Below are 72,089 nucleotides of genomic sequence, written 5' to 3'. Positions count from 1 at the left end.
GACCTGTAGAGTCGCACGCCGCTGGTGGACCTGTAGAGACGCACGCCGCTGGTGGACCTGTAGAGACGCACGCCGCTGGTGGACCTGTAGAGACGCACGCCGCTGGTGGACCTGTAGAGACGCACGCCGCAGATGGACCTGTAGAGACGCACGCCGCTGGTGGACCAGTAGAGACGCACGCCGCTGGTGGACCTGTAGAGACGCACGCCGCTGGTGGATCTGTAGAGATGCACACAGTTGGTGGACCTGTAGAGACGCACACCGCTGGTGGACCTGTAGAGACGCACACAGTTGGTGGACCTGTAGAGACGCACACAGTTGGTGGACTGTAGAGACGCACACAGTTGGTGGACCTGTAGAGATTCACACCGCTGGTGGACCTGTAGAGATGCACACCGCTGGTGGACCTGTAGAGATGCACACCGCTGGTGGACCTGTAGAGATGCACACAGCTGATAGAAAGAAGACTCGATATACGGATGAAAATAAACAGTCCACTTAAACCCTATGCCGAGATGAAGTCACTGAACACTAGGGATAAAATAACAGCAGAGGGGGAAGGAACAACAAGGTGTCACAGTGTTTACACAATGTTGTGAATAGAGTATGTCACAACGTTTCAGAATCAGAACTTATTGTCGTGAGCATGTCATGAAATTCGTGGTTCTGTGGCAGCACTGCAGTGCAATATTGCATTTAATCAAATTTCAAAAATAAATAGTGCACAAAAATGGGAGAAAGTGAGGCCGTGTCTGTGGAATCGGTCTCTCCAAGTAACTTCACTGTTAGTCACACTTAAATTGAAGCAGTCTCTCCACGTAATCTCCACTGTTAGTCACAATCAAAATGAAGCACTTTGCTTCCCAAAAAGACCCTCCTGGCATAGGTCAGTACACCAAAATGGCCCAGTCATTCACAGAGCATGCTTAGCTCGGAATTCCACAAAAATGGCTGGCTTCAAAATGCTGTTCTCACTTTAGCAGTCAGAATGGTTCTCCCTTGCAAAATCACCAATGTCTTTGCAAATGTATTGAATACTGGAACAGAATGTGACAAGCCTTCCCTCAGTTCTTCCAATAAATCAAATTATCGCTGGGCTGTGATTCATGTTGTGCTTGTGTGTGTGAAATGTTAAATGTTAACTTTGACCATTCAGTCTCTCCTGTCCATACTATTCCTTACAGTGATAATCCCATTTTATTAAAATTGAAATGAAGGGCATCCCTCCAGCCTTTAAAACCAGCTCAGAGCATGATTAGTATAAAATACCCAAAAAGATTTAGCACATGTTTTCATGGCAAATGCTCCTCTAAGTTGAAAATAAACAGCTGATAGCCCAACCATGTTGTTCCTCACCCATGCTGTCAAATGTACAACTCGAATTGTATAGGGGTTCACTTTCTTTGAGCCCAGCTGCACATGCGCGGGTGAGTGGCTCAGCACTGAGGCTCAGCATTAATGTGAATGGTTGTGCTGTGAATTAAGTACTCAAAGGTACTGGAGAAACCCAGCATTTCCCACAGCAACCACAGGAGGCAAAGATAAATAACTATCATTTCAGCACTAAGCTCTTTGTCAATTAGTGCTTGCTGCCCCCCAACTCTAAACTGGGGTGGCTCAGATCACTGATTATGTCAGGTTTGGTAGGTTTATAAGGTTTGCTGCCAGGATGAGATTTTCCATGTCAACAATGTGAATCTGCCAGTGGCCATCCATTTAAATTCCCCATCCCATTACCTTGGTGACATCTCTCTCTCTCTCTCTCTCTCTCTCTCTCTCTCCCCTTTCCCTCTCATTTCTTTCACACAGTCAAAATCAATTCTCACCTTTCCTCTCATCATATCCAATTAACACCTTTTGTCTTTTGGTCTGTATTTCCACCCCCAACCCCCAATTCATGCCCCTTTTTTTTCCCCAGCCTTTAATACTGCCTGTGTTTTCCCACTCATACATAGAGGAAGGCCTTAGGCCTGAAATGTCGGTGATATTTCGTTACCTCCTATTGACCCTGTGAGATGAGCATTTCAGAATTTTGGTAAGAGAGATGTTTGGTCAGACGAAAATCCAAATTCCACCTTCAAAGTAAAAGCAGAGGCTCGAATGACGAGTGATCTGAACAGGAACCTCTCCAGGTAATGAGGAGGGAGCGCTGTGGACCCTCTTTCAGCACTCCCTCGGGGTGGAGGATCAGTTCCACTCCAGGAGTGTTGGTTGTGAGGAGGCTGATAAGGGTGATGTGGGGACAACAGAGGTGCAGGAGGTGGCTGCTAGCCTGTGCGAACATGAATATGCGAGGTGTTGTAGTCCTGCCATGATTGACGCAGGGCTTCTAAATGTGTGGAATTGAGGCTCTCAATAAAGAAAGGTGACACTTCGAGCAGACGTGGATCAGAGTTTTCCAGCAATCAGTCAGGTGTTACATTTCATCAAGGATGGTTTGAGCAATCTTGGATTGTTTTCTCTAGAAATCAAAAGCCAGGGAGCATTTTAGTGCCATTATGCTTTTACAAAATCTTAAAAGACTTGTAATTACACTTTTACAACGAGTCAGTTATGTGACAGAGATTTCAGAAGATAATAAATATCCCTAAATAAAATATTAAAAGTTTTAATTTTAAAATACTTTTCGTTGCTCATACAAATGATATTATATTTTAAGTATCACATTTCAGTATATATAGTCAGACCAAATTATGGAAATTAATTCACAGACATTAGTAGTCATAGATGTGTGATTCTTGAATGAAAGTCAGAGAGGTGGACTTCGGTAATCTGCTTTGTTTGTATGTACAGTACTTTTAAAATTAAATATGTGGCTTCACAGCAATTACCCCAAATGATTTCAGGAGACTGAACATATTTTCTGAGCTATATTGGGAGTGGGAAAGATCTGTAGTACAGGGCCAGAAGAGAAGTTCAAAACATTTTTGATGTTGACTTTGGAGTGCCTTTTCATTTATGCCAGCATTGAAAATATCAAATCCTTTAATCAATAAGGATCTCCATTAAAAAAATCTTTTTACAAAGTGACGTCACCTTCTCCAAAGTAAGCAAGGGAACACTCAGGTTGCATGTGGTTTACTTATTGATTCCATTTTGGAAATGCTTTGATGAATTTTAAAAAATGATTCAAAAAAAAAGATTCAACCTCTCAGTATCACTTCTCAGGCTTTAGCCTTTCATATAGACTTATGAAACAACTGCAAGCACCCTTACAATCTCTTCCATTCCAATCAATCTATTCATCATTCCCAAATATTCACATGCAATTTCATTAAAATGCTCTCATCAAATAGGAACATAGAACATAGGAAGTAGGAACAGGAGTAGGCCAAAAATGGCCCATCGAGCCTGCTCCACCATTCAATACGATCATGGCAGATCTAATTTATGACCTAACTCCACCTACCTGCCTTCTCCCCATAACCCCTAATTCCTCTATCATGTAAAAATTTATCTAACCAAATTTTAAATATGTTTAATGAGGCAGCCTCAACCACTTCCCTGGTTAGAGAATTCCAAACATTCACTACTCTCTGGGAAAAACTACTTTTCCTCATCTCTGTCCTAAATCTACTCCCCCGAATCTTGAGACGGTGTCCTCTTGTTTTAGTTTCCCTGGCCAGCTCAAAAAATCCTCAAAGAATCCTAACAAGTTTGTCAAACAAGATCTTCCCTTTCTAAAACCATGCTGCGTCTGCCTGATTGAACCCTTACGTTCCAAAAGTTTCACTATTTCACACTAATGTACCTTGATGAAGGGCTTAAGCCTGAAATGTTGGTTATGCATCTTTTACTTTGCTCTATTGTACTGATATGTTTTCCTCCACTGTATATAGACCCTACCGGCTACTGTACATATGAGGCTGGCCCACCCACTAATGACTCATCCCTTACGTCTCCTCCCTTCTTGTCCTGGCTATAAAGGTCAAGCGACCTCCCCCCTTCTAGCATTCCTGTACCTGGATCCAGGCCAGCCAAAGTCTTGTGTGTATTAAAGTCTATCGTTTACTCAGTCCTTGACTCTGTGGTTATTGATAGTGCCCTATCATATATAAAGTGCACTGTTTAACCTGCTGAATTTCTCCAGCATTGTGTTTTCACTTTCTCATCAAATGTATTCCATCCATTATGTAATTCACAGGCTGTTCTTTACTTCATTTGAGGCAGAAGAGATGGACAATAGAGAATTTATTTCAGAAATACAAAAGATACAAAATGAGTAGGCCAAACATCCTTTTGAGAGCCTCCATCATTCAATAAGTTAATGACTAATCTTCTGTCTGATCGTCAAATCAATGTATTTACCTGGGTTATGAAAATCTAACAATCTCATTCTTTGATATTTTTAACTACTGAAGATTTGCAAGTCCCCAAAATCTTGCTTTTGCCCAATTTATACAAGTTGGAATTCAAATGACCATTTCAAAGACCAGCAGGGTACCTCCAGATTTATCTAAGTATCTGATGCACCTTTAGGACTACTTTGTTTTTGGTCTTCAATGTTCTGGTTTTTGATGAAAACACCAGTCAATTTGAAACAAATAATTCCTATCCTCCGGGAGTCATCCCTTAAATCTAATTACAGTTGTGGAGATATCAGAGAGCTCAGGCAATCACAGTAAAAGCATGAAAGTCCAAAGCTGTCCCAGTATTGTATAACTCTATCAAATGTCTGTGTGGTAAATGTGGAAAACCACTGTAATTATCTGGTCAAGCATACCTATTGACCAGTTGTACCTCCGGTCCCTCCCCACAGGCTCCTGTAGAAAGATGACTGTTCCACAGCCCTCTGCAACTCAATGCAGGGCAACCAAACAGTAGGGAAATGCTATGTTCTCAAGTGAATTAAAACCTATTGGTTTCTCCACAATAGCCTCCTGAGTGATTGATGGTGCATCAATAAATCTGGGCAAAAATCTGAAGTTAACCCATTCCAAGCTACTACGATACAGTAAGTGTTCAAAAGTCTCTTTCAGAATGCATCTGGCAAGCTTGTTGTGATAGGATGGAAGGTTGAAGATTAGCCACAATCTTTATGAATGGTGGAAATGACATCAGGTTCACATATTCTACGCCTGCTAATATGTTTTCATGTTCATATGAGTTGAAGCAAACCCAATATACATCTTCCAGCATTTTAGTGTTTTTTCTTTAATTTCAATCTATATGTAATTATCTAAGGACAGTTTCATGCAATTTTTTTTCCAATAATATTTTTTTTCAATTGTTTCTGTAATCTATAATAAACAACATTTGAATATGAAGGCGCCAAAGTTCCTTGTTAAGTTCCTGTTAATTTTTATATGGTTTTGAGGCTTGCTCAGGTGGCAACATGAGGCCCAGGATGGATCAGTGTGGTCACTAAAATATATTAATACAGTAAAACCCCTAGTATCCAGCAACTATGGGGATTGGTAGATGCTGGATAAGTGAATTTTCCAGTTGCTTGAGATTGCATGTTGTGTGATTGGTGAACTAATGGTGAGGCGTGCCAATTTTAATCTTCTGTTTGCTTTAGCTATTTTTGTTCAAATTTTTTCGCCAGTTTCTTAAGGCTGCCAGTTGCTTGAATTCCAGATAACAGGAGGCTTATATGTGGATTATGAAGGAATACATGGCCTCCCTTGTCTGGAACTTTGAGATTGCAGAGAGCCGCGTGACCTCCCTGTCTAAAACTTATTTGGAAATTGCATTACCTGCCAATTAATATCGGATTTCAGCCACCCTTTAGTGCACACCATACCGTTGGCTTATTTAAGTGACTCAGCGTCATCAGTGAGAAGATGCCGAGCTCAGAACAGTATAAAAATCTTTTATTTTTCTCTGCCTCTTGGTCCAAGCCCTGGACATCACTCAATGCCAGGTCACTACTGGGGATATTGCTGGAGGAGTCGCGGGTAAGGTGTGACCTACACTGCAATAGATCAGGGCTTGCAGAGAGCTGCAGCCCCCATTGGTGCAGGATTGTCTTTGAAAGTCCTTGTATGTGAAGTGCGTCCACGTGGTAGGGTAAGCAGCCACCTGTATCCATGTCCCTTATCTCCGATGAGCTTGCTAGCACCATTATGGTTTTTGTTTCGTACCATATAGCAGGTAGGCACCCACTGGTATTGGAGTCCAACCTAGGTCCAATGTGAATGTCTATTATAGAGCGTCGTTCGATGTCTTCCCAGTTTGCTTCCCATGTGTTCAATAAAGTTACCTTTGATTGTAACACGGGTGTCCAGGCCCATCTCTCTGTGAACCCACCGAGCCTGATACTTCCCAAACACAAGGGGTTTTGCTGTATTTTTTTTTAAGTGACATGCTTCAAGTATTACAGAAATTATGAAAGAATACTTGAATGTTTGCATTTACTTCTAAAACAGTTGACTTTACAAACATTTTTCATTATGTTTTATATACAGTATAAAAATATACAGCGATAGTAAGGTACATTTCATGCATAAATGTTCATAAACACAAATGTGAAGACAACCTTTAATAAATTAGCAATACTCTATCGCCATCTAGCAAATAGAAGGTGTTTGTACAGTTAAGGAAAACTATCCATGTAATGCACACTTTGCTGGCACAAAGCTTGTTCTATTGTTCAGGTTCTTTCCCAACAATATATTATATGTATATTGTTCATCTGTTTTCCAGCATACATTGTGTTTCTATAATATTGGAAAATGGAATATTGTTCTCCTTCATTGTAAAAATAAAGTAATCAGACTGAATTTAATTTATATAAAATGAATTGCGATATTAAATTTTTGTGATTGTCTTATCCGAATTTGATCATTGATACTTTTCATGTAATATGTGAAGTAAAAGTCCCTACATTTACCCAGAGTAACTTTGTATTGTTATTCTTGGGAGTAGTTAATACTGTGTAGTCTGAAATTATTGGTAGATTTAGTTTTAAATGGGTACTCAGCAAAGCCACACTGGGTAGAGATTGCAGGTTCTCTTTTCCAGAAAATGTAGATTCTCTTTCCCAAGGAGCCAAATGTACCTTAATCGACAGTTAGCTTTCCTTGTCATTTTCTTAATGTAGGCCACATTACATTGAAATCAATTTCAAATTCAGCTATAGATCCAAATTTGACCATTGTGTTATTAATCCAATTGTAGAAGGGTGATGCTACCATTCTCATAATTACTCTTTACACTCATGGTTAACATATTGTAGATTAATGGAATGTGCAAACTGTCAGGCTGATGCCAATTTGTGTTTGAGTAATAAGTGCTGGCAGTTGTTTGAAAAATAATACTCTTAATTCTGTCTATGATGGGGAAACTTGAGTTGATGACACTGAAGAAACCTCTGTCTTGGTTTGAGATGCTATTGAAGACTCATCATCTCCCAGTGGATTTTTTCCACAGCATAGGGTAGTGATCATACAACTTCGGAACTAAAAACACAAGCAAAAATATTTCTAAAACACATAAAACATTTAAAAATATTTGAACAATGTATAATGACTTAAAAACTATTGAAAGAACTTATAATTTATCTTTAATTCATGCAGCTATCCTTCCCCATGTAAAAAAAAACTTCCCAAGGAGTTTTACAAACTGTGGAGAATCTGTGCAACTTTGCTCTCTTACTCTAAACTCATCAAAAAGGCCAGCTGGATTAGTATTGAAGAAATGCTGTACGTTTGAGATTTCCACACTTGTATGTAAATCACAGAAGGTGACTATAATGAAACATTTCAATTGGTGAACTAATGCTGCTTGTATCTAGTTGCTGATTGGTCCCAAAGCAAAAATCCAAAAATCTATTATCAGTTGTAGAACACAGAATCACAGAGCCATGCAATAGGGAACAGACCCTTTGGCCTAACTTGGCATTCTGGGCAATCCATTTGCCTGTGTTTGGTCCATATTCTTCGAAACCATTCCTATCCATATTTCTGTTAAATTGCCTTTTGAATTGCAAAATCATACCTGGTTCTAGTTTCCTCTGACAGCCCATTCCAGATACAAACTACTTTCTGTTTGAAAAATGTTCTGCAATCACCTACCCAGGAGAAAAAAAGGCCGAGCATTCACTTCACCCATATCCTTCATGATTTTATGTGCCTCCATAAGATCCACCCCTACGTTTGCTATGTTTATGCTCCAAGGAATAAAGACACAGCCTATCCAGCCTCTCCCTATAACTCAAACCTTGAAGTTATAGTCACATCCTAATGAATTTCTTTTGCACCCTTCCAACTTGATGACATCTTTTCCATTGTTAATCGATGGAACCATTAGTTTATCATTATGACAGTAAAATCCCTGATAGCCGGAATTTGTGCAACTGGCTGCCTCAAGCAACCGGCAAAAACAATTGTGGAAAATAAATTGGTGAAAAATGCAAACATTTAAAATTGGAGCCCCCTCCCCCTAGCGATTAGTTTGCCAATCTGAGCAATACACAATCTCAAGCAACCAGAAAACTCACTTATCTGGTATCTGCCAATTCCCATAGGAGCTGGATACCAAGGATGTTACTGTTCTATCATCCCTAAACCATGCTTTGCTTAGGATGAGTTCTGTAGTGATACACCACTGTATACTGTTACTTGGTTACTGCCACTGTCTATGTGTTTGGTTCATATATATGGCTGGCCTGCCTTCCCTCAGCGATTCCACCTCCTGGAATCCCCCTAATAAAGGCAGTAAGCCAAGTCCCTCCCTCAGTATATCCTGGGATTGGGCCAGAACAGGAACATTATCCGAATCTTATGGTTTTAAAAGCCTGTCGTCCTGCAACTCCAGTCTTTAGGTATTATTGATAGTGTATTAGGTTCCGTACCCCTAATTTTCTTGCAATGCTCAGATCCTAGACTCTTTACTATAAACATCACTCAAAGTAATTGCAAGACATTTCTTTTACTTTCATTTATCGATCATCAAAAAGCCAATTTTCTCCTGAATATTCTCTTCTTGATAATAATTTGATAAAATACAACTGAACTTATTTTTCACAAGCTTCTTGTGATCGCACTGTTTTATAGTTCTTATTACTTTGTCACATGCTGTCCTTCGAACATTTTTCAGTTGTCAAGACCTATACTAAATTTTACTTTAAATTCTACTTTCATATCGTTACTTATCTTTTCAACTTATTTGTCACACAGTTCTTATTCAAGCATAATACCAATAACTACCAACAATGAAAATCTTTCATTTTATTTATTAAATTTATAATATTATTGTTGAACTTCATTATATGCTTGTGCATTGTTGGACTGAGTGTGGCTTATACTCGATACTAAATCTAAATGACCTGTGTCCTTGTTATTTCTGGGACATATAACCATATATAACCATATAACCATTTACGGAGCGGAAACAGGCCATGTCAGCCTTTCAAGTCCGCACCGGTTCACTAGAACAACTCCACTAGCTCAAACCTCCCGCTCACCGCCAATAAACCTCCAACCCCCTCACATCCAACCTTCTCTTATGTCCTCTGTATTTTGGATGTGAAACAACGGCTGTGCAGGATCTTCAAGAATTTAAGATTACTATGAAACTAGACACTTACGTGTGTAAATAGGAAACCAGAAATCAGGCAGGCAGAGAATGATTACTAATGTGTACTGTGAGCAACCCTTCCAGACATCTGTTGATTTTATGTAGACAAGAAGGATGTTCTTAATTATAAATGAGTACATCACATTAAATGACCAACAACAAATCTTTTCCATGTAAAACGTAAGATGTAGCAATACCTTCAAAGAAATGTTATCAATTTGTTTGCAGGAAAATGCCTTAAACCCTGTGACTGTGTTCTTTAACTGAGGTTCAAACAGAATTTGTGAGGTGACTCTGTCTACCCACCACTGGTATTCTTCATTCCCGCTGGCGTAACTCAATAAAGACTGTGTTTTGGAGTTTGTTGTTGTTTGTTACTGTACCTTTTTTGTCGCCTGACAGGAGCTCGATTTAACAAGGGTAGGAAAAAAAAACACTCAAATTCCTTACATGGTGACCGATTTGAAACTGGGTCACTGTTAAATAAGAACATTCTGCCAAACATGCCAAGATCAAAATTCAATTCATTGTCATGTTGTAAAGTGCAATACTACACAAAAGTCACTTCTTGTTCGTTCCTTCCTTTGCTTATATTTCCATAGTCCAACATTTGCATATTTTTTATTTTAAGATGGACACAGCCTTAAATAAACCTATTTGCCTAAATTATTCCAAATGTTTAGTGGATCAGAACATAAAGCAAAATAGAACCATAGAGCATTAGAGCACAGAAAGAGCCTCCTTTGGCCCTTTTAGACTGTGGTAAACCATGTTTTTTTTTGCCTAGTCCCACTGACCTGTTTCTAGTTCATAGTATTCCATACCTCTCCCATCCATGTACCTGTCCAAATTCTTAAATTTATTTTAAACTAATAGTAAAACAAAATTAAATCATGAAATAAGACATTGTACTTATGAGTATATTTCCATTAAATTGTTTTGGCACTTCACTCTTACATGTAAACAATTAAGGGTTGTACCTGCTTGTTCATTAATACATAGATGATTGGATTATATACTGCAGAACTTTTGGAGAAGAATGCTGGAAGGGTCATTATTCCAGCAGAAAAATTGACTCCTGGATTCATGAAGATCCAAAATGCTACTGAGGCATAGGGTACCCAAGCAGTGAGAAAGCCAAAGACCATTAAGATTACCATGCGGGTGACTTCCTTTTCAGCCTTCTGTGTAGTGGCAGACTCCTGCTGTTGTGCTGCAGCCTTAAACAGAGCAATGTTCCACAGTTTTGCATTATTCTTCCAATAATGTTCTTTCAACACAATGATGTTATAAATGTAAGTTGAATAAATGCATGGAGAAATGTGGTGCTTACCTCCTTCACTTTGCATATCAAATTTCCATAAGAAAATAAAATAAGGATAACCGGAATAAAAAAATAAAGGACAAACAGATATATGACGTAGGATTCATTGTTGTAATGTGGATTCATGGTGTAGTAATCTGGACCACATGAACACTGATATCCTTCTGGTAAGTACCTAAAATAGAAACAATTAACAAAGGTTGTTCAGAATAGTTAGCTATGGTTAGACAACACTCTTACTGCGCCAGCCACCCAGGTTTGAATCCAGCGCTGTCTATGAGGAGTTTGTACATTCTCTCCATGTCCCTGTGGGTTCCCTCCAAGTGCTTTGGTCCCCTGTTACAGTGTCTATTTTTTTTTTAAATCAGTAAATGTGAAGACATCAACTTTGGGAAAAAAAACGTAGATCTAACTGTGATAGTACAGATTCTATCACCAAGGTGTATATGTACATATGTGCAGATGGTAGTGTAGGATGACTGTGATTGGCTGAGAGTGGAGCCACACCTACTGGCAGGTCTTAAAGGATTGCTCCTAGCCAGACCAGGTCATTCTGGACTGGTCGACCTACTTGTGATATGCTCCAGTCTTTTAGTTAATAAAAGCCTTGATTTGGATCTTTCGACATGCATTACACTAAGTATTATTTAAAAGTTGAAAAATTGCAGCATGCTGTTGCACAGAGAAACCTGGGAGTGTATGTGCATGAATTGCAAACAGTTTGCAGGTGCAGTAGGTGATCAAGAGGGCAAATGGGATGTTGGCCTTCATTACAAGAGGGATTGAATTTAAGAGCAAGGAGGTTCTGCTGCAAGGTGCAGGATACTGTTGAGGCCACATCTGGAATATCGTGTCTCCTTACTTGAGAAAAGATATACTGGCTTTGGAGACCGTGTGTTGGAGGTTCAATGGGAAATGTTGGTGTGTTGACTTATGAAGAGAGATTGAGTATCCCGGGTGATACTTACTGGAGTTTGGAATGTTACAGTGACATACAAAATTATGAAAAGAAGAGACAAGATAGAAGTAGACAGATTGTTTCTACTGGCAGATGAGATTAGAACTAGGCAAAATTGCCTCAATATTAGGGGGAGTATATTTAAGACAAAGATAAGGAGGAATTGCTTCTCCCATGTATTCAAGCCATTGTTTTTTGAAGAATAGGGAAATAGTTAGGGGGATAGATGGGTAATTAGAGCTGAGTCCATGGCCAAATCAGCTATGATCTTATTGAATGGCAGAACAAGCTTGATGGGCCAGATTGCCTACTTCTGTTCTTATGCTCTTATTTCTATACTATACCCACTTAATAGTAATTCAATTCAAAGTTCAACACAATTCAGTGCATAGCAGCCCACTTAATTGGTATATAATCCACCAACCTTAATATTAATTCCCTACACTACCAATGCATAATGGCAGTAGACATACTATGTACAAAATTTCCTACTTGCCTACGTCATTCAAATACATCTCCCAAACTTGTGGTCTCCACTGCCAAGATGGACAAAGGAACAGTTGCATGGAACCGTGATCACACGTTTTTAAAAAGTCATTGATAGCTAACTGCCTTCTTGAATTGTTGAAGGCCTCCAGAAGGGCTGCACTTTTTTCCAAGAAGGCCGTTGACTGTCAACAACTCTTAAAAACAATTATGTAGGGCCATAAATTCTGAATCGGACAATGATGTCCAGATTCTGAAAACAGAAAAGGTAAAAGAAATAATCAGAGGATATTTTGATAGAATTACATTTCTGAGGTGAGATTAATTCAGCTCTGCCACAAAAATAAAGCAACTTAATTCCATTCAATATAATTCAATGAACAATAAGAGAGGTGCCATTTTCACAAAGCTAGTGGCGAATCATTTGAATATTTGACTTTATTCCTAGCTATTCCCAATATCTGTCTGGGTGCCTGTATTCATCAGGGGCTGTTGGCTAAAAAACATCACATCCAGGCTTTCTTCAAAGAGCTGAATTCAAGGTGAAGTGTCTTTGATACAGTTGAGTAAAGCTGAAGTAAGGGAGAATTATGGAGGGAACTTCCCAGCGACTGGAGGTGCTGTACAGTAAAAAGAAAAATGATTTTGATTATTGGTGAATCATTTGAACAGGTATCGTTTACACAAGTGTGTCAACTTTCCCTCTGTACTTTCCCCAAGAGTCCAGTTGAGTGGCAGAATTTAGTGGGGAATTGATGGGACTATAAGAAATATAAATTAGTTTAGAGGAGATTAGTTTAAAAATGGGTGCTTGTTGATTGGTGCTGATGCAATGAGCTGAAACCATCTCCCTCTGTTTTTCATCCCTCTCCAATACAAATATTGTGGTGGTCACCTCTGACCGCAACTTAATGAGACCAAACTCATAAACAATGTTGCTATAAGAGGGCATGTTAGAGGCTGAATATTTGTGGCTAGTGACTCGCCTCCTGACTAAGTAAAACTTTTCACTCTTTCGACGACACAAATTGGGAATCTGGACAATAATTGTCTATAAAATCAGTAACACTCAGGAAGTTCACTACCATCCTGGATGAAATAGCCAGCTTAATGATCACACTGACTTTTGCCTGAAATGTTCACTCCATTTACCACCAAGATTGCGGTTACTATGTTTATTTGCATTGCAATAATTCCTTTGCAGAATCACTTGAATCCATAACCTTGATACCCTCCCCTCTAAGTTCTCCTCCAAGACCAACACTTGATGGAACTGTATCATGATAACTTTTTCAACATCACAGAGTCTAAATCATTGAGCTCCATCCTCTGGGAGTTCTCTCACCTACTCAAGGGCATTTAGGGGTGAAAATTAAATGTTAGTTTTGGTAACCAAGCTCACAACCTTTGAATGAATAAAGCAAAGAACATATTTCATGAGCATTAATAAAACTCATCAATAAGTTGAACGGCATATCTAGTCCATTAGGACATAGTTCCTTAATTTAATGTACATTTTAAGAGAGTCTTTTTCTCCAGTGCTCAATCATTTAAACTTCCCAGCAATTGTACACTCTCAATGCCTGAATCAGATTCTCAACTTTTAATGATACAGGGCGAGGCTCTTCTCAAACTTATTTTACATCTCTTGATTTTGATTTTCCTTTGAATACTATTTCTAACCTAGTTTACAAAGCATACACAATGATCTCTAAGACAAGACAATAAACTTCCCTTTTATCATCATTTAATGCAGACTTACTGGATGTACCATAGCCTGAGGTGGGTTTGCATAAAATGGCAAAAGCTGCAGAAGGTAGAAAATGCAGCTCAGAACATAATGCAAACTTCTCTCCTCTCCGTTCACTCCATCTACATTCCCTGCTGCTTAGCAAAGGCAGCCAACATACTGAAAGACCCATCACATTCCGGACACTCTCCCTTCTCTGTCCTCCCTTCGGGGAGAAGCCTTCAGATTGTGAAAGCAGGCACCAACCAAGTTTCTTGCCTGCAGCTGTCAGGCTCCTGAAGCCACTCTAGAACAATGCTATTATGCTGCCCTGGCTTGGTGCCAATACTCTGTAATTCCATACTCTGCAAATTGTGCTCTTTTCACATTCTATAATGTCAGTCTGTTAGCAAAAGAACCCCTTTATATAGTATGAGGTATTTTGTGACAAATTAAACTTAAACTTTCAAAACATTCAACTTTCCTTTGCAATAACCAACCAGGCAGTGCCAAGCAAACAGAAGCAACATCAATATATACTCGGACTCTGAGATGAGGACAAAGGGATCTTTATTCTTTTAGAATATGTGAAATTGTAATAATTGAATTAGACAATAAAGATTCTGCTTCCTAAAGACCTCTGGGTGTATTTTATGGATTTGGGGATTCTGATCAAGAAAATCTCATTAAAGTTTTCCTGTCACATACCACTTTTTAAAAAAGCTATAACCTATTTTTCTGATTTCCTATCATATTTCTTCTTTTTAAAAATATTTGTATTAATATTTTACAATAAAAAAAATTGAACAATGCAATTATGAAGTGTGCTACAAGATCAGAAAAAAATGTTACAATAATGATCATAAGTCCTGTCATATTCCAAATCCACTTCAAGGATACAAAATCTTGATGTGCAGCATGTCATTGAAATGACATTTTCTGCATTAGCACTTGGATTCCCTCCCTGCTGATCTTGGTGCAGTCAGTGTCAAACATGGTGAAAGGTTTCGCCAGGACATTGCAAGCATGGAAAAGTGGTTTCAGGCTAACTGGAATCTATCAATGTTGGCTGACTATCGTTGGACACTCACATGAGAGACATCAGATGATGAGTACAAACAAAAATCAGTGGCAAAATATTTTTTAGGTCAGTTGAACTGATGCAAGGTGTCAGCATCATTATGAGATTAAACATGTTAAATTCAGTATCAGTTCATTTAACATTTTTCCAAATTCTTACATGATACAGCAAATCTGAAATTATCCTTGTGTTCAGCTTGAATTTCTCCATCATAATTCCTGATTTATTTTCAGGAAGCAAACCTTTTGGGAAAAAAATTGTTATTCACTGAATGGATTTTTCTTACTTACCTGGAGCAACCAACCAGAGGTGGGCCAGCTGCAGCAAGACCCAAGATCCAAGTGCATCCAATCCCTGTAAGAGCATGGGACATCCCAAACCTGAAATTCCCCATGGGTTTGCATACAACTATGTACCTTTCTATGGCCAAGACCACCAAGGACCAAAGAGCAACTTGGCCTGTAAAAAGAAAAGGAAAACAAAATAAATACCAGAGAGTGTGGAATAATTTTTTGAATAGGTGAGTGACTTATCTCAGATTTTCACATTTCAGAATTACTATTTATTGGTAATGCAAACATATCTGTACTCAATGTACACATGTAAACAAATTTAAAAATGAAAACAAACTGTGCAATACAGAGAGGTTTAAAAAAAGTTCAAAAGTAAGAGTCCTTAGATAAGTCCCTGATTGAATTTATTGTTGAGGAATCTGATGGTGGAGGGGGAGCAGCTGTTCCTGAACCTGGCGGTACATGTCTTGTGGCATCTGTACTTTTTTTCCTAATGGTAGCAGTGAGAATGGAGCCTATGCTGGGAGGTGTGAATCCTCGATGATGGGGCTGCTCTCCAACAGTAGCGTTTTCTGTAGATGGTCTTGATGGTGGGGAAGGTTTTTCCTGTGATGTCCTGGGCTGTTTCCATTACCTTTTGCAGGGGTCTTGGTGTCCTCATACCAGATAACCAGTCAGCACAATTTCTACCACACATATGTATAAATTTTCCAATGTCATACCAAACCTCCACAAACTCCTACATCCGAGTGAAATTAACTCCATAACGCATTACCAGTTAGTTCCAATAAATTTCAGTTAGCACGTAAAAATTAGTATTCTATTAGTGATATATTTAATAATAATAACAAATTTATTCCAATTCAGGGGTCATTTGCAGTGTACTCACCACCAAGAGTTGCAAAGAAGCCCTCTATAGCACAGGAGATGGGTCCTAGGATGAAGTAACCATGCAAGGCGGTGTAAAAAGTCATCACAAACCCAAAGAGAATCATGAATAGATTGGCCACTGCCAAGTTCACTAAAATAAAATTGAGGGGATGCCTTAATTTCTTGTGTTTGACAGTGACTACCAGTGTCAAACCATTTACTGGCAGCCCGATGCCCATCAGTAGAAACATATAGGCAGCAATTATGGAGAACTTCCAGGGTTCAGCCAGGTAATATTGAGGGTACTCGAAAGGACTCCGAACTACTCCCGTCTTGTTGGAAAATGGGATGTAAAAATTTTCTCCTTCCGTTCCGTTCATCTTCAGCGAAAAAGGCTAGCAAGATAAATGTTAGAAATTCCCAGCCACTGAGAAAATCGGCAAGGGAAAGCAGCACTCTTGGCTCCTGCATTAATTCAAGAATTTATACTCTTGATAAGTAGCGCCAAGGATTGGGGGCAAGGGCAATAAAGATTTAGAGGCAGTGAGAATGTAAGTATAATTGAATGATAGTTTAAAAAAATCTGGTAAAGCTCTTTAAGACTTCGTCATCTGAGGATTTTGACTGACGTACAAAGGACCTGACTTATTGCACTCTTTTGGATGGTTTTAAGGATGGAAATTTACATTTATTCAGTAGTAAAACATTTGATTTTGTTTTTGCATTGCCACTTCTTAAGAGCCACATCAAATAAATATTTTGTCGTGTGAAAATATATTCAATATTAATACTTCAAACTTGCCAATTTGATATGGGAATTGTTTAGTTGAAGCAACTTTTGCTGATATTACTTGTACCCTGATCATTATAATTTAAAGCGGTGGCATTATTATATTGTTGTATCTAATTATTAACAAAGGCCAAATTCTCGCATTAAACCAATAATAAAATAAGCAGCGATAATTTGTGACATTTTAGTTTTAGTCACTTGCAGTAAAATCTAAAAAAAAACAACCATTTCCTGCAAATTTGAAATTCATTTAATTACCCCCAAGGAAAACAATCTAGTTGATTCAAATAATCATCCATCTGATCATCATTTCCAATCACGAAAGAGAAAAACTACAACAAAAAGAATACAAAATTTAAATAAAATGCACAAACATTGTCTTTTCAATATTTGGAAATATCAATGAAAAATGCCAAATTAATGGTAATTTTAAATGTATTATTGAAATCACGTTTGGTTTGTCAAAAGTATTTTTTTTAAAAATGCTTCCAGTTAATTGTTTTCATCCAGTATATTTCCGACATCAGTGGCTGAAGTTGATTTTTAAGTGTAATATTTATTCTAATCCTGAAACTTCTTTCTCACATTGATCTGTTTGGCCTTGCGAAAGACAATTTAAATCATGGGTGCCTCCATGCGAAATGACATATTTATCTTCAAACGACCAATCAGGGAAAGCATACCCAAAACCACACACATAATTAATTGATAATCAGATGTTTTAAATAAAGTAATTCATGATATCCTCTTACCAATTTTTGGTCTCTTTTAAGTAAAAAAAAGGACCAGGCCCCTTAATTGCACAATTCATTTTGATTGACCTTTCAAAGATTAGAAAGGGGAGTAATCATTCAATAAATTGATACTGTAGAATTATCTCAGTAATTAAGAATACACCTGTTATTTACATTGTTTCTTTCACTGGCAGGTTTGAATACTCATGAAAGTTGATGTACACAACATTTTGAACATGGAAACATATGGCATATCATCTCCAAAACCAGTTCATTCCTATTATGGGTGTTCTTAATATTCGGAGTAGCTTACTGTAAATCTCCATAGAAAAATGAATCGCTTAATATGCATGATTCACCACGCAACTATGTCCCAATAACAAAACATATTTAAATATAGACGTGCAGATAGATCGTGGCAACATGGAATTAAAGAGTAATTTGTTCTTAAACAACAAATGGTCTTTTTTTAAGTGCTTCTTGGATGAGATACAGGCAGTAAACAATCGTGTAAAGAATTATGTGAAATATAAAATTTAAAGGAACATTTAAATTATCTAGAGAGAAAAGGACATTGTGTATCTACAATGACGTTAGCAATAATGTTTGTGCTGAGATGAATGAAGTCAGTGCTCCTGTTAGTTAAAGGTAGAACCAGGTAAAATGGTGATTGAATTTATAAACCAAAACAGCAATCGAACATCAGTTGACTAATAATACTACCGAGCCAACCTTAAAATAATATTAGAGTAATAATGAAATGAAATGAACAGAATCCTCGGGGTCAGGTCAGAAGCTTCTAAAATACTCTACTAGTTCTTTGAAGAAAATGTATTATGATTCACAACAGAAAGCATTGCTTCACCTCAGTGACTAGCATTGAAACATTACTGGCTCAAATTTGGTAGCACTTCAAATGCTAACATGGGCACAGTAATTCAATCATGGCCTATGGCTAGAGTAGATGTAGCATGTAATCCTCAAGAACAGGTGGGATAAATTAATAAAAATAATTACTACAAAATTGCCAGCTTTGTGATATTAAAGCCAAAAAGTTCTCAAATTAAGACATTCAATCTCATTTGTGTTATGGGAGCACCTCCCGTGGTCAAAGGTTTAGATGCCAAGGGCACACCTGTGACTGCAGGAGATGTTCCACACATCATCCCTCACCACCATTTGGGGCCTCAATTAGTCCGTACAAGTGAAACACTTGTGAATCTGCAGGGTCATCGACTGCATCTGATGCTCCCTTTGCGACATCCTTTACGGCGGAGAGACTGGGGCAGACTGGGAGATCACTTGGTTGAACGCCTCGGCTCAGCCCACTGCAAAAATGGTGACCTCACAATGGCCACCCGTTTCAATTCCCCTTCCCATTCCCTTGCTGACATGTCTGTCCATGCTCTCGTGCACTGCCAGACTGAGACCACCTGCAAATTTGAGGATCAACACCTCATATTCCATCTGGGCACCCTCCAACTGGATGGCATTAAAATAGACTTCTCCAATTCCCATTAGACCTCCTCCTATCTTTCAATATGTCTCCTTTCCTCTAGCTCTGTCTCTGTATTCCCTTTTTCATTTGCCTCCTTTACCCCAGCTCTGCATTCAAGAGCCAAACTCTGACACCCTCAACCAATCTATTCCCACCTTTCCTCTCCCCTGGTCTCCTCTCCATACCTAATTTGTCCATTGGTCTGTACTCCACCCCGGTGCCCTTTCTTTCAATTTAGGAGCCTGTCTGGTATATTCTTGAAGAAGGTATCAGGCCTGAAACATCGGTTATATATATCTTTACCTCCTATGAGTGCTGAAAGACCTGCTGAGTTGTTCCAGCATTTCTGCATTTTTGTAACAATCACAGTGTCTGCAGACTTTTGATTTTTCACCATGGTAACGGAAAGCTCAGATCTCTCATAACAGTGAATGGAGGAAGATTTCAGGCAGACAGCAGGGGCAAGTTTTTTTCACACAGGGAGTTGTGGGTGCATGGAATGTGTTGGCAGGGATGGTGCTGGTGGCTGGAACAATAGGGGCATTTGAGAGATGTTTGGATGAAAGGGTAATGAGGTAGGAAGAACTTTTTTTTTGAGGGTAGGTCAGCATAACATCATAGGCCTGTACTATCCCATAATATTCTATGTTCCATATTCTATATTCAATGCATATACAAGATAAATATCTCCACTGCAGAAAGAGAAAGTTAATACAATTGATATCTCCACAAAAATCACATCCAAAAAGTTGAATTTGATCCTTTCTGCATTAACAATGTTATCGCAAAGAATTTAGAATATGTTTAATCTCAATTCCACTATCATGTTCCTGCTTTCTCCTTATATCCTTCAATGTCTGTGTAGCTTGAAATTTATCTATCTTCTGCTTAAGTATATTCAGCAACTCAGACCTCAGCAGCCTTTGGTGGTGGTTAATTTAAGAGACTTTTATTTCTCTGAGCTCAGAAACATCTCCTCAACTAATTTAACTTTGCAAGTTGTATTCCTTGCAGCAGTTTGATACGTAGAAATAATCATTTTCATTGTAAAACAGTCTGTGGTGAACTGCTGTATTCCTGACCACCTGGCTCTGCCCTGTTTCTTGACTGTACCTTGACCTTTCCCCAGAAAGCCCGGGTCACAGCATGGGTGAAGTCTCTGTCAGTTGTGAATAAAAGCCTGTAGATCAATGACTCAGCCTCAGCCTCTTGAGTTAGTTACTGGGCATCTGTGATTAAACTATGCAATTTAGCTGCTGCGTAACTATGAGTAAAGATGTGTTGAATCATTTAATCATTAGGCACTTTCAGGTAGCCAATTGCCCCGCATGTAAAGCCACATGTTTAGGTAATATGCGGCTGTTTTGAGGACACCTGAATGTGCAGGAGGCACTCTTGAGGCGAGCTATGTAACCCTTCTCTGAGAGAGATGATCAGCTCAGCTCAGTGGCTCCCCCAGCCACCTGAATGCAGCTGACACTGGACAGGAGCCGAATGTGCTCAGAGCTGCATCCTGTGCAGCTGTGTCCTTCAGGTGGCCAGTGTTGTGCTTTAAAAGCTGCCAACTGAACGGGAATTTAAAGGGCCACTTCTGCTTCTTCAGGCACATTCATAGCATAGAAAGCACCTGAAAAAGCCTATTGAAGTTTTGATAATGACCCAAATACTGAAAATGTACTTCTACACCTTATCTCAGTTCAATACGAATTCCGATGACCTAGAAACTGTTGGCCTTCCTTTCCTGCATGATGGTACTACACGCATCAAGATTTGTCATGGTCTCCATATTTTCTACTGTCTCAAGTTCAAAAGCACACTCTTCTATGGCATCAGTTCATACTCTTCTATGGCATTTGTCCATACTACAATCCTCTACACTCTGGATTTACATACATCTTACAGTTTTCAGATTGTGTGGTATCTTATTTTCATTTACTAGTAATTTTCTTCTATATATTTTTAAAATTGTTTTCTTATCAAAAAATATAAATTTTTTAAAAATTCCGACAGGACATGCTTGCATTCTGAAATTCCATATAAATTTTTAAAAATTCCGTCAGTACGTGCCTGCATTCTGAAATTCTTATTCTATTTTCAGCAGTTATTACCCATCCTTAACTGCCCTTGAGAATATGATGGTGAATAAATATCCTGTCTGTCAAGTAAATGTAATCCCACCACGCTGTTGGATATGAAATTCAAGGAATTTGACCCACAACAATCTAGAAACTACAACGTATTTCCAAATCATATTCAGTTCAATTCAAAAAGTGTTTCAATTCAGGATGATCTTTGATATTGAGGGGATATAGCAAGATGTGGTGTTTCCATATGCCTACTGCTCTTGCCCTTCTTTGTGGTAGAGGCTGTCAGAATAGCCTCAGTTAGTAACTTCCATGCATTTGAACGCAGTACACACTCAGCCATAATACACCTTTGAGGAAGAAATGAATATAAAGGGTAGGGAACTGAGGTAGCCACATTTAAATCTAATGCCCTTTGAATGACCATATAGTTTAATGGTGTCTTTATCTTCTAAAGAGATTCATATTATTCCCTCTAAACAGGATTTAATTTAAAGCCAAGATGAGATTTAATCAACAATAAATGGTATCAGTCACTGTCAATTATACCAAGGATAACACTGTTAATCTTGAGCAAGCAATTTCAAGATCAACAATGACAAGAATTTGCTATTTATATTATGCCATTATTTACAGTATCTATCATAAGGAAGGATGCTTCAGAATGATTTACAATAGATTTATTGGATTCCGAATATAAGTCAGGAATGGATTGGGATGGCTGACTCAATAATTAGTTGAAGAGATTTTAAGATATTTAAAATGAAGCTAAAGAATTAACACCAGCATAATTTTGGCAGAGGGTTCCAAAGTATAGGGAATAATGTCTGAAATGCTGATATTTAAGAGTATAGCAATGGTTAAAAAAAGAGCAATAATTTGTCACTATTGGTACAGATGGTGAGGAGGGGGACAGTATATGTTGAGATTAGGGGTGAATTTGAAAACAAGAATCATGAACTGGTGAGATGCTTGAGTTCAGGGAACAAAACGATGCATTGACAAGGATTTCAGGAAATGGTAATTTCAATGCATTGATTCATAAATTTACATGGCTGGGATTGGGAAAATAAGAAAAATATTGAAAGCTGCTTTGAAATATTATTCAATATTTAACCAGCATGAAAATATTTAGAATCCACTTTTGGAATATCTTTCAATAAATATGCCAAGAAATGGGCATAAATAAGTATTATAAAAATGGTTATTAAATTATTTTTATGAGAGTATATACAAGGAAGAACTTTTTTTTAACCTTAACAAGTTCTAAGATGTTTTACAGGGGAAAAAAAAAACATTTTTATACATAACGATTTTTTAAATAGAAGGCATTCAGATATCTGAGGCCTTAACATTGACCACTTTGACACTGACTCGGTGATGCCAGGATTCACTGCTGGACGCTCCAGAGGTGCTATGGGTCTAATACATAGGAAGGAGGGAGAAGATACCACCACTCACTTGGCTACCCCGCAGAGTCTAGGCAGCAGGTGTCAGGAGTGCAATAAGGAATATTAACATCTAGTCCTATATAACATATTACTTCCGAATTTCTAGCCTATTTACCTCATATTCCACCAGAGGGTCTCCCCTCTCTTTCTCTGTAGTTTGCTGCAATTCCTTTAAGCTCTGCCATTTTGCAATTTCCTGATTTTAATCACACTTCTATTGATTCCAAGCTATAGAGCTCCTTCTCTGTAAACCTCCACATCTTAAAATCTCCCTTCTCTAAAATGTTTCTTAAAATTTATCTTCCGAACCATTTTTTACATCTTCCTTTGTGGCTTGGTCATAATGTGTCTTGATAGCATTCCTTTGAAATTATTTTGGATGTGCTACAATGTAAAAGAAGCAAACATTTGATGTTTTGCTTCATTCCATCAGAAATCTTATTAAACTTCACATCACAATTCAGAACCCCAAAATACCAAGAGTGAATGCCCATGATCCTTCATCTATTCAAAACTAATTAACCTTTTCAATTTCTTCTTGCACAAAATTTTTGGGCAATATATAAGTCATCATTCTCATGAAAACATTTATGAAATAACTTTTTTTGTTCTTGTTCGGCAATTATATCATATATATATAAAATGTGAAATTGTTAGCAAATTTTTCACATTCATACTTTAACCAAATGGCAGATACCATAAGGAATTGTGTTAAATGAAGAAAATATTTGGAAGTCCAACTCCCCTCTACTTATAGTATGATGGACTGCGGAAATGAACAGCAGTATACCTGTGGGGAAAAAAAATCACATATAAAGAATAAATATGAAACATTTGGAAAGGTCTGGCAGCCGTACCTGAACCACATAGGAGCCCAGATACAGTAATAAAAAGAAACAAAAAATGGTATAACAGTAACTATCTTACATCTATAAAAATGTAATTTTCACAACTGTACTCTATATAATTAAAATATATGTAAGCTCTGATGGTGAACGGATCTGTATGTATTCAAGGGGAGGTGGGAGGGTGGGACTATTTTGTTTTTGTTTGTTGTGTTGTGAGAAAAAGTTTAATATATTGTGTATTTAAAATGTCACTATGTATAATTTTTGGAGAAAAAAACAAAAATAAAATATAAAAATGATGAAGAAAGTACTGAACATTTATTAGATCTGGAAATAAGCATCGCTGTTGGTTATATAAACGAATATACAATATGAAATAGCCCAGAATTACTTCTTTAAATGTTTAAGAGTAATTTTTAAAAATTATTCTTCAGTATCCAATAAGATATGATTTATAACCACTTTAACTGATTACTTCTCTGACAATAAACTGGTTCTTGAAGTAAATACATTTCAACAGAGGGGTCTATAGTTAAGTACTCAAAAAGACTCACTTGAATCTTTTCTAATCCCTGTGATGCCCCATCTGGATTTGTATGCATCATGAAATAAAACTGTTTAAATACTAACATGACCTTTGTTTTCAAGCCTAAATTAAGAAAGAATATGTGTGTGATTTTGCCTGCCTTGTCTTCTTTTAAGTTTTATCACACATATATTTTGTTAGATGGTTGTCTTTCTAATTTTTTGTAAGTGCCTACTTTGTCCATACATATGTGGAAGGTTCATCCAACATTTAATATACTGTGGATAGCTATTAAATAGCCTAATACTGCAGTTCCGTTTGCCTTCTGTTACTAAAATCCTCAGTGAAGTTGTCGCAATGAATTGTAATACCTTTCTCTGAGCTTCAAGATCCTATTAATGCTAATCACTAGATTGTACCATCTGCTACTCTTATTATCCCATGTGATTAATTAACCATTCAGGAAGTATGAGATCTTTTTGATCTATATGTTACTGCAGTATCCAAGGTATCATTTGCATTTGATGTGCTATAGAGTAAACGTAGAAATATTGAAAATAGGAACAAGAGAAGGCCATTCAGCCCTTTGTGTCTAGCTTCATCATTCAGACCAATCAGGGCTGATCATACATTTTCAGTTCCTGTTTTCCTCCATATCAACTAATTCTTTTAGCCACTAGGGCTACATCCAACTCAGCTTTGAATATGCCTAATAAATTGGCCTCAACAGCTTTCTCTCACAGGAACTTCCACAAATTTATGACTCTCTAAGTGAAAACATTTCTCCTCATCTCAGTCTTAAATGGCTTATCCCTTATCCTTAGTCAGTGACCCCTTGTTCGGGACCCCCACCATCAGGAACATTCTTCCTACTTCTAACCTGTCTTGTCCTGTCAGAATTTTATGTCTCAACAATGAGATCTCCCCTCATTCTTCTAAATTCCATTGACTTTTCTTCATCCTTCAGTTCTGCCATCCCAAGGTGAACATTTGCTGCAGTCCTTCAATAGCAAGAAAGCTGTTTCTCAGATAAGGACACAATAATTAAGATATGGCCTTATCAAGGTCCTTTATAAACCCTTGCTTCTACATTCGAAACCTCTCACAATTAGGGCCAACATGCCAAACTTCAATGACTGACACTCCATAACACCTAGGGCTCATTGCACCTCCCCTTATCCTAATTTCTCAATATTCAGATCATAAGCTGCCTTCCTATTATTGCCACCAAAGTAGATAACCTCACAATTATCTTCATTATACAGCACCTGCCATACATTTGCCCATTCTCTTACTCTGTCCAAATCACCCTATAGCCCCTTGGAATCTTTCTTTAGCTCACAATGCCAACGAGTTTAGTGTCATCTGCAAATTTAAAGGTATTACAGACAATTCCCTCATCTAGATGACCAATATATAATTAACTGGGATCCCAGGACTGACCCTTGATGCATTGCACTAGTAACTGCCTACCAATCTAAAAATGACCCACTTATCACCACTCTCTAGTTCCTGCCTGCCAAGTCTTTTTCCAGCCATATCACTACATTACCTCCTGGGCCGTATTCTCTAATCTTGCACACCAATCTCTTGTGCATCATTGTCCAATCTTCTGGTTACATCCTCAAAAAATTCTAGATTTGCCTAGCATCATTTCCCATGCTGAGTAGGACTAATCATGTCACTAAAAATAGTAGTTCAAGCAATGTTAGGGCAAAGTAGTTATCTACTTTGGTGTTTTCTTTTAAACAACACAATGTGGTAATTATGATATTTGTTGCTTATGACCAAGATATCCAAGGGCTTTCAACTATATAGTAATTTTCATAAGAACATGAGAAATAAAATCAGGATATGGTTATAGCCTTTTATGCTCATTCTATTAAATAAGATCATGGCTGACTTTTTAACTCAGCATTACTTTCCTGCACTAACGTTATATCCTTTGATTCCCCTCATATCGAAGAATGTTACTGTCATTAGTGTCTGAGTTCTCCCAAGTTCTTTTCTTTCAAATGATTGAAAGTACAGTAACAGCTGTAATATAGACAACTATCTTAAACCACATGCACGGCAAAGTGCATAAGCAGACATGAGACAATCTGTATAAGTAGATAATGGAGGAAAAATATCTAGAATATAGAATAGTATTGCACAGGAACAGGCTCTTTGACCTACGTGCCTGTACCGAAGATGCTGTCCAAGTCAAACTAAAACTGCTACATGATACATATCCTTTTATTCCTTGCGTATTCATGTATCTATCTAGAAACCCTTTTATGCTGCGACTGAATCTGCTTCCACCACTACATCTGACAGCCCATTCCTGACACCTACCATTCTGTGTTTAGAATAAAAAACTTGCCCCGCTCCTTTAAACTTCCCCTCCTCATCTTAAACTATATGTTAGAGCAGAGTTAGACCACTTATCTTGCCCATTCAATAATGCTTTAATGTCTTCTATTCAATCTCATCTGAAAAGAAACACCCTAACATTGCTTTAAACTATTAATAATTTTCAGACAAAGATCCTCACCTTCGAATTGTAAAATATTTCTAGCTGAAAACTACAGAGTAATATATACATTTTGGTTGCAATTTAATGGACCTGCATATTTGTTATTAGTTACACACAAGTCAAATTTTGTGCCGTTGAACCACCATGTTAGGTGAAATTAGGACAGATGAAAACTATAAACAACTACCCTAGGTAGCCTTTAAGAGACTCATTGATCTGGGATGTAATAGCAGTGATTTGAGGTCACAGGTCTTACTTGACACTAAATAATTCTAATTCTACTTCTAATGTCATTTGAGGGAAAGGGGGATGAAAATGATATTCTTAATCCAAATGATGTTGATTGTAAACATACTGATGACTTTTTTATTTCAAATAATTGCCTGTTGTTAACAGCTTCTGAACATCAATGAACACATTTGACATTCTGCATTTGCTTTGTACATGAAAAGAATAAATATTTATAATACATATAAGGGTACAATTTAATTTCTAAGTAATTGCTGTTTAACTGAAATAAAGTTGAATCTGCTAGTATTGTTATTAAATAAACTTTGACATTTTCTTTTTTTAAAAGACTCAAAAGACAAAAGTACCAAAGAAATCATTAATCATAATTATTGAAATTATTTCAATTGCAATTGAAAATTTCATGTTCTAAATTGCATTTTCAAACCCTGTTTGTCATATTTTTACTTATGTAAAGATCATGGGCAAATTCCATAAATACTTTAAGCAATGGACTTCAAGGTTGCCTGAGACAGGATTTTAAGGTAAAGTATAAATTTTATCCATGTTTAATGTTAGACATGAAAAGTAAAAAATAAGTTGGAAAATAGATAAAATAGAGCAGAGAAGAACCTAATACATGGGGGAACAGTCTTTCAGTATACACCTTTGCAATAAATGTAATTATTTTAAAATTTAGATATACAGCACGGTAACAGGCTCTTTTGGCCCATGAGCCCATTCCACCCAACAACATCCAATAGGGTGGGAGGAAACCGGAGCATCTAGAAGAAATCCACATAGACATGGGGAAACGTGCAAACTCCTTACAGACAGCACCAGATTCAAATCCAGGCCACTGTAATGGCATTGCAGTAACCACTACACTAACCATGCCACTCATATAGATGATTATACAAGGAGATCATGAATGCATTTTAACATAACAAATACATCATGTATCATGTACCTTGCATACAAAGGCTACTAAATTGACTGAAATGTGGAAAAAAAATGAGCAGCTGCTCATAGGAGGTTATCTATTTGTATTTGCTTAATTGGCATAATAAATGCCTCAGCCACTCGGTTCTTTTCAAATGCTTCCTGTATTTATTGATGAGCAACATCATTTTAGGTGTTTTTACAAATGCATTTGCATGTTCATATTTTCCTAAATGCCTTTTGTATTGCTACATTAAAACTGAATGATATAATCTCCTGTGAGACGACTATTTTCCTATCAGTTTCTGATATGTCAGTAAAACTTTGATTTTTGGCAGCAGAAATAATTAAGTTAATAAAAGTTTTCCAAGAAGGTTCTGTGATATACATTCGCAACACTTTTAAAAAGTTTATAATCCAAATTCATAAGAAATTTCAATATAATCATTTAGCTATTCCATTTCTAGTTTTAGCATTTAGAAATGGCTGCAATTAATTTAATTGATTCCTTATGTTGTCTGTGTTCCCTAACTTGTTAATTAATGTTATCCTAGTTTCCATTTATCATTATATTTTCACCTCTCACACATTCAAAATAATGTTCTACCTCATACATGCATTTAACTTTATGAGGAATACTTCCAAGTGTATCAGTCATTGTGAATTTCTTGACCAAGCACTTACATTTATATGTGGGCTCCAGAAGTCACAAGGAAGCTGAGCGGCGATCTTATGGAGATTTATAAAACCATGAGGGGCATAGATAAGGTGGATAGTCACAGCATTTTTCCCCAGTAGGAGAGTCCAAAACTAGAGGGGAATGGTAGAAGGTAAGAGAGGAAAGATTTAAAGGGAATGTGAGGGGCAGATATTCCACACGGGGTGGTGGGTATATGGAACAAGCTGCTAGAAGAAGTGGTAGAATTGGGAAAAATTGCAATGTATAAAAGATATTTTAATGTGGACACAGATAGGAAAGGTTCTGAGGAATATGGGCTAAATTATGAAAGGCATAGATAAGATTGAAGTAGGTAGGCTGTTCTCAATGATGGGGAAGACAAGAAGTAAGGGAAATAGCCTCAAGATCGAGGGTACTAGATTTAGATGAGAGATGAGGAGGAACTGCTTTTCCCAGAGGGTGGTGAATCTATGGAATTCGCTGCCCATTAAAGTAGTGGAGGCGACCTCAATGAATATATGTAAGACAAGGTTGGATAGATTTTTTACAAAGTAGGAGAATTAAGGGATATGGGGAAAAGACGGGTAGGTGGAGTAAAAAAATGATTGATCTTCAGTGAATTTCCAACATTCCTAACCATAACTCTTAATTTTCTTAAAAATCATGCATTGGTTGTGCTTATTTAAAGAAATTAAATATAAAACAGTCAAAATACAGCAAAACACGAAATCTACAAGATTGGTTTTCAAATGATATATTTTTCATTTATACTTCTGTTCAGTTAATGCTTAAGAGATTGTTGTGAGACTGTGATTTTACCATTCAAAATGATTTGGCATCTGCAGCAAATGAAAATATTGTACAATAGAAATTAATCCTACCTTGGACAGAGAAAGTTAACACTAATATTCACAATAAATATATAAACCATTAAAAATAATATTGCACAATCTGGGCAGCTGAATAATCTGACAATCAATATGTATTAACAGTAAACACATAAAGTGATTATGACAAGAAAACTATTTACTTATCACTTTACAAAGATCTGCACTTTTGAGTAATTAAAAGCTGGAAGCATCTCTGCTTCTATGAAAACTAAATATTTTAATGGAAAATATTTTGTTACAGGATGCCGTGGATTATATTGCTGTGATAAAAGGAAGGACCATGCAATAATCATCTCTCAAAGGTATAAAAGGCCAGCAAGTAAGCTGAGGATTTTAAAGAACTGGAAAAGTAACAAAAGAAATCACAGTCGTAAGTGTTGCATTTGCAAATCAGTACTGTAGGGATTTATAAATTTTAAGGTGGACTAAAGAATGCCTTCGCAAGGATTGAAATAAGTTCTAAAAATTGGTGTTTAATTTTTCTCGAATCCGCTTTGTTTTTGAGCGATTATTCCTAAAGTGATTGTCAGGTTTAGACATTTAGTCTATCAGGAAGATAACTGTATGTATGTATTTTCTTAAGCTGTGCTGCATTTATAAAAATCATTCATTTTTTTTGTATTTTGAGAGTGGAGCGTTTTTCCTGCAAATCCAAGGTTCTATGACTATTTTTAGATAACATTTGAAAAGTACTGGTAGATTGTTCATATGTACAGGGTAGGTAAGATGAATGATTTCTTTTTTTCAAAATAATAGCTTTTAACTCGTATATAAAATTTAATTTCTAAAAATAAGTTAGGAATTCATCTTATCTAAGCATTGATTCAACTTTCAAGGGAGACTTTGCTAATTTCTCTCTTTACTGCGGCCACAAGTTAACTTTAGATTGAAATTTATTGAACCATCTTTGTCAGAAAAATTAATTATTGTGTTTTTGAAACTATTTTTTCAACATTAAAATGTATTTAGTTTTTTATCATTATTTTTTATGATTTCATTAAAAGACATTCATATTGAAATGAACTAATGTATATTTACAGTTTGTTACTGTACATGGATTGAAATAAGAACAAAAAAAATTAAAGTGATTACCAGACTGTTAGTAAGTTTGGATGAATGAATGGCTATGTGGATACATAATTTACTGTTATATTATATTTTCCATACTGATTAGCTGATTAGAATTATATATCATATTTATTCTTTAAGATAAATGAATTCTTCTTTCAGATCAAAAATGATTTCCAAACGTATAATGAAAAGTCTGTTGGTAGCTTGTATCATTGCAACTTTGGCGGAAGAGACTAAAGGATTCCTGAGTTTCCTGAGTCCAAGTGATTATCAAAAGAAGCTCGTAAGAAAAACATTGCATTCATAGTTCAATTTCTTGACTCTTTTAGGAATTTGTTGTTTGTCCTATTTAAACTTTGAAACTTAGTAATATGCAACCACTGAAGAAACAAGGGTCTTGTTGTAATGTGCGGAATTGCAATCTTGATACAGTGCAATCTTGCTCCAAGGAATACATGTGTGGTTTTGCATAACTTATTTACAGATAAGCTAAATAGCACTTGATAACACTAACTTCTTTCAAAGGAAAATAACAGAATGGAGAGAAAAGTGCCCGTGAACCTCCAACGGCGATCTGAGGAAAGTGACTTACCCGAAGTGTTGCCTGCTGAAAACATGAAGGAATTAATTAAGGTATAAATGGAAGAATAATTGCACAGTTTTTATTACACAAACTTGTCACTCTTTATATACTAATTAAGTGCCACAATATTGAATGATATTTGTTGGTTAAAGAGTAAAACCACAAAGTTAAAATCCAGTTTTTGTGTTTTATAAAAGTGCTAGTGAGGTTAGAAATAAGAGGATAATGCAGCTTAACTCATGGCTAAAGACATGGTGCAGAAGGGAGGGCTTCAAGTTTCAGGATCATTTCTGGTTGGTATAGTGGTTAGCACAACACTGTTATAGTACCAGCGATCGGGACCCAGGTTCGAATTACGCACTTTCTCTAAGGGGATGGTACGTTCTTCCTGTACCTGCAAGGGTTTTCCCCAGGGCTCTGGATTCCTCCCACCATTTGAGATGTACCAGGGGTTGTAGGTAAATTGGGTGGCACGGACTTGTGGGCTGAAATGGCCCTATTACTGTGCTGTATGCCTGCAGCTGACGTAGACTTTTTACCCCCTCCATAAATCTTCGTCTGCGAAGCCAAGCCAAAGAAAAATGTCAATTTTTTTTTTGAAATTTTTTTTTATATTTTCACATATGCTTTAAAGATTATATATAAATTGTCTTGTTGAAAATAATAAAGATTAATACATAGTGATTTAACCCCTCTCCCCAAATAAAAATCAGGCACATAGAAAAGAAAAGAAAAAGAAAGAACATCTAGATATTATTTAAGTAAAATCAAGATAATTAAAACTATCAACTAAAACCAAACATATCTTAATTTTAGGAGTCAGAATATTCAGGTTAGGTGATTACAATCTAAGTCCTGCAGTTTGAAAATATGGTTCCCAAATCTTTTGAAAAACTTTGTATTTTTGCATAAGTTATATGTAATCTTTTCAAGTGGCATACAACTTCCTATTAAATCTATTAATTCCCAAATATGCATCTGACTTGCAAGTTTCTGCCGCACATTTTTTAGCTAGGGCTATTTTTAAAAAAATATAATTCCAGGGAAGGTGGGACATGTTTCACATCTGAACTGGAAGGGCACTAATGTCCTTGTGGGAAGGTATGCTAGTGTTGCTCCGGGGAGTTTAAACTAGATCTGTAGGGGGATGGGACCAGAGTGCTAAAGCAGAAAGAGGAGTGGAGGAGGGAAAAGATGATGTGAAAATTGCACCCACCGTTAGAAGTCAATGGGTTGAACGTGGTGGAAATGTTCGCAGGTGCATCTATTTCAATGCAAGGAATGTTGTAGAAAATGCAGGTGAGATTAACACATGGATTGGCATGTGGAATTATGACATTGTGGCCATTAGTAAAACATAATTGCAAGAGGTGCAGGACTGGCAGCTCAGTGTTCTGAGTTTCCGTTGCTTCAGACGTGATAGAACGGGGAAGGGCGTGAGTGGAAGAAAGGGGGAGGAGTGGCATTGCACATCAGGCAGGACAGACCAGAGGACTCATCTGCTAACGCTATATGGATGGAGCTGAGGAATGGGAAAGGTATGACCACACTCATGGGATGTATTAGACCATCCAATAGCCAAAGAGAATTAGAGGAGCAAATCTGCAGAGATAGGAGACAGCTGCAGGAAATGTAAGGTTGTGATAGTAGGAGATTTTAACTTTCCACATATTGACTGGGACTCCCATACTGTAATAGGGCTGGATGATTTGAAGTTTAATAAAATGTCTTCAGGAAAGTTTTCTAAATCAATATATTGAGGTACCAACCAGAGAGAATACAATACTGGCTCTCCTATTAAAGAAACAAGACAGGTGACAGAAGACAGAAGGGAACATTTTGGGTCTAGAGATCATAATGCCATTAGTTTTAAGTTAATTATGGAAAAGGATAAGTCTGGGCTTTGGGTTGAGATTCTAAATTGGAAAAAGGCCAATTTTGAGGAAGTGAGAAAGGATCTAGAATGCATGGATTGGGTTAACATGTTTTCGGGTAAGAATATGCTGGTATTCATGATGAGGTAGTAAACTGGATTGGAAAGTGGCAGTACGGGAAAAGCCAGAGTGGTGGATGATTGCTTCTGAGTCTGGAGGCCTGTGACAAGTGATGTTCCTCAGGGATTGGTGCTGGGACCATTGTTGTTTGTTATCTATATCAATGGTCTGGATGATAATCTGGTAAATTGGTTCAGCAAGTTTGCAGATGACACGAAGATAGGAGGAATTATGGACAGTGAAGATTTACAAAGCTCATGAGGGGATCTGGGCCAGCAGGAAAAATGGGATGAAAAATGGCAGGTGGAATTTAATGCAGACAAGTGTGAGCTGTTACATTTTGGAAGGACCAACCGAGAAAGGTCATACATGCTAAATGGTAGGGCGCTGAGATGTATAGTAAAGCAGAGGGACCTGGGAATACAGATACATAATTCCTTGAAAGTGTTGTTACACGAGGATAGAGTTGTAAAGAGAGCTTTTGGCACATCTGCCTTCATAAATCATAGTATTGTGTATAGGAATAAATCACTGATGCATGATCAATTACACAAAGACTGAAGTTTCCAAAACTGAAGGATTTTATTTGCAAAAAATAGACAGCATCTGTATGTTGGTCACTCACACTGACCTGGGCTCAAATTAGGGGCAGGTTTGTGGCAAGACAGCCTTTGTGGGGAAGAAAGAGGAGGAGTCACGAGCCGGCCAGTGAGAGCAAGGTCAACCACGAAAGGTCATGTTATTTACATATGACAAATATGTACAATAGTGGTTTTATCACAATCACAAAAAACTGAAAACACCGTGGTTGAAGTAAAAACTCAGAATGCTGCAGGAACTCAACAGGTCAAATAGTCCTTTATGTAGCAAAGTTAAAAATGTTTCGGGCTTGAGCCCTTCATCAAAATATGAGAAAATGCCAGCAGGTGTCCGAACAAAGAGTGGTGAGGTGGAGGGTAAAAGCAGGAGATGATAGGTGGAGAAAGGAGGGAGGGGCCAGCAGCAGTGAGGGGGAGGAGGGATGGCTGGGTGAGTGGAAGAACTGAAAAGACAGGAAAGGGGGAAGGATAAAAAGGCAAGCAGATTTAGTGGAAAGCAGTAAAATCAATGTTAATGGCATCTGGCTGGAGAGTGCTCAGACGGAAAATAAGGTGTTGTTCCTCCAATTTGCGGGTGGTCTGGGTGGGATAGTACATGAGGCCATGCACACTCATGTGAGCACGGGAGTGTGACTTGGAATTGAAAGGGTTGGCCACTGGGAGGTCACTGCTAAGAGCGGTTGAGACTGTGCAGATTGAGCACTTCCTCTCCATTCGCAACAACAGCAACTTCCCAGAGGCCAACCCTTTCAATTTCGAGTCACACTCCCATGCTCACGTGCCTGTCCTGGTAAAGATAGCATCCATAGGAGGTAAAGATATATTACCGATGTTTTGGACTTGAGCCCTTCTTCAAGGCCTAAGCTAAAAACAGGAAAGCTTCTGAATAAAGACTGGAGAGAGAAAGAGGGAGGATTCTAGACCAAAAGCTATGGATGTTATGAGAACGACTTGAGTTCCTCCAGCATTTCTGTCTGTTTTTACACATAGATACTTTGCCTCATGCTAAGGTGGGTGGAGGAAAATTTAAGAGAGATGGCAACCATAAGATTTTAAAGAGTGATGGGGGTCTGATATTCATTGCTGGGGTGGTGATTGAGGCTGATACAATAGGGTCATTAAAAAGATTTTTAGACAGGACATGGATATAAGAAATATAGAGGGTTATGAGCTGTAAGATGGGGAAGAGTTAGATTGATGGTGGAATAGGTTTATATTGGTCGGCACAACATTGTGGGTTGGAGGGCCCATACTGAGCTATGTTATGTTCCATTAATGCTCATTATTACTATTCATTATAAACAAGTTAATTGCTTCATATTTATGATTTGTTCATGCAGGTGTTCAAAAAATTCTATTAATTGTCAAATATTCAAAATGTAGTATTTTTTAAAATGGAAGCAGGTTTCTCCAAAGAGAAAACCAAGTAGCCAATTGTTAGCATTTTTTTTTTGGTTTTTTTTTGCTTCTGTGAATGCAGTTCAAAATGTACTTTGATAACCATGACAGCAAATTCTGCGAGGATGCTCTCAGGAATGAATGAAACAGAAATCTCCTTATGAGAGTCACCAAAGTATAGAAGTTAAAGCTACTAGTAAAGAAGCAGGCACCCTAAGAAGGCCACAGCCTAAGAAGGCCACAGCCTAAGCAGACGCCCTAAGAAGGCCACAGCCTAAGCAGACGCCCTAAGAAGGACACAGCCTAAGAAGGCTACAGCCTAAGTAGACGCCCTAAGAAGGCCACAGCCTAAGCAGACGCCCTAAGAAGGCCACAGCCTAAGCAGACGCCCTAAGAAGACCACAGCCATAATCCAAAGAGCAAAGCCTCTATATGATATCAATTGTGTTTCACTTTGATCTACCTATAGACACAACTAAATGATACAGATTTTAAAAATTATATTTTTTTAGAATCAAGAGAATTAATGGCAGTGACCTAAATGTTGAAAAAATTAGTTTTATGAAAGAATCTAACAAAAAAGTAGTCAGATTTACACAATATCTTTGAATAATTTATTCTGAAAATATGACTTTTGAATAGATAGCCCATATGCTAAGGTATCTATGTCATGCATTAAAATTCTCTCCTAAATCTGTGAGCCTTTCCATCTCCATTATATAGTCCAGTGATTCTCAACCTTTTTCTTTCCACTCACATGCCACATTAAGTAATCCCTACGCCATCAGTGTGATGAGTAAGGGATTGCTTAAAGTGGTACGTGAGTGGGAAGGGAAGGTTGAGAACCACTGCTCTAGACCCATTTGTTACTGAGATATTTTGCTTGAGAAAACTGTCATTGGTCCATTTCCTTCGGAGTTATGTAACCGTGTTCATAAGGAGTCAATTTGATACAATTAAAACGGTGGTTTTCAAACATTTTCTCTCCCCCCCCCCACCACCCCACATACCATCTTAAGCAATCCCTTACTAATCACTGAGGACCTATGGCATAGGGAGTACTTAAAATAGTATGTGATTGGAATGAAAAAGGTTGAGAACCATTGATATAGTCTCTTTAACCAAGATTTTTGTTATTTTTTTCTTGTTACCAAATCCTTTGATTGATGGTCAGTTTTACTCATTTATACATCCATGAAGCACCATGAAACATTTTGCAATGCAGAAAAATGTTTGATAAACTGAAACCATTTTGGGGGCCACTTTGTTTGATTGTGGGAATATTGCTGCCAAATGTAATAACTTCCCTCTTTATGTTTTTTGTCCAGCTTTGTGTACCTTTTGAAATCAGAATCAATATGAATCCCCCTAAATTTCACAAGGATGGAGAACTTCTTGGCAAGCTTTGAGTGACAGCTTGCCTGAAATTATAAATGGTAAGATAAATTTTATTCAGTTTCTGAAACAATACCTCCACAGATTTATAGAACACTGACATTGAAACCTTTTAACTTTTGTTGGTTCATGATTAATTAGCAATTAAATATATATTTTGGGGGGGGGGGGTCATATAAGTGTTGATATATAGTTTACATTATTTTAATCTAGATTCCTATTTCAGCAAAGTTAAGCAATTTACCATAAAGTAGGGGTGGAGAATTTAGTAAGCAAGTTTGCGGATGATACAAAGATCATACAAAGATCACTGTGGACAGTGAAGAAGATTACCATAGATTAAAAGGTGATTTAGGAAGGCTGGAGGTGTGGGCTGAGAAATGGCTGATGGAATTTAATACAGATAAGTGTGAGGTGTTACATTTTGGAAAGGCAAATCTAAATAGGTCATATGCATTAAATGGTAGGCTATTGAGATGTGCAGAGCAACAAAGGGATTTAGGAGTGGTGGTAAATAGTACCTTCAAGGCTGATACTCAGGTAGATGGTGTGGTGAAGAAGGCATTTGGAATGTTGGCCTTCATAAATCGGAGTATTGAATTCAAGAGTAGGGAGGTTATGATGAAATTGTACAAGGCCTTGGTGAGGCCAAATTTGGAGACTGTGTACAGTTTTGGTCACCAAATTATAGGAAAGATATAAACAAAATAGAGAGTGTGCAGAGAAGGTTCACAAGAATCTTGACAGGATTTCAAGGTTTGAGTTACAGGGAAAGGTTGTGCAGACTAGGGCTTTTTTCTCTGGAGCTTAGAAGATTGAGGGGGGACTTGATAGAGGTGTTTAAGATTTTAAAAGGGACAGACAGAGTAAATGTGGATAGGCTTTTTCAATTAAGAGTGGGGGAGATTCAAACTAGATGGCATGGTTTAAGATTGAAGGGGGAAAATTATAAGGGGAACATGAGGGGAAATTTCTTTACGCAAAGGATGGTGGGGATGTGGAATGAGCTTCCGGCAGACGTGGTTGAGGCGGGATCATTGGTTACATTTAAGGATAGACTGGATCGTTACATGGAGAGGAGAGGACAGGAGGGTAAGGACCGGGTGGTGGTCAGTGGGACTAGGAGGGTGGGGATTTGTTACAGCATGGACTAGTAGGGCCGAACTGGCCTGTTCTGTGCTGTGTGGTTATATGGTTATATGTCAATTTTCTCCGGTTTCTTAAAATTGTAGATATAAAGGGTGGGATTGATAATTATTCTGTTTTATTTGAACTCAATGTGCCCACCTCCCACACTGCACCACTCTTCTGTCTCTTGTCTAGCTGCTATGAGACTTCTCCTGATTATTTATATTATTTACAATTTACCTTTGGTTTAATTAAAGTGCCTCAAGGAAATTAATAATTAATTTTACAAAAAAAAACATAAATAGTTTTAGTAGATTGCATGATGGTAAAATAAAAATTGCAGCAAATTCTGGAAATCAGTTCACATTCTGTCATTTCACAGTGTAAGTTAATATTTTCCAAGAAATAAAATAAGGTTGTAATTGTAATATTAATTTATAATATCTTCTATATTGTGTCAGGATATTATGTTGAATGATGTTTAAAAACTGAAATTAATTTCTCTCTTTTTTTTAACAGATCCATGACATCAATAAATCAGAATCATTAATTATGATTATAAATCACACCTTATTTCTATTTGAGAATAAATTAAATTAGAAACTTATGTATACTGATGATTGGTAATCAATAAAATTTTAATAGAATTATGTCACTTTTGTATTGTTGCATTCCTTTGTGTATATATAAATTCAAAGCAGCATCGGAGAGCATGCAGGATGCTGCCTGGATTGATCAGCCAAAAGGAGAGGATGGACAAACTTGAATTGCTTTCTCTGAGGAGTAGGGGGAAGGAGGGGAGAGACATAGATATGGGAGGTAATTAAAGCCTTTTTCCCAAGGTGGAAATGTTAAATAGCAGAGGTTTAAGGTGAGAGGAGAAAGTTTAAAGATGTTCGCAATGAGTTTTTTTTAATATACACAGAGTGCCCTAAATATACTGCCAAGTAAAGAGTGGAAACAGATAATGATAGCAATGTTCGTGAGGAATTTAGACAGATGAACGGACAGGGAGGGAATGGAGAAATATTGACAATGTACAAGTAAGATCTGCAACATAGACAGCACAGACATTTTAAGTCAAAAGGCCTGTTCCTTTTTTGTTCTATGTTTAGAAACAACAAAATATTGCAGTTCAAAGGGATCCAGTGCCTTAAATTAGTATGTATGTGTGATAGTACAGATCTATCACCAATGTACATAGTGTATATAGTTACTGTATCTAGACTGTGCTTACAGCGATTGGCTGAGAGCTAAGCCACACCTATTGTTTGGGCCTTAAAGGGTTGTGTCCCTAGCCAGGTCGGATCATTCCGGACTGGTCGGCCACCTGTGAAGAGCTCCGGTCTTTTGCTAATAAAAGCCTTGGTTTGGATCAACAAGTCTTTGGTTCTTTCGACGAGCTCTACAATTTTATTAGCAAAAAGAATTTTTTTTGAAAGGGATGGAGCGTTTAACTCGGCCAGAAAAACTTGATATCGACCCACAGTCAGCTACAGCCTTCAAAGCCTTTAAGTTCTGGCTGCTGAACTTTGAAAACTTCCTGAGATTCATTCAGGTAGAGGAGGATAACCAGCGTCTAACAGCATTGCTGTCTATGGTGTCCTTGAGAGTCTACGAGAACATCCAGGATGAGACCACTTACACCGCAGCCATAAAGGTACTGAAAGGACTGTATGATCAACCGGTGAACAGAGTTCATGCCCGGCTCGTGCTTGCTTCCAGCGGGAAATGGACAGGATGGTGGACCAGAACGGGCTAACCGCTACCTTCCCGTATCTGGACAATATCACCATCTGCGGCCACGACATGCAGGACCATGACGCCAACCTAGACAAATTTCTTCAAACTGCCCGTCAGCTAAACCTGACTTACAATTTGGACAAGTGTGTTTTCCGGACCACACGACTCGCTATTCTAGGTTGTGTGGTGGAAAACGGGATAGTCATGCCAGATCCTGACCACATGCGTCCCTTAATGGACTTACCCCCCCCACATACCCAGAAAGCTCTCAAACGCTGCCTGGGCCTTTTCTCGTATTACGCCCAATGGGTTCCAAACTACGCCGACAAGGCACGTCCTCTTATCAAGACCACCTCTTTTCCCCTCTCGACCGAAGCCACAGCGGCTTTCGATCGAATCAAATCTGACATCGCTGCTGCGACGCTGCACGCGATCGATGAGTCTGTCCCGTTTCAAGTCGAGAGCGATGCATCCGACTTCGCCCTGGCAGCCACCTTGAACCAGGCCGGTCGGCCTGTAGCCTTCTTCTCCAGAACCCTTCAGGGTCCGGAGAGTAGACACTCCTCGATCGAGAAGGAGGCCCAGGCCATAGTTGAAGCGGTACGTCGTTGGAGACATTACCTCGCTGGGAGGCACTTTACACTCTTGACTGATCAACACGCGGTCTCCTTCATGTTCAGCAACACCCAGCGTGGTAAGATAAAAAACGACAAAATCGCCAGATGGAGAATCGAACTCTCCACCTTTAACTATGACATCCTGTACCGGCCTGGTAAGCTCAACGACCCGCCTGACGCGCTCTCCAGGGGGACGTGCGCCAGCATACAGATGGACAGACTACGGAAACTCCATGAGGCGCTCTGTCATCCAGGGGTCACTAGGTTTGCTCACTTTGTCAAGGCGCGCAACTTACCCTACACAGTTGAGGAGATCCGCTCCATGACCCGAGCCTGTTCGGTGTGCGCCGAATGCAAGCCCCACTTCTTCCGTCCGGATAACTCCCACGTTATCAAAGCCACCCGCCCCTTCGAGCGTCTTAGCGTAGACTTTAAGGGACCCCTACCGTCGACCAACCGTAATACCTACATCCTTACGGCCATCGACGAATACTCCCGCTTCCCATTCGCTGTGGCCTGCCCAGACACCACTGCCACCTCAGTGATACAGGCCCTTCACAGTATTTTCACCATCTTCGGGTACCCCAATTCCATCCACAGTGATAGGGGGTCCTCATTCATGAGTGCAGAGCTGCAACAGTACCTTCTGGAGTGTGGTATTGCTTCAAGCAGGACCACGAGCTATAACCCACGCGGTAATGGCCAGGTCGAGAGGGAGAATGCCACCATATGGAGAGCGGTTACACTGGCTCTCCGGTCTAAAGGTCTCCCCACCTCTCACTGGCAGGAGGTTCTCACTAGTGCCTTACACTCCATCCGCTCCCTCCTATGTACTGCAACAAATGCCACCCCCCACGAAAGGATGTTCCTTTTCCCGAGGAAATCCGAATCGGGAACCACTGTACCGGCATGGCTCACCGTCCCAGGCCCCGTCCTTTTGCGACGCCACGTCCGGCACTCAAAGAACGACCCCTTGGTCGACCGAGTGACTCTACTCCACGCGAACCCACATTACGCATACGTGGAGTTCCCAGACGGGCGGGAGGACACTGTTTCGGTGCGGGACCTAGCTCAGGACGCGGTAGACCCAGCAAACCCCCCAACTCCTTATGCTCCAGGCCCCGTGCCACAACAGAAGGACCAACAGCACCCCAATGACTCGGGCCACCCTGCCGACAAAACGACTGGGGAATTGAGCGACGGAGCAGTCGCACCCGATGAGCCCGCTGGCGACACCACTCCAGCGACCCCAATCCCGGCACCACGGCGGTCACGCCGGATGGTCAGACCCCCTGACCGCTACAGTCCTTGACCTACCCCTTCCTTTTCATTCTCTCCCTCGTTTTTGTTTTTTTTTCCCAGGGTCAATTCTCCAAGAAGGGGTGAATGTGATAGTACAGATCTATCACCAATGTACATAGTGTATATAGTTACTGTATCTAGACTGTGCTTACAGCGATTGGCTGAGAGCTAAGCCACACCTATTGTTTGGGCCTTAAAGGGTTGTGTCCCTAGCCAGGTCGGATCATTCCGGACTGGTCGGCCACCTGTGAAGAGCTCCGGTCTTTTGCTAATAAAAGCCTTGGTTTGGATCAACAAGTCTTTGGTTCTTTCGACGAGCTCTACAGTATGTAAAACACATAATCAGGTAGGCTAATGGGATATTGGTCTTTATTACGAATGCTATGTAGTATAAAATCAGGAATCAACTTTATAGAGAAAAACTAGAGACCACATTTGGAGTCTTCGATACAGTTGTGATATCCATAGTTATGAAGTGAAACAAGAAAGTTTGCAGACGCCGTTACTGTAGTGAGAACACAAAATTGCTAGAGAAATTCAGTAGGTCCCGCCGCGACATTTCAGACCTGAACCCTTCATCAAAGTATGAGCAAAAAAAAATAAGACGTCTGACTAAAAAGGTAGGGGGAAGAGGGGATCATCATTATGGATATATATGGATATATTTGCATTTGAGATCAAAGGTGTGTTGTTTGTGTACAATTCTACAGGTTCAAAGCTGACTGATGGGACCCAGACTGTCTCAAGTGGGCAGGTGGTGTTTGATGGCATGGTAGGTGGGTAGTCCTGGAAGTAATCCCCTCCTTTTCACTGTTAGCCATGAGCTTCTTTATACTCCTGATGAATGCACTAAACAATCAAAGTTCAAAGTTCAGATTTATTGTCAGAGAACATTAATGAAATCATATACAACCCTGAGATTCTTTTTCCTGTGGGTAAGGCAGATTAACTACTTATTGCAAGTGTAAGAAAACTGTACTCAACTTGCACATGTAAACAAATAAATATGTGTATACAAAATGCAATAAAGAGAAGAAAATAATCAATAAAGTGCAAAAGTAAGAGCCCTTAAATGAATCCCTGATTGAGTTTGTTGTGGTCGAGTCTTTTGATGGAGGGGTAGCAGCTGTTCCTGAACCTGGTGGTGTGAGTGTTGTGACACCTATACTCTTTCCTGATGGTAGCAGCGAGAATAGAGCATGTGCTAGGTAACGTAATCCATGATGATTGCTGCCACTCTCTGATGGCAGCATTTCCTGTATATGTTCTTGATGGTGGGGAGGGTTTTACCTGTGATGTCCTGGGCTGTGTCCACTACCTTTTGCAGGACTTTACGCTTAGAGGTACTGGTGTCTCTAAACCAGACCGTGATGCAGCTGGTCACCACACTTTCCACTACACATATCTGTAGAAATTTGCTTGGGTTTCTTATGTCATACCAAACTTCCACAAACAGTAGAGGCACTGTGTGTTGGGTCCAGGAAAGATCCTCTGAGATAGTGGTTCCCAAGAAGTTAAATTCGCTCACACTCTCCACCTCTGATCTCCCTTCCTTAGGTCAACAATCAACTCCTTAATTTTGGTGAAATTGAGTGCAATGTTGTTGTTGGTGCACCATTCACAGTTTTCAATCTCCCTCCTCTAGGCTGACTCATCATCCCTTTTTATACAACCCACTATTGTGGTATCTTCAGCGAATTTGTTGATGGTGGTGTTGTACTGAGCCACACAGTCATGGTGTATCACAAGTGTTCTTACCACTTCTCACTGATTGTGGTCTGGAGATGAGGAAATCCATGATTCAATTACACTGAGGAGTGTTGAGTCCCAGGTCTTGGAATTTGTTGATCAGTTTTGAGGGGATGATGGTGTTGAATGTAGTCCATAAGAGTATCTTTGTGCTTGCATGTCATTTCAAATACTCCATTTTATCAGGTCATGTCAGATAACCAGCTTGGACTTCAGAATTTTATTTTCATGGAGACTTTCTGAACCTTCTCAAATATTTTCCTCCCTCCATCTGCTACGAAACGTCATAACCTAAAACATTACCTGTATTTCCTGTCTCCAAAGATGCTGCCTCTAAATGCTGATTGTTCCCATTTGTCCTGGAATTCACCTATTGTCACATTGCTCCACAGCAGATGCAATATCGCTGCCTCTCCACTTAGCTCTGGATCACCTTAAAAACAGCAATTCATACATACGGCTGCTCTTCATTGACTACAGCTTAACCTTCAATACTATTATTCCCTCAGTTCTGGTCAAGAAGCTACAAACTCTAGGCCTCTGTATCCTGCTCTGTAACTAGATTCTTGACTTCTTCATCGGAAGATCACAGTCAGTACAAATAGGAAATAACATCTCCTCCTCACCCCCTGGATGCATGTTTAGCCCACTGGTCTACTCATTATGCACTCATGACTGTGTGGCCAGGCACCATTCCAATGCTATCTACAAGTTTGTCAATGGCACCACAGTTGTTGACAGAATCACAAACAGCAAAGAGAAAGTGTACAGGAGGGAGACAGATAAGCTTGTTGAATGGTGTAACGCCAACAACCTTGCACTGAACATCAGCAAAAACAAAATGATTGTGGACTTCAAGAGGAAGTCAGGGGACACGACCCAGTACTCATTGAGGAATCGGTGGTGGAATTTGAAATTCCTGGGTTTCTGGGTTCCCGAGTTCAAATTCCTGGGTGTTAACATCTCTGAGTATCTGTCCTGGAGCCTCCACATTGACAAAGAAGGCTCACTTGCAGCTATACTTTGTGAGGTGTCTGAGGAGATTCCATATGTGAACTTCTATAGGTGTACTATGGAGAGCATTCTGGCTGGTTGCATCACTGCCTGGTATGGAGGCACCAACTCTCAGAAAAAGAAAAAAAAAACTCCAAAGGGTTGTTAACTTGGCCTGCGACATGACAGGCACCAGACCTCACTCGATCGAGGACATCTACATGAGACTGTGTCTTAAAAAAGCAGCCTCTATCCTCAAACATCCCCACCACCCATGTCATGTCCTCTTCACTCAGGTACAGGAGCCTAAAGACGAACACTCAGCGGCTCAAGTGCAGCTTCTTCCCTGCTATCAGATTCCTGAATAATCAATGAGCCAAAGACACTGCCTTACTGTGGTGATATGTTTCCTCCATGGAAACATAGAAGATAGGAGCAGGAGTAGGTCATTCGGCCCTTCGAGCCGGCTCCACCATTCAATGAGATCATGGCTGATCTTAAAGTGCAGTACCCCGTCTCCGCCTTCTCTCTGTAACCCTTAATTCCCTTAGGGGAATTGTATATAGTAATCATTGTCTGTTGAATATATGGAGCTGGACCGCTCACGGATGACTCATACCCTATGATTCCCCTCCGCCACCGTGGTCCTAGGCCATAAAGGTCCATTCCTATTCTGGGATCCGGGCCAGCAAGGTTCTTCTATTGTTTTCTCAGCTTGTCTCTGTGGTTACTGGTCGTGCCCGACACTTACTTTTGGGGCACTTTTTATTATATACTAAATATTGGAAGATGGTTATAATACGTATGTTTGCCCTATGATATGCCGCAAAGCTCCTTGACTTGATTACGGCAATAAATTCTGATTCAAATGAACTCCACTCCAGTGGGAAGGCTTATTGAGATAAGGCACCAAAAACAAAATAAAGGAATTTGATGGGGCACATGGGCAGACATCAAATGGAGATGATTTTCTGTAGGGGAGGGAAGATATCCTGCTCTGACCCAATCCAATGCACATGGTTCAGTCAGGTGACTTCATTCATGTGATCTGGACCGACGGTGACCTCATTGACACTTGGTGCGCATGCTCCGAGCTGCGTGCCTGAACGGTGACGTCGGACGTTGAAAATGGCGCTGGCCGTGAGCGACGGAGAGTTGAGGCGGCAGCTGAAATCCCTGGGTTACTCGGCGGGGCCGATCACCGACTCCACCAGGTCGCTTTACGTTAAAAAATTAAACCAGCTTCAGTCAGAAAGGCAGCAGAGAGAGCGGAGCAGCCGCAGGCCGCGGACGATCGGGCAGAGGAAAGAGGCGGACACCTCGGCCGCCACCCACCCGAGGCAGGCGCGCCTGCGGCCTAGTGCGGCCAGTTCCGGGGCCTGGCGCTTAGAAGATGACCAGGACGACGAGGAGCCCGACGAGGAGCCTGAGGCAGATTACGCGGGCTCGTCGGCCGATGGTCGGCGGACTGGGAAATGGGAATCCGTGGGTGGCGAGTCACCTCGGGGGACAGTCTCCAGCAAATTGTACTCGGAAACCTCTCGCAGACTGCGTTCGGATCAATACCCGGCGAAAACTGAAGGACTGTTTTCAGATCGCTCTGCGGAGAACACCGGCAGCCTATTATCTGGGGGAAAAGCCGGCAGCACGTTTTCCGATCGATATGAGGGGTCAACTGACAGCCATTTAACAGATCGATATGCTGGGAACACCAGCAGCACATTTTCTGATCGATATAAGGGGTCAACTGACAGCCTATTAACAGATCGATATGCTGGAAACACCAGCAGCACATTTTCCGATCGATATAAGGGGTCAACTGACAGCCTATTAACAGATCGATATGCTGGGAACACCGGCAGCACATTTTCCGATCGATATAAGGGGTCAACTGACAGCCTATTAACAGATCGATATGCTGGAAACACCAGCAGCACATTTTCCGATCGATATAAGGGGTCAACTGACAGCCTATTAACAGATCGATATGCTGGGAACACCGGCAGCACATTTTCCGATCGATATAAGGGGTCAACTGACAGCCTATTAACAGATCGATATGCTGGAAACACCGGCAGCACATTTTCCGATCGATATAAGGGGTCAACTGACAGCCTATTAACAGATCGATATGCTGGAAACACCGGCAGCACATTTTCCGATCGATATAAGGGGTCAACTGACAGCCTATTAACCGATCGATACGCTGGAAACACCGGCAGCCCGTTTTCCGATCAAGATGAGGTGAAAACTGGCGTTACGTCTTCAGATCGGCACGCGGAGAAAATCGGCAGCCTGTATTCACGTCGATACATGGGAATAACGGACAGTGTGAATTTGGACTCGTGTACAGGAAAATACCAGGGTGCAAGTTCACAGCCATATGCAAGGAAATCCACCAGTTTGTTTTCTGATGCATATACGGGCAAATTTGGCGACAAGAGCGCAAGAAACGTGCAGGGCTCGTATTCCGATACCCAGTACAGAGGATGGTCGGACATTTGGTCAGAGAAAGATGATGAAAGCCACCTACACCGAACGTCTGGATCCGTGAAGAAGAACCAAAAGCACAAAAATCGTCTCTTTAAAATCGAATTTTATCTAGCACCGTTTCTATACATAGCCACAATTGTGCTATGTCTTGTGCTGTTGGCATTAGTTTGTGTGAAAGCCTTGAGATTAGTTGAATCTCAGGAAAACACAGAAGAAAATAGTAAGTACACATACTATATTTGAAATTAATCAGGCATTTTGAAATCTTGAATATTGACAGATGCTCTCTAGATTAAAACAGAGCCATGAATGGAGCCATTCACTCTCTTGTGTCTGCCTGTACAATTCAGGAAGATTATTGTCGATCATTAACCTCATCACCAGGTTTCTGCTTGAACACCCTCTAATTCTTTGGAATATTTCTAAAATCATCTTTAATCATTTCGTCCAAATCATAGCTCTAAATTGTAAATTGCTGATTCCTGTAGCACTTTGGCATCCTCCCCAGCCAAAAATTGCCCAATTTTTTTTCAATTCACCCTGTTTCAAACTCCCTTTATTCTCCAGAGACTTCTCAAACTTCTTACTTGGATCTATCTTTTTTGTCAGATCTGAACTGTTGAAATTGAGTGAACTGTTTTCTTTCCATAGACGCTGATCTGCTGAGTTTTCCTATGCTTTTTGTTTCCGATTTCCATCATCTAGTTATTTTGGTTCCCATTAATTACTTTTTTTTGTGTTGAGTTGCCAGTTCCCAGTCCATGACACCATACTTCTCTCAATACTGTACACTCTAATTTTATTAAATAATCTCTACTGTACCACAATATTGAGGACTATTGGGTACAGTGAATATGTCACATCACTGGCCATGCTAATCTAATCTTCTGATTACAACTATGGGAAAATATGTAACATATTTGTCATGTTACTCTGTCCAAGTCTATTATAGTGTTCTTTACTGCTTGTGTCAGGTTTTCATGTTCCTTTTTTCTCTCTCTGTTCTTTCTTAAATAATGAGAATACATTTTCCATCTTCCAATCTATGAAAATTGTTCTGTAACAATGAGTACATTCACCATTTCCATAGCTGTTGCCTTCAAAACTCCAAAGTCAATAAGGAAATCATATTTGACAAATCTGGAGTATTTTAATTGTAGAACAGATAAGGAGAAATAACGGTGTATTTGGAATTTCAGAAGGCCTTTAACGTCCATATAAAATGCTGTATAAAATTAAAGTACATGAGATTGTGAGAACTAGTATGAATTGAAAATTGATGAAGGAAATGGAGAGTAAAAATAGTTTTTTTGGGTGTGGGAGGCAATAGCTAGTGCGATAATGCAGGGAACAGAACATAAATCAACATTCCTAAATTTGCCAATGAAACTCAATGAAATAGGAGTTGTGAGAAATGAAAAGAGACTTTGAACAAATCACATGAGAAAACAAAGATAGTGTATTACTTAAATGGTGAAAGATTGGGAAACTTCCTTTGTTTTCAACAGGTAACTGAAATCAAACATGTAGGTAGTATATTAAAGGGAGTTGGGAAGTATTGATATTTAAAGTGAATCAAGTGCCAAACTGTCAGGATTTCTTCATGGTTGATAGCAGGTTAACGAGCTTTTACCTTTCCTATTTGTAACATCTTTTAAACTGTTGTATTATGGCCAGATATCGAACAATTTCTATTTTTATGTTCAGAATTGTGTCACTTGCTCCTTTCATGTACCAATGGCCTCCATTGACTCTATTCCAGTCCATTAAATTCAATACCTGTAGTCTCCCTGATAAAGTTTTTTTGTTCCTCCACAGCTTCATTTCAGTTCATTTCTATAATTTTGCATATGACTCCATGATCTTTGACAATGAATCTTTTACTATGAGCATATTCATTGAATCTTTTTGCAAGTGTTCAACGCTGAGTGGCAGTTTTCAGTCACCTCTATTCTGATCTCCACTACTCCATGTCTCCTTTCTCAATTTTATTTCCACCATTTCTTCAGTCAAAATCTATTTTGTTGAACTGTGATTTCAGTTACAATCAACACTATTGGGGATTGGTGATGGCGGATCAGTGAATTTTCCAGTGCCAGTATGATTGGCAAATTAAACTTCCAGATTTTTCTTTACCTATTTCTGTTGTTTTTTTGCTGGTTGCTTAAATTCTGGATAACGGATTTTACTTTACTTGCATTAAGGATGTAAACATTCCAACACTTATCCAGATGTACTCCCAAATCCCAACAATTGTTCTGTTTATCCAGATGTTTATTATTCATTGTTTTAACCTGTTTAAATTTTGATTGCATGCTCATTCATAATTATATTGGCCCATTGTTAGATAATAGATTTCCAATTTGTGGTTTATCTGTGACAACAGTAATTTAATTATATATATATATATATATGCAATTAATGTAAATATGATTTTATTCAATCGAACTAGACAAAAAATGCAGGAAGTTGATGTTTAACAGATTTTATAAAGATTAAGATTAACCTGTGTTCACTTTTCCATGAGTGACACAGACTGAACTGGTTTCACTGAACAGTGTATTTTTGTTTCTAATACTCATCTGTCCTGTTTATACTTGGTCATCTCAATGGGTTAAAGAACTGTAATTGTTGCAAAGGCATACATTATCATTGTCTTTGTTGATTCTTTTTGAGCTATTTCTTAGTTTTATGAGATGAGAAAAATGGGTTAATTTTGGTTATTTTTAAAAAAAGTCTAAATTGCTTTAAATTCTTACCATAAAATATTTGTTGTCTATTTTCATTTTATGTTTTCTAATTGTTTAAAGAAAATAGCTTGAGATATTAATGTTCAACAATCTGTTGTATTTCTTTTCTGTTAAAGGCCTTAAAAATTGTCTTTAAAAGTCCTTTAAAACCATTCCTCTCTGCCTGCTATTTATGAATATTTATTAAAAGAAAACTGAGCATTGATAATGACATCTGCTTCCATTTTCTGCTGTTTGGCTGTTTTTTTTAGATCTTGATTAAAACTTAGTGTAAAAGACCTGCCATATTGGGTGCACTGTTTCAATTGTGCTTGTGTAGAATTTTACAATCTGGTTTTCTTTCCTTTTTAGTTAAGATGTTGCCAATGGATTGCCATGGTAAAACCGACACAGTGAGTAACTTTAACTTTTCATTAAAAATGTTGCAAATAATGAATCTCCAATAATGAGAGTGACTATTACATGCACTCCATAAATCTTCGTCCGTGAAGCCAAGCCAAAGAAAAGATTACATAAAATAGAACACCAAATCCAGATTTGATTCTTCATCCCTTCCCATAAAGTTTAGATTTAGACATGAATTTCCTTCAAAGCCCATTCTATACCTAGCCTGGCATAAAGTCAAAGAAAAGATTTCTTAGTGTAAATGCCAGGAATCTCAACAAGCTGTTGCTCTACCTTTGAACTCTTAAGTGGAATCTAGCAGCATAGCACAACCTGGAAATCACTGGCAGAACTCAGCCAGCAGGTTTGGAACTTCTGCTTTCATGTTTGAGTACCAACTTGCAATTTTACAAATGTAAGCTATTGTCTTCAATAATCTCACTGCAGTGTTTCTCATTCCCAAAATAAGATAGATAAAATTGTTATTATCAACCATTGGGTTTTTGTATTTATACATACCTATTTAAATAAATGGACCGGACTATACCCAAATTATAACAATTATAAAAGTAGCTCAAATTGATAAATAGGTAATTGTCCATTGTGTTCTCAATCATTCCCCTGTCCTGTTTTCTCTGGAAGATGAGTTCAAATCACAAAGCTTTTGAACTCTTCATTTGGTTAGAATTTGTATGTTCCAATGGTCAGGAATTACTTTGTCACACCTTTTGGGTAAAATACTTTCCCACACATCAATACTTCCACACCTACGATGACTGTAAAGGTTGTAAGAAGAAGCATAAATATTGACTTTTGGTGATGTATATAAAAATAATCCCAAATTGAAAGATGGTGATGATGCATATATTCTAGTTTCACTCATGAAACCGCAAAGATATGTCATGTGTTCTGTCAACAATGGTGAAAGATTATTTTGATTAGTTGATGAAATACAGGGATTGTGGCATTGAACCAAGATTAGTACTATAAATGTTCAGCAGAAGATTGGATTTCTAATTAGAAGTGTAATGGATTGCTTTATCACTAATGACCATCTTGTTAATACATCATTTAACAGAAAAATCTTCAAATTATGCAATGGTAAAGTTCCACAAAGGCAAAGTATTTCAACTCATCATTTTTATTTGTAGCATTTTAACTGGACTAAACTCTATGTATTTTTTTTAGTATCAAGGACTTAGCATTTGACCCATTATATTAAATGCAGAACAAGCAAATTTATATAATTATAAAACCTACAGCACAATACAGGCCCTTTGGCTCATAAAGTTGTGCTGAACATGTCCCTGCCCAAGAAATTACTTGGCTTTTACCCAGAGCCTTCTATTTTTTCTAAGCTCCATGTACCTATTCAAAAGTCTCTTAAAAGATCCTATCATATTCAGCTTCCCCTCTGTTGTCAGCAGCCCATTCCATGCACCCACCACTCTCTGCGCATTTTTTAAAAAAAGCTTGCCCCTGACATCTCCTCTGTACCTACTTCCCATCATCATAAACTCATGTCCCTTTGTAGCAACCATTTCATCCCTGAGAAAAAGTCTTGACTATCCACACGATCAATGCCTCATCATCTTGTACGCCTCTACCAGGTCACCTCTCATCCTCTGTCGCTCCAAGGAAAAAAGGCCAAGTTCACTCAACCTACTCACTAATTAGCATAACTTGACCACATCAGAGAATAAGATGATAACTAGTGTAATTTATCCTTTTGAATAATTATATCATTTGTTGAAGCAAGAGATGCCTTGCGGAATTTTGCTATCTCCCGGAATTTATTTCTGAAGTAGTAGTTGTTAGACTGTTGGATTAGTAATGATGACTATTGTACAATTTGCAGTTACTTTCAATGGATCACCTTCAATCTCTTGTAAGATGGATAACAACTGTTTTGCACGTGTGATGCTGTATTGTTTAACAGTGATATGTACAATTGTGTATTCATTCGTCAAAAATGTTCAATCGGCCCACTAATGTTTGGCTGTGGCATTATCGGCTCACTAGCAGTCATTCTATATTAGATGAGCAGTTAGATTTTTGTATTTCTTGTTGATCAAAGAAAACTTCACGACTTGGATCTGTTTTTACATCAATTGCATAAAATTTAACAATGACCTTATTTATTAGTCTTTTCACTTTATTTGGTGAGATTATCTTTTTGTTTCAGTTTTGCAGAAATGAAGAGCACAAAATGATAATGATCATATTGACTGAAATGTATGAGTATTTGGCAGAAATAGCGGGTAAGTTTGAGGATCATTACACTATAGAAACAGGCCCCTTCGGCCCTTCTAGTCTATGCTGATCCATTTTTTAGCCTAGACTCGCTGACCCACACCCAGTCCCTAGCCCTCTATACCTCTCCCAATCATATACCTGTGCAAATTCTTCTTAAAGGTTAAAATTGAGCCCACATTCACCACTTCAGCTGGCAGCGCGTTCAACACTCGCGCCACCCTGCGCGTTCAACACTCGCGCCACCCTGCGCGTTCAACACTCGCGCCACCCTGCGCGTTCAACACTCGCGCCACCCTGCGCGTTCAACACTCGCGCCACCCTGCGCGTTCAACACTCGCGCCACCCTGCGCGTTCAACACTCGCGCCACCCTGCGCGTTCAACACTCGCGCCACCCTGCGCGTTCAACACTCGCGCCACCCTGCGCGTTCAACACTCGCGCCACCCTGCGCGTTCAACACTCGCGCCACCCTGCGCGTTCAACACTCGCGCCACCCTGCGCGTTCAACACTCGCGCCACCCTGCGCGTTCAACACTCGCGCCACCCTGCGCGTTCAACACTCGCGCCACCCTGCGCGTTCAACACTCGCGCCACCCTGCGCGTTCAACACTCGCGCCACCCTGCGCGTTCAACACTCGCGCCACCCTGCGCGTTCAACACTCGCGCCACCCTGCGCGTTCAACACTCGCGCCACCCTGCGCGTTCAACACTCGCGCCACCCTGCGCGTTCAACACTCGCGCCACCCTGCGCGTTCAACACTCGCGCCACCCTGCGCGTTCAACACTCGCGCCACCCTGCGCGTTCAACACTCGCGCCACCCTGCGCGTTCAACACTCGCGCCACCCTGCGCGTTCAACACTCGCGCCACCCTGCGCGTTCAACACTCGCGCCACCCTGCGCGTTCAACACTCGCGCCACCCTGCGCGTTCAACACTCGCGCCACCCTGCGCGTTCAACACTCGCGCCACCCTGCGCGTTCAACACTCGCGCCACCCTGCGCGTTCAACACTCGCGCCACCCTGCGCGTTCAACACTCGCGCCACCCTGCGCGTTCAACACTCGCGCCACCCTGCGCGTTCAACACTCGCGCCACCCTGCGCGTTCAACACTCGCGCCACCCTGCGCGTTCAACACTCGCGCCACCCTGCGCGTTCAACACTCGCGCCACCCTGCGCGTTCAACACTCGCGCCACCCTGCGCGTTCAACACTCGCGCCACCCTGCGCGTTCAACACTCGCGCCACCCTGCGCGTTCAACACTCGCGCCACCTTATCTACCTGTGACACCACTTTCAGGGAATTATGAATCTGTATTCCCAGATCCCTATGTTCTACCGCACTCCTCAGTGCCCTATCATGTAGGAATTTGCTTGTTTTGTCCTTCCAAAATGCAACATCTCACAATTGTCTGCTTTAAATTCAATCTGCATTTTTCAGCCTATTTTTCCAGCTGGTTCAGATCCCTCTGTGAGCTTTGAAAACCTTCTTTGTTATCCAAAACACCTACCTTTGTATCATCTGCAGCAAACTTGCTGATCCAATTTACCATATTATCATCCAGATCATTGATAGAGATAACAAAGAACAAGGGTCCAGCACTGATCCCTGAGGCAATATTCTGAGAAGCAATCATCCACCACTATTCTCTGGCTTCTCTCATCCAGCCATTATTGAATTCAGTTTACTACTTTATGAATACTGAGGGTCTGAACCATGCTGACTAACTTCCCATTGTCAACATCCACAGCCTTCCCTTTATCAGCTTTCTTGGTAGCCTCCTCAAAAACCTATAAGGTTGGTTAAAGACGACCTACCATGCTCAAAGCCATGTTGACTATCCTTAATAGCCAGTCCCTGGCTATCCAAATACATGTACATCCGATCTCTTCAAACCCCTTCCAATAATTTATCTACTACTGACGCCAGACTCATCGGCCTATAATTTCCAAGCTGAGCTACCCTCCAGTCCTCTGGGACCACACACACCCTGGCTAAGGGCATTTTAAATATTGCTGTCAGAGGTCCGGCATTTTTTACACTAGCCTCCCTCAAGATCCGAGGGAATATCTTGTCAAGTCCTGGGGATTTATCCACCTTTATTTGCTTTAAGACAGCAAGCGTCTCCTCTTTAATTTGAGTAGGTTCCATTACCTCACTGCTTGTTTTCCTTTCCTCTGCTCTGTGCCAGTTTCCTGAGTGAATATTTCTGGAAGAATTCCATTCCAAGATCTCCCCTATCTTTTTTGGTTCCATACATAGCCGACCACTCTGATCTTCAAGGGGACCAATTTTGTCCCTTACTATCCTTTTGCTCTTACTATACCTGTAGAAACCCTGAGGATTTTTTTTTCACATTGTTTGCCAAAGCAGCCTCATGTCTTTGAGCCTTCCTGATTACTTTTTTGACAATTTTCTTGCATTTTTATACTCCTCCAGTACTTCATTTCAAAGTTGTTATTACACTCTTTTGTAATTATGTTACAAAGGTTGTACAAAGCAGTTTAATGTAAATTGTTGTTGAGGTGATGCATCACTTAGATTTGTGGATTTTAAGCCAACCACATTTCATAATATTAATTAAACAATAAATTTAGGACTTTGCCCACAGTTTTACAAATTACGTATAGATTAAGGATTTTCAAAATTGGGCGGCACAATTGGTGGAACAGTTAGCACAACCCTATTACAGCTGCAGTAACCTGGGTTCGAATCTGATGCTGTCTGTGAGGAGTTTGCATGGGTTTCCTCTAGGTGCTCTGGTTTCCTCCCACCCTCCAAAAGCATATGGGGTTTGTAGGTTACTTTGTGTATTTGAGCAGCATGGTCATTTTGCTATACTGTTTCTCTAAATTAAAAGAAAAACAATGATTACCATTACCAAATGTGTAAGCCAGTCATGAATAACTCCCAAGTTTCCCAGCAAATAGTCAATCACGTGGTACTCTTATTTTATCCCCTGCTCTTTTGTTTCTGTGCCACTACTTCAAAGTTTCCAGGATTCATCGATTGATTTCCTGGTCAAAATAATTGCTAATGTTTCTCTTCTTTGAACATTTGTGTTCATCAAAAATACTGAAGATGAGTTTGTTCGATGTTGATTATAGAGTACGCGTCCTCATCCAATTTTAAAGTAGTTGAGGTTCACAACAGCATGTGCTGAAAAGTTGGACTCAAAAGAGTTCAGATACTCTTGCTTTAGAATCTCTGCAATATATACAGATAACCTCGTATAGAGGGAGGGGTAGATTAGTAGGAAAATGTTTATTTTCCTTTTCATTATTAAGACTAACAAATTAAGAGGGGGGGAGGGATTTAAACTACAGATTACAGATCATATGACAGAACAACATGATCACATCAGAGAAGTACAAAATATATAAGGGAATTTTATGTATCATTTGTATAATTTTTGTATTCAATATGATTTTGGACGATAAGAGTTATAATTTAATTGTTTAATTATAATTATAGAATTTGATGTCCTGAATGAAATAAGTTAATGTAATAATTATGGTTATGTTTCATATACATGATACTTGATTTATGTTACCATAAATTCTGCCTATAAATGCCTTGTGTAAAGGGTTTTTGTTAAACTCAATAAAAAAATTTTAAAAAGAAAGAAGAACCCCTAACAGCCATCGAAGGTGAGCTTCTTTAATCTATTTCCCTGAAGTCTTTCCCCTCAGGTATGATGCTAATAAATAACTTCTGCACCAATTTCTTGCACTGGATTGCCTTCCTAAAGTGTGGTGCCCAAAATTGGTTACTATAATTTTGCCTTGTGGTGAAGCTAAAGATCCTTCGATTAGATCTTCATTTTTAGTGTAAGAATGGATAATTGTATTAAGGGAGAATTGTTTTATTTCCAAACTTGCAGGTGAATTTGAATGTGGATCTGAATCAACACTTAAAAGTAAATGTGTGCCAATCGTTGATGTCAAGGTGCACTTATCAGTAAGTAATGCATTTAATTTGGAAGTATTCTTTCAAATAAACAAAAAAACACCGAATTTTGTGTTTCTGATTCTGAAATCAGTTGAAGCTTATTTGCAGGTTAGAGTTTCATGATGTAGAACAAACCATTTGAAAACAAAAGAGATGGATGAAATTCAGTTGTGCAATGTGATGTTACCATTTCAATGTTTCCATTTGAATATTAATGGAATTATAATGATTACTTAATTATTGTCTCAATTGAAATATACCACATCAGTGAGGTTTTTTTTGGTCAAAAACCTCAAAACATAGTTCTTGCAGAAGAGAGGAAAAGAGATTAGAGGGAGCGTTATTAAATAAACCATCAAAGCTCTGCGTTCAAATGTTATCATAGGATTAGTACACCAGGAACTATTTGAAGTTGAAGAATCGAAACATTTGTAAATGCAATCTGAAATGTACTGATCACTTTCAAGGTATCTTAAGATAAGATTTTTACTAAAATATCTGTAAGAGCTTAAAAGTTTTTTAAAAAATCTATAGTTCTTCATTTGCTGTTTACCCATTTTATTGTTTTCCCAGATTTTAAATGTTCCAAATATAAATAAATTTAATGAGGCACTTCAATGGATTATGCAGAGTTCTCTGGACCTTGGAATCAGGTGAATTCAGTTCTATTTTTCTTTCAAGTTATAGCATCTAATGAATATATTAAGATTAATGAAAGAGAATCCAATCTCATAGAGACTATAAAGCATTTGGAATGTATATGACAATTAAAGTAATGAATTGGGGTGGGGTCGGGGGGGAGATCACGGTTTACATTTAAAATAAATGTTTCCCAGAATTGTTATTCTTAAAAGAAAGAGATTTTAGATGAGCAATAAAATTCAGAGGAATTAAAGTACTGTATTTTTGTACATGAATAGCAGAAAGTAAGCATGCAGTAAATGGATAGGAAGTTAAATGGCACCATAGCATTCATTGCAAGAGTATTGGAGATTAGAAATAGGGAAGTACAATTACAAAGGTACTATTGGAGGTACCATGCAGAATTTCAGTATCCTTGTTTGAGAATGGATTGGCAGCAGTTTGAACTGAATTCAATATGCAAATTCCTGGGAGGAGAGTTTTGGCAGGCAGCTAACCTGTTCTTTGGAGTAGCGAATGAGGAGCATATACAAGGTTCTTGGGGACTTGACAGTGTACCTGTTGAGATTTTTCACTATTGAAAGAATCTCAAAAAAGGTGGCATAGTTCTAAGATTAGAAGCTGGTCATTTAAAACTAACATATAGAGGAATTTCTTTTCAGAGTGGTAAAACTCTGGAATTCTCTAACCCAGAGAGTTGGAGACTAAATCATTGGGGGTATTTGTTGAGGAAGTATTTAAATAAGTAAAAAATCGGGATTTGAGGGCTATTGGGAACTGGCAAAGAAAAGGAGACTATCATATTGAATGGTGGGGCAGGTCAAAATAACTCAGTGGTGTACACCTGCTCTGATTTTCTTATGTCCTTAATTTTATCTCATTCTTGATTTCCTTTGAAAGCTTTATGTATTGTCAGAGAATGAAGATGACCAGCAGAATGGAAAAGCTTATTGCTTCATTAGTCAATAGAAGAACAAGTCCAGTCAGGTCACTTGTCTGAGTACCACGTAACCCAGTACTACCTGTTGCATGGTCGGGTGGTCGCCAACTAAACCGGCTCCACCTCCAGGCTTGCAGGATGAAAAACCAGACCTTTCAAAGGGCAGACGTATCCTCTCGTAGGGTCAACGGCCATCTAGCAAACACGTGCCATGAAGCACGGAAAAGGCATCCCTTGCGTTGAAGCTTAGTCTGGCCATTTATTGCAACAGAACTTCCTCCAGCCGTCTTGGACCTCACCATGCTGCTGGATCCAGGAGAAGATGTAGAGAGGGTGGGTCTGGACCTGTGTAACCCCTACTCCTCTAAATCCATTCATGCACATGCTGTTCCTTTCTGAGGAGTGGGGTATCCTCCTACCAAACCCCACAAACTGACTGAAAGGAACCATCATCATCCTATGGGATGGATGGCCTGAAGAAGAATATGATTTGCACCATTAGACAGCAAGAGCAACAAAATTAAATTAAAAGCTCCTTATGAGGACTGCACATGAATCTATTTTGGCAGTTCAGTGTGGTGTCCAATTTGAACAGTGCTGGACTATCCTACATCTTCAGAGACATAGAACAGTTTATAAACTTTATATTTAAAAAAAAATAGTGTGAATCAACATTAAAGCTTGTTTCTCTCAAATAAGCTTCAGTCCACCCACTCTTAAATTTAGGGGGGGGGGGTCATTGGCAGGAGTCAGTCTTATTTCTTTATTTTGTTCATCCTTTCAGACTTAAAAAGTATCAAGCAGTGGTGTTGGGTTATGGTTTTAAACCTAAAATTGGGCACACGGCAAGTTAGCAATTTGATGTTCCAGTCAAGTAGACTGAGAGCACTTCATAATTTTGGGCAAAGTAACACATTTAACAATAATTTGCATTTAATTTCTTTTTACTATTGACTTGAATCACTTTTCTCCTGTCTTTAAAGTAAATACTAATATTTACAGTTATGAAAACTCTATTGATTTTTTTGGTATACTTTTTGCATCTTGATATAGATTAGTTGGTGAAGACTCTGAGGCAACAGTAACTTCAGTGGATCAAGTGACTTGTCTTGAATCAACTCGTCCACATATGAATTTGTACTGTCGACTCCAATGTGCGTTTTTTACCATTCTCCGTAGAATGTTAATTTTTATTACAAGTAAGTCTTTGGAATTATTAATTAGATTTAATATCTTATTTTGGATTTGAAAATGATAATTTCCATACTAGTTGAAGTTGTCAGAATATATTTAATAATTCCTGAATTAAAGGTATTTCCAGAAGATTCATTTATGTTCAATACTAACTGTCTCATTATCATTTGAATAAAAAGAATTCTGATAGGTCATTGCAGTGACCTATAATTTAACTTGTTGCCTTGTGTTTATCATATTTACTGTTCTGACAAAATTCAATAAGTTTATGGAATTTTAACAATAAATTTAGCTTGTTTATTACTTTGTGGGTAATCCAAATAATTAGTAGATTTAAATGTCGTAGGTACCATCATTAAAAGTTCTTTAGTATTCTTGAAGTTAATCTGTAACCCATATTTCACATTTTTTTCCAGCAAATTTTTGCTCTATTTTTCATCTCTTGTCCTTTTTTTTTTTGATAGCCTTGTGAGTTTACTTACTTAATTTTTACTTAGTCGCCAACAATGTCACCTTTAGGTGGATATGGCACTGTTCAATCCTAGATTTAACCCAAAACAACCTAGTCTTGTGCCTTGGTGCAGTCTTGAGAGACCATTGATTCCATGGTGAAGGATATGCCATGGTCTGGTATTCTCTATATTCTCAGCTGGAACTCTTCAAAAAGGAGCAATTGATTTTTCTACTATCCAAGCAGGAAGGAAACCATGGGCATTTTATCCTGAGGACCTGCCCCAAGACTCAGTGGATTGTTAAAAGCTTTTTAACCATAGAAATGTAAATGTTATTCAGATTTCCATTATTAAATGAAAGCAATTAGTCAAAAATTATTGTGTTCACAATGAAAAAACTGCCATGCACGAAGTTTACTCCTCTTTTCCACACATATGGCACTGCCATTCAAATAGATAAGATCACATTTGACATGACAATCCCTCAGAGCTAAAGTCGAGGGTCTGAAATAAACACCGTATGTCCAGATATTTTTGTCCGCATTAGTGAGTCCAGTAGCAGAGTGAACAGTGAAGTGTCCCAATATGTGAATGTCTGAAATGTTTAGACCAATAATGAGCTAATAGCTAGTAATCGTTTCCTAAGCTTTGTAACTCAGAATTATGATTGATGAAGTGTTCAAGCCCAAAAATAAAGCCTTCACATATGATTTAAAAGAAGTGTTACAAGTGATGACCAAAAGTAAAATGTCATTTTGGAGAGGGCTTTTAAAGAAATAAAAAGGTGGAAGTGTGCAAGAAAGGAGTTTCAGAATAAAGGGACGAAAGCTGAAGAATGGATCCAGAGGGACAAATACTCTTGAGATATGTAGACTATTTTCAGTTTGGCATGCTGTAAGCAATGAGGTGCCGTAACTATTCAGAAGCTATGCTAATGAGTGGGATTAAAGGATTGAATCTACAAGTAAATATACAAAAAATAGTGAGAAAAGAGTTTTGAGCAGGCCAGAATGATTGGTGGGTTAATTAAGTGTGTCAAACAAAAGGCAGATGAGGTATTTTGTGAGGAATTTCACAGTCATTAATTCTGGTGTGAAGAATAGGAAAGCAAAATACTATTTAATACAGAGGAACCTGATGTCCTCTGACACAAGACACTAAGTCAGCATGCAGGTTCATCATTTAATGAGTCTTTTGTATAATCAAATATTGAAGTAGGAAACTCTTGCTTCAATTGTACATAAAACCATATGTTCTTTCTTTGGCTTGGCTTCGCGGACGAAGATTTATGGAGGGGGTAAAAAGTCCACGTCAGCTGCAGGCTCGTTTGTGGCTGACCAGTCCGATGCGGGACAGGCAGACACGATTGCAGCGGTTGCAAGGGAAAATTGGTTGGTTGGGGTTGGGTGTTGGGTTTTTCCTCCTTTGCCTTTTGTCAGTGAGGTGGGCTCTGCGGTCTTCTTCAAAGGAGGCTGCTGCCCGCCAAACAGTGAGGCGCCAAGATGCACGGTTTGAGGCGTTATCAGCCCACTGGCGGTGGTCAATGTGGCAGGCACCAAGAGATTTCTTTAGGCAGTCCTTGTACCTTTTCTTTGGTGCACCTCTGTCACGGTGGCCAGTGGAGAGCTCGCCATATAATACGATCTTGGGAAGGCGATGGTCCTCCATTCTGGAGACGTGACCCATCCAGCGCAGCTGGATCTTCAGCAGCGTGGACTCGATGCTGTCGACCTCTGCCATCTCGAGTACCTCGACGTTAGGGGTGTGAGCGCTCCAATGGATGTTGAGGATGGAGCGGAGACAACGCTGGTGGAAGCGTTCTAGGAGCCGTAGGTGGTGCCGGTAGAGGACCCATGATTCGGAGCCGAACAGGAGTGTGGGTATGACAACGGCTCTGTATACGCTTATCTTTGTGAGGTTTTTCAGTTGGTTGTTTTTCCAGACTCTTTTGTGTAGTCTTCCAAAGGCGCTATTTGCCTTGGCGAGTCTGTTGTCTATCTCATTGTCGATCCTTGCATCTGATGAAATGGTGCAGCCGAGATAGGTAAACTGGTTGACCGTTTTGAGTTTTGTGTGCCCGATGGAGATGTGGGGGGGCTGGTAGTCATGGTGGGGAGCTGGCTGATGGAGGACCTCAGTTTTCTTCAGGCTGACTTCCAGGCCAAACATTATTTAATGGAAATGACTTTGTTCCTGATGAAGCAGGTATGTCCGCAAGGGAGTCAGAGAAGGATCATTAATTGATTACTTGGAATAAAGGATTTGTCTTTTTAGGAAAGTTGAGCAGTTGGGCCAAAACATATTGGGGTTTAAAAGAATAGGGGGTAATCTCAATAAAGTTTATAAAGTTCTGAGGAGACATAACAGGAAAGATATTGACAAAGCATTTCCTCTTGTGGAGAAACTTTGAACCAGAGGTATAATTTTAGAATAATAATTTGGCCAAAGGAGAGTTTTTTTTCCTCTTGGAGGATCTTAAACTTCTTGATACTCTCAACTCTAGGGAAACTTTGAAGTTGAATCATATTCAAGGGTAAGATATTCAGTTGCTTGATCCAAAGTGACATGAAGGACTATAGAAAGTAGGTAGGGAAAATGAGGTTAGTCCAAAATCAGAACACTTTTAATCTAATTGAATGGTGGGGAGCAGGTTCTCGGGGCCTATTCTTGATCCTGCTTCTTAAAATCTAGAAAGTCAGCATGTAAAAATAGAATCAGAACTTCCAAATTAATTCTTCTTCCTATAATGTTTAACTAATATATTGTAACAAATTATGAAATCAAAAATTAACCTCATATTTTTTTCTGTATTTATATAGTATTAGGCCTTTTATGGATTGCTTTGCTACTTCTGAAGTACTATTCTAGGAAAATGGAAGAACAAGAACACGATATGAATGAAATGGTGAATAAAATCATAGGTACTGTACATTTTTTAATCTTCTATCTAATTCTATCTGTATTTCCCAGTAGTTCTGCAATTTATTCTCTCTCCTGCCTATCAATTCCCCTTTTAATTTGCTGCTAATGGCAAAAAAGAATAAAAGTACCAGCATCTTTTTGGGATGTGGAAAATGGATCATCATCAGGCGATTCGCCATTAAACTGCAAGCTACCTCACAGATCCTTAATCCTTGATGGAGAGCTGCTTTTGATTACTGAGCAATTATTGGGAACCAGTTATCACTATTTATGTAGTCAGCTTCCTTCATGCTAAGTTGATGCCTTCTCTGGGAGCCTGTTGCCTTGGTCCCTTCTCCCCAACCTTAGTCTTTGAGAATTTTAAAAGAACTGACCATGTAGTTCCTATGTGTGAAACATGCAGGTCCAATTGTCCTGTTTTTAAAGGCAAGTGCATCACAATAACACTCTCTTTCTGCAAGGATATCCCAATTTTGTGTTTCCACGAGCATTCTGATTTGTGAAGCAAAATATATGTAAAGTGTAATTTCTTGCCAATTATGTTATGCCGATAAAGTAGTGTGAAATGCACAGGGATTATAAGTAGATATAAGTTTCAGCTCGTAGTTGTAGATTGTTACTATCAGAAAATTAATCTCTTCATTTTTATTAAAACAGCTGTCACTCGTGCTCACTATCGGGACTGGGCAAAAGATTTGGAGCTCGTCCCTTATGTACCCATCCCACACGTCCGTGACACACTAATTCAACCTAAGGACAGGTTAGTTGACAATGTTAGCAAAAATAATTTGCTCCAGTATGTAGCTCTTCCCAGTAGCAGTGAATTTCTAGAATTCTATGCCCAAGGAAGTAGTGCATTAACTGTGTTTAATGCACAGATTTTTGAAGAATAGGCAAATTGAGGATTATTGCTGGGGGGGGGGGGGGGGGGGGGTGGGGGTTGGGGGAAGGCTGGTAAATTGAGCTGAGGCCAAATCAGTTTTGATTTTATTGAATAAATGGTTAAGCTTTCCTGCCATCAGCAATGATCTTGACTTGGAAAGTAAAAATCTGATGGGGTTTTGTGACCAAACCTTATAGTCACTTTCTGTCTACTATTGATGCCCTAAGCTGGCCACTTTTATCAACTAGAAAGTTATACTGAGAATATTTTGGTGAACAAGATGTTCTCTGAGCAAGTTTAACTTGTGTTGGTTAGAATGCATTACCATAATTCATGTTTTATCAACCATAATAATATCAGTCCAGTGATGTGGCAAATCCTTTTTCAGAGAACATTTCATATGAAGCAAATCAAATTTTAATAGTGGTCATTCAAAACTTCTTTTTCCACATCAGGAAGAAGATGAACAAAATCTGGGAGAAAGCTGTGCAGTTTCTTGAAGCAAATGAGTCCCGGATTCGGACAGAGAAGCAAAGAATAAATGGACAAGATTTCTTGGTTTGGAGGTGGACACAACCTTCATCCCTCTGTGACTCTATGTAATAAATAACTATAAAATGTGCAAAGCTAAAGGCATGTTTAGCATTAAATGGAGATGCATGCAACATCTGGTGCCCAAATAAATGCTTGTGCCTGGCATTCTCCATGCACCACTTAGTTGTTTCTGGTAAATTTGGGGTCAAGAGATGAGCACTGCCCCATTTAAAAAAAAAAAAGCACGGAAAATTAAGTGGCTGTGCCAAGAGTGCTAGAGAAAATGCCTGTTTGCAGATATAAAATCAGGAGACCTTCCCGCCATCGCCATCCCCCCTCCCCACCCCCCCCCCACCCCAACTCCATTAACAGAAAGATAGTGTTTTTGGAAAATCATTTGTATTTCAATTTTTACATAATGAAAAATCCTACTTTTAATTGAATCTCGTATTACAAAGAGAAGCATGGGATGTTTTTCTTTCAACAGTAGTTGCTGCTTCATAGCTGATTGGTGGGGGCTGGGGGGTGCGGGGAGGAAGAAAGGGTAGCACTCAGACATTGCCTTTTCTGTTTCCAAAACATCTCTTGTGTGAGGTTTATAATTGCATTGCCATTTTAAAAAAATGTTTGTGCTATATAGCAAAGTTTTTTGTATTCATAGTGAGGATTTCAGTGTATGGAAGAAATCTTCATTTCAGTTTTCAAGCTGAATACAAGTTGTATTAAAATTGGTAAAGTGCTGTTTCTTGTCATCAGGCCCAGACGTGTTGAAACCTAGTAATTGTTTATTCAATTTGCCCTTTGTTAACTAATAATCTGTTTTTAAGAAATCAGCAAAATTATATAAACTACATAGGAACTTATCTAGAATTCTTGTTTTTAAAAAAAATTCTTCTATAAGTGCCTTTTTTTTTTAGTATAACATGCAATTCTTGTGTCACATCCACAAAATCAAAAATGTTGACAGAAGTGTTTTGGGGCAATTATAGTCACAACACTGTTGAAAGTTTAATTTTTTTTTAAAGTATCATTTTCAATGAAGAAATTATTAATTAGTGGTGTGCACCTATTTCAAAAGTGTATGAATAAAAAGGTGTAGCAGTCAGCACGTGATCGGGACTGGGGGTTCGAATCCCGCGCCGTCTGTAAGGATTTTGTACATTCTCTCCATGTCTGCGAGGGTTTTCCCCAGGGGCTCTGGCTTCCTCCCACCATTCAAAAATGTACCAGGGATTGTAGATCAATTGGGCGGTACAGACCCGTGGGCCGAAAGGCCTGTTACCGCGCTATTTGTCTAAAATATTAAGGAAAATATAACCTTTTGCTGCATTGTTTTACAAATAAACATTTTCACTTTTAATTTTGTGAGTATTGTGTTCGCAATTATACACTACATTAGGAAAATTTTACTTTGAATTGTACACATTTTTACACCAGCTCTTACCTTTGTCAATAGCTGGATGGAGGCTTTCTTTGGAAAAGTAAATGTTTCCAAATATTTGTATTTAAAATAGGAATTAACTTGATGGACTCCATTTCATCACTAAAGAGATTTAGTTTTCTATATATTTAGGGTGAATTAATAGAATTTCATCTCTAACCAGAATGCAAATTAATGCAACAGTTCATGCCAGACATTGATTTTAATATCCACCAAATAATATTTAATCATTTTAAAGTTCAACCCTTTATTTCAAGCCCCTTCCAAAACGTTATTTCCATTAATTCTTTAAGCTTTCTTTAAATTTAATAACTACTAATTTGACCTTTTGATCACCCCCAAATTGGATTCTTCCACGGTAGTCTACAATGCCTTTAGCTGTCTCCTATTTGGTTCTGGAATTCCCTTCCTAATTTTTTTTTCATTTTTTTTAAATAATTTTCCTGCAGTTAAGATGCTCTTTAAAATCCAACCTTAAGACAAAGATTTTAGTCAAATTCCATAATGTCTCCTAAAATGTAGATTGCAGTGATTTTTCAAGTTCAAGTTTATACATCATCTGATTATACTAGCACAGAACAGTGTGATAAGACTAATGTCAAGCCCTTTGGGATGTATAAATAGCAGATTTATCCATTCTGCTCCTTGAGCCGACTTCACTACCTAATAGGATCAATAATGTTGAATATCGCTTCAACTTTGCAGTCTGGCCCATCTTTGGTAAATTTCACTGCTTGCTTTGTGAAGAGAAAAGTTCCAAAAGCAAAATGCTATTAGGAGTTCTATTATTTTAGTGCTGCCTTTGTCCTATTTCAATCTTTTAAACTTTTTGTGTTTGTCACTCTAATTGAATTGTGTTTTCATTGACGTAATTGAGTAACACTGAAATAACATCATACACTGCAGTTTAGAGATGGGCCCAGAGGACCCCAAAACCCAGCAGCAATAGAAATTCACCAAGACCAAATGGTTACTTAAACAAAAGTTGCTATTAATTATCTTTAAACATGAAAACAGGATCAAACTTGAACTTGTTTTATTAACTTAACCTTCTAATTCTAAGTTCAGAAAAAGTTCTTTGATTCACAATCCAGACTCACTCCTCTAAGTTCACTGGTTGCAGGCAGTTCTTATACTGTGCACAGAATTTAACATTTATGAAGTTCACCAGGCTTTGGTACTTGAAGGAAGGTTCATGTTGGTTTTCAGAGAGAGAATGTTGCTTGTTGGACACCCACAACTGATTCCTTCTGATCAGCTACTTCAGTGTCTCGCTGAAGAAACTTGCCCCATCAGGGTTTTCCAGATGATAACCTCTTTCTATCAGGTTACCACAGAGTTCCTTTTCTGTTTCCCTTATTTCAAGTGAAACATTATACAGCCAGCCATCTCCTCTTGTATGGACCACAAGGGCTTTGACCAGGCTGATCTAAGAACTCAACCTGTCTTCAAAATGGGGTTTTTCCACAAGCTTGCCAGCTTGTCATGTTCCAGTCCCAGCTGCTGTTACTGAACTGTAGAACTGAATTCTCTCTCACACACACATACACACACAGAGAGAAAACCACACGACTCTCTTAGAACAGAAAGCTACAGTCAGACTGTGTCACCAGACCCATTAATCTGTTGCTTTCCAAAACAATAATCCATGATTAACACCTACTTGTGAAGTCCTTATAGGCATTCAAAGTTTTTGCAAAGGCACTCGGAGCCTGGACTGTCTGGCTTGAGCAGAGTTCCAGCATTTTAAATGAGATATGCTTTGAAGTGTGTGACCCACACTAAAAGCCCCACAATTTATATTCCAAAAGCATATCTAGGCAATATAAAATATAATCTGTCACAATGAGAGGTGAACTTGAAGCATGACCTTCTGAAAGGCTTGACCAAGGAGATGTTCTGAGCTTGTTTCCAATGGGTGGCAAATTTAAACAAAGGGTAGAATCCTGACCTCCCTTGAACTGAGGTAAGGAGGAATTTCTTCTCACTGAGATTGAACTACACCGAAACCAACAGTGACAATTACCGAGGCAATGAGGAAGAAACTGAGTGTGGCTGCTTTAATTAACAGGTGGCAGATTTCATTTAAAGTGCATACATTGTTTTAAAAGTTGAACCTGATGTTTGGCAATATTTGGAGAAGAGCACAGAATAAAGATGTTGAGATAAGTATTTGGCCTGAGTCTATTTAGAAGGTAAAAATGTGATATATTCATATAGAAACATGAATTAGGAGCAGAAGTGACCATACGGCTCCTCAAGCCTGTTCTATCAATAAATAAGATTTAGAGCTGATTTAATCTTGGTCTCTGTTCCACTTTCCTGTCCCCTCCACATTGCCCATAACACTGCTGGGCTCCCTATCTTGATGTAAAACATATTTAATGACTTGTCCACAACCATCATGTGCAATGGATGACTCCTTGCTCTGAAACAATGCCTCCTAATGGCTGACTTTCCACAAGGAGAAACCCTTCCAAATTGTCTATTAATTTCAGGGTTTTTAAAAATATTTTATATTTCAAAACATTTGGCTTATTTCTCTAAATTCCAAGGAGTATAAGCTCACTCTTCTAAGCCATTCCTCAAAAGGGAATCCCTTCAATGCACAATACTCCATCCTGATCGCTGGGTACCAAAATGGTAAGGTGTGGTCTTAGCATCTGTCATATCAAACCAGCAATGGATTTCTGATGAGAAGCACATTTGCCTACTATTGAGGACAGCCGTTTGCCTGGTGTAACAAGGCGCAGATCATTAACCAAGTTTAGTAAAATGCACAAGATACCATCTTGTCTCAGCCAGTTAAAATGGATTGCACTTTGGTTGAATTGCTTTGCAAAATTAAATTGCAGGCTTTAATTCAGTTCACTGAGTTGTGCACCTCCACGTGACACAGAACACTGGTGTGCGTAAAACAGTTGCACTTTCACCCACTGAATTAATGCAGTAGCAAAAGGAGCAGATGCTATGAGCCCTGCATTTTCAAGGTCCCTGTGTTAAATGCTGGCTCTATATACTGCACTTGCTCTATTGCGACAGTACAATATACTGCCTTCAATTTTTATGAATGACTGGGTGTTTAAGGTTAGCTTTTTTTTAAGCCAACTCGCCTTTAATCGGGGCTACTGTTTTTTTTAATTTTTTAAATAATTTTATTTTGTTTAACAAAAATATTAATGATAACAAATCAAATCATATATGCATATCATGTATCAATTGAAAATTAGATGCAAAACCATAATTTATTTCATTCAGGACATCACATTCTATAATTATATTAATTAAATAATTAAATCATAGTTTGTACTATGACCAAAACCAATTTTGAATCAAAAAATATACAATAATACATGTAAAATTCCCTTATATAAGATATTTTATACTTCCCTGATGTGATCATTTTGTTCTGTAATAGGATCCATAATCTGTAGTTTAAATTCTCCCTTACTTGTTTGTCAATAAAAATGAAAAAAAATCTCCCTACTATTCTACCGCCCCCCCCCCCCCCATGTCTAAATAAGGTTATCTGTATAGAATGTAAATATGAATGGAGTAATGGCCCAAGACAGGAAGTCCCCGGAGCATCCACACCACTTAAATCCTCAGGTTTTGATAATCCATGAATGGGCCCCACATCTTATCAAATTCAGATTTCGCATCTTTATTATATCTATTTTTTTCCAAACTCAAATAAGTCATGTAACTTACTGTTATTGTTTAGTTACTGTAACATGCACATGATGATTGTGGACAAGTCATTAAATAACCATTGAGCGGGTGAAACATCTTATTATTTTAACAGTAATTATTGGGAGTGCAGTATCTATATGATACTTAGACAACGCATAAATACAAAGGTACAGAATTTGAAACAGAAGGTGTTTTATTATTGTCAGCACGATTTAAATTGAATACTCGAGTGCATAAACTGCACATGCCATTGGCAATTTATATACGTTAGAGTAAATGTCTGCCCCGCTGAGTCCCTCTTTGCCCCTCTCTCCCTGTCTAAGACTACAGAGATTTTTGAGCAATTATTAACGAAGCTTTCTTTCATGGAGGCTGCACTGGATGACATGTCGAGAGAGTTTGGCCAACCTGTGTGTGTGCATAAATTAGATGAAGAAATTTGGCAAGCTCTGCAAATCAATTAATTCCATCGCTACATCAATGTTGTAGTGGAAATGAAGCAAGGAAGAGAATAAACAGCCAGCTATATGCTTATGAACCAGGGTACGGCTTGGGATCTGTCACATAATAAAGACAGAAAATCACAATGTACGTTAAATGTGGGTCCTGTCATAATTAGTTGAGGTGCCTTTCATAAAACCACTGAAGTCATAGGGTGGCATTCCCAAAGAAAATTCCACCTGGTCCCTTTGAGTAAACGAAGCACCCAACTTCCCCCTGCATCAGTGACTTCACCTTTTGTGTCCTTCATCGGATTTGCGACAGTACCTGATTCATTTGGTGATTGTGATGTGATCCCTGTAAATCTTCACCGCTTGATTTACCCTTGCCTGGGTTATGTGAATATTTCAATTCAAAAATTAAAAATCGTGGACAGAATCCTGAATTCTAAACTACAACGTATTTTTGTCTTTTCAATTCTACGTTCTTGCCTCCAGTGTACACACTTTGGTTAAGAATGCATTTTAACAATCTGTTCACTCACAAATGACCCATGCCTGTGTGTGCGATATTTAACCATGAGAAAATATTTTAGGTAGACTATACTTGTGTAAAGCAATTTTTAAAAATATATTTCACATGGTTAAGTATTACATGTTCAGTCATGGGTTTATGCATTTTAATATTTTTGTGTATTTTTTTAAAAATTGAGAAGGGTTGTTAGGTCCTGCGCTGCTCCTTCTACTTATGCAGAGTTTCTATATGCTTCCAATGCAAGGATTTGCACCTTTATAACATATACTACAGGCCCCACATTAGCTTAATCTGGCCCTTAACCCTCACCAAGCTCAAGAGGTGTGAGAAACCACAAGTCACTGTCACTTAGCTGTCTGTTGCCTCTCAGGTCAGTTCACCATAATTGTGGTGGTCTTTTAAAGTCATTGAAATTATTCCATAATTAAACTGTTGATGAAAAGTGGATAATAATCTACGAGTAGAAATGCAATGAGTATGTCATCCAAAAGTCAAAGCTCATTTAAAATATCACTCTAGTAAATTTCAAATTCAAAATTCTCAGTCTCTTTAAAAAAAATAGTTCAGTTATTCTGCTTTTGCTCATGAGTTCCTCAACCAAATCAAGTAAATATTTTTTTCAATTAAATGCATTTTTAATCAATGATCTGAAGCCACAAAAATATTTTTTCACCAGCAAATCCATCTCTCTCTCGCCCTATCTAGCGTCTGTTGTCACAAACAGAAACGTCAGGTGGCATTAAATTCAAAATTAAAAAAAAAGGTTTGATTTTCATCCCAATAACAAAAAAAAAAACCAATTTATGAAGCGTGAGGAAAGCTTATAGCTTATAGAAATTTATAGTATTGATGTATCTGGTGTAACTGTGACTGCATCTTTATATGGTACTGTAAAATCTCATATATCATGTATCAAAAATTCACCTCTCTCTGCTTAATGCAGACCTAATGTTTTACCTCTTAGGAACTCCACTTTCCACCAATGGGTAATGTAGTGCCCAATGGGTCTAGCAGGTGAGAAGGGTTGTTAGGTCCTGCGCTGCTCCTTCTACTTATGCAGAGTTTCTATATGCTTCCAATGCAAGGATTTGCACCTTTATAACATATACTACAGGCCCCACATTAGCTTAATCTGGCCCTTAACCCTCACCAAGCTCAAGAGGTGTGAGAAACCACAAGTCACTGTCACTTAGCTGTCTGTTGCCTCTCAGGTCAGTTCACCATAATTGTGGTGGTCTTTTAAAGTCATTGAAATTATTCCATAATTAAACTGTTGCAAATATGAAAAGTGGATAATAATCTACGAGTAGAAATGCAATGAGTATGTCATCCAAAAGTCAAAGCTCATTTAAAATATCACTCTAGTAAATTTCAAATTCAAAATTCTCAGTCTCTTTAAAAAAAATAGTTCAGTTATTCTGCTTTTGCTCATGAGTTCCTCAACCAAATCAAGTAAATATTTTTTTCAATTAAATGCATTTTTAATCAATGATCTGAAGCCACAAAAATATTTTTTCACCAGCAAATCCATCTCTCTCTCGCCCTATCTAGCGTCTGTTGTCACAAACAGAAACGTCAGGTGGCATTAAATTCAAAATTAAAAAAAAAGGTTTGATTTTCATCCCAATAACAAAAAAAAAAACCAATTTATGAAGCGTGAGGAAAGCTTATAGCTTATAGAAATTTATAGTATTGATGTATCTGGTGTAACTGTGACTGCATCTTTATATGGTACTGTAAAATCTCATATATCATGTATCAAAAATTCACCTCTCTCTGCTTAATGCAGACCTAATGTTTTACCTCTTAGGAACTCCACTTTCCACCAATGGGTAATGTAGTGCCCAATGGGTCTAGCAGGTGAGAAGGGTTGTTAGGTCCTGCGCTGCTCCTTCTACTTATGCAGAGTTTCCGATGCAAGGATTTGCACCTCCCAAATGCTGTCTCCCCATTCTGCAAATTCCCGCGAATCAATAGGGATGTTGCATTTGCTCAAGGAGTAGAACTTTGAATCTTTCCTCTCTTCACCAGGTAATTTCTTCCCATGAGAGCTCAAAATAAAATATTTGTTTTAGCAGATTAGTTTTGGGTTTGTGAACAACATAACCCGGTCAATGTAGCTGATGAGTGCAAATAACTGAGGATATTAGCCTGGGCAAAGGCACTGACATTATTTATCTTTCTAGTGATTTTGGAGAGTTGCAGAAACATTACTGCTATTTTTTCAGCACCTTCAGATGTCGAGTTGCCCAGGTCTCAGGAGCGTTTAGAAGGACAGGGTTCACAGCTGTCCAGAATCACTACCTGGGTGGGCAATAAAAATTGATAGCAAATACTGTCAGGGTAAATCAAGCAGGGGCACTGTGGATAATGTTATGTAGGATAACAGATCTTTGGAGGCCATTTCTCATTGATGATGTCAGATAATGTCAATGTGACAAAGACACATCAATCTGGCTCGATAATCCTGCCTCCATTTTGAAGTACAGGCAACCCTCATGTTACTATGGTGGTGGAGGGGGAAGGAGAGGGACACAGAGGCAGGGATCCTATAAGGTGG

The 72,089-nt window shown here is 38.8% G+C and overlaps 2 protein-coding genes across 2 annotated transcripts; one reads left to right on the top strand and one right to left on the bottom strand.

Moving 5' to 3' along the window:
- Nucleotides 1-7,274: 7,274 nt before the first annotated feature.
- On the bottom strand, nucleotides 7,275-16,643 carry LOC138765064 (green-sensitive opsin-like). The gene is made up of 5 exons (XM_069941733.1): nucleotides 16,283-16,643; nucleotides 15,391-15,559; nucleotides 10,856-11,021; nucleotides 10,503-10,742; nucleotides 7,275-7,403 (listed from the first exon to the last, which is right to left on the bottom strand). Exons 1-5 carry the CDS (start codon nucleotides 16,641-16,643, stop codon nucleotides 7,275-7,277), a joined length of 1,065 nt encoding a protein of 354 aa, XP_069797834.1.
- Nucleotides 16,644-45,112: 28,469 nt separating this feature from the next.
- On the top strand, nucleotides 45,113-64,780 carry LOC138765063 (inner nuclear membrane protein Man1-like). Its single transcript, XM_069941732.1, has 9 exons — nucleotides 45,113-46,736; nucleotides 49,618-49,658; nucleotides 51,836-51,911; nucleotides 55,786-55,862; nucleotides 56,427-56,506; nucleotides 58,489-58,634; nucleotides 61,901-62,002; nucleotides 62,661-62,763; nucleotides 63,342-64,780. Exons 1-9 carry the CDS (start codon nucleotides 45,152-45,154, stop codon nucleotides 63,487-63,489), a joined length of 2,358 nt encoding a protein of 785 aa, XP_069797833.1. The 5' UTR covers nucleotides 45,113-45,151; the 3' UTR covers nucleotides 63,490-64,780.
- Nucleotides 64,781-72,089: the final 7,309 nt, after the last annotated feature.

This window comes from Narcine bancroftii, chromosome 5 (assembly GCF_036971445.1).
Source record: "Narcine bancroftii isolate sNarBan1 chromosome 5, sNarBan1.hap1, whole genome shotgun sequence".
Taxonomy (NCBI): Eukaryota; Metazoa; Chordata; class Chondrichthyes; order Torpediniformes; family Narcinidae; genus Narcine; species Narcine bancroftii.
This window is presented reverse-complemented; position numbering and strand designations above follow the sequence as displayed.

What these genes read in the sequence shown, in the direction of transcription:
- LOC138765064 (XM_069941733.1), bottom strand. Translation starts at nt 16,643, where the DNA reads ATGAACGGAACGGAAGGAGAAAATTTTTACATCCCATTTTCCAACAAG. An exon ending in CCTCTGGTTGGTTGCTCCAG is followed by an intron (nt 11,022 to 15,390) that starts GTAAGTAAGAAA and finishes TTTCTATTTTAG; the next exon opens with GTACTTACCAGAAGGATATC. An exon ending in TGATATGCAAAGTGAAGGAG is followed by an intron (nt 10,743 to 10,855) that starts GTAAGCACCACA and finishes GCTCTGTTTAAG; the next exon opens with GCTGCAGCACAACAGCAGGA.
- LOC138765063 (XM_069941732.1), top strand. Translation starts at nt 45,152, where the DNA reads ATGGCGCTGGCCGTGAGCGACGGAGAGTTGAGGCGGCAGCTGAAATCC. An exon ending in GTATTTGGCAGAAATAGCGG is followed by an intron (nt 51,912 to 55,785) that starts GTAAGTTTGAGG and finishes CCAAACTTGCAG; the next exon opens with GTGAATTTGAATGTGGATCT. An exon ending in TCTCTGGACCTTGGAATCAG is followed by an intron (nt 56,507 to 58,488) that starts GTGAATTCAGTT and finishes ATCTTGATATAG; the next exon opens with ATTAGTTGGTGAAGACTCTG.